At 35.6% G+C, this 71853-nt stretch overlaps 4 protein-coding genes and 1 non-coding gene across 11 annotated transcripts; 4 read left to right on the forward strand and 1 right to left on the reverse strand.

Annotated features, from left to right (window-relative positions):
* The first annotated feature begins 7371 nt into the window (after positions 1-7371).
* On the forward strand, positions 7372-11285 carry LOC104898378 (tyrosine--tRNA ligase, chloroplastic/mitochondrial). Of its 5 annotated transcripts, none has more exons than XM_010685449.4 (3): positions 7372-7544; positions 8931-10600; positions 11068-11285. In XM_010685449.4, the coding sequence occupies exon 2, from the start codon at positions 9074-9076 to the stop codon at positions 10568-10570; it is 1497 nt and encodes a 498-aa protein (XP_010683751.1). In that variant the 5' UTR covers positions 7372-7544; positions 8931-9073; the 3' UTR covers positions 10571-10600; positions 11068-11285. The 5 variants fall into 5 exon arrangements, with proteins under 5 accessions (XP_010683751.1, XP_019106292.1, XP_010683749.1 ...); XM_019250747.3 differs by having other exon boundaries at positions 11104-11285; XM_010685447.4 differs by having other exon boundaries at positions 11107-11285.
* A 3986-nt stretch (positions 11286-15271) lies between these two features.
* On the forward strand, positions 15272-24089 carry LOC104898379 (ethylene receptor). Its single transcript, XM_010685450.4, has 7 exons — positions 15272-15405; positions 16288-17223; positions 18457-18825; positions 19821-20087; positions 20176-20303; positions 20548-20745; positions 23429-24089. Exons 2-7 carry the CDS (start codon positions 16318-16320, stop codon positions 23784-23786), a joined length of 2226 nt encoding a protein of 741 aa, XP_010683752.1. The 5' UTR covers positions 15272-15405; positions 16288-16317; the 3' UTR covers positions 23787-24089.
* A 1018-nt stretch (positions 24090-25107) lies between these two features.
* Positions 25108-42433, forward strand: LOC104898380 (CAAX prenyl protease 2). 3 transcript variants are annotated; one of them, XM_010685451.4, is made up of 8 exons: positions 25108-25547; positions 29578-29637; positions 29809-30015; positions 32082-32193; positions 32769-32840; positions 33057-33119; positions 34421-34498; positions 39594-39930. In XM_010685451.4, exons 1-8 carry the CDS (start codon positions 25308-25310, stop codon positions 39650-39652), a joined length of 891 nt encoding a protein of 296 aa, XP_010683753.2. In that variant the 5' UTR covers positions 25108-25307; the 3' UTR covers positions 39653-39930. The 3 variants fall into 3 exon arrangements, with proteins under 3 accessions (XP_010683753.2, XP_057252349.1, XP_010683754.1); XM_057396366.1 differs by lacking the exon at positions 39594-39930 and adding an exon at positions 42292-42433 and having other exon boundaries at positions 25109-25547; XM_010685452.4 differs by lacking the exon at positions 39594-39930 and adding an exon at positions 35586-35842 and having other exon boundaries at positions 25111-25547.
* Positions 42434-65156: 22723 nt separating this feature from the next.
* On the reverse strand, positions 65157-65285 carry LOC125492163 (small nucleolar RNA SNORA14). Its single transcript, XR_007268607.1, has one exon. It is a non-coding gene; the product is annotated as a small nucleolar RNA SNORA14 (small nucleolar RNA).
* Positions 65286-68250: 2965 nt separating this feature from the next.
* Positions 68251-69970, forward strand: LOC130592129 (uncharacterized). The gene is made up of 2 exons (XM_057396308.1): positions 68251-68807; positions 69085-69970. Exons 1-2 carry the CDS (start codon positions 68251-68253, stop codon positions 69968-69970), a joined length of 1443 nt encoding a protein of 480 aa, XP_057252291.1.
* Positions 69971-71853: the final 1883 nt, after the last annotated feature.

Genomic DNA, 71853 nt, shown 5'->3' on the forward strand with positions numbered 1-71853 from the left:
AAATCGATTTCAACAAGATATTTCTTTGAAATCATTACAATCCGGCCTTCTTTCAGTTTGTTAAAGTGTTCATTTGGAGTGCTTTTTCCTTCTCTCTCCTTTCTCGAGACTCCCAAAAAGCTTCAATTTGGTTTGAGGGATTTAATTTTCTTCAATTTAAGTTTAAAAGAAAGCGATTAATTAGGGTTTTCTGGGTTTTTGCATTTAATGCGTATGAGTGTGCTTCTGGGTTGTCAGTGGTTGTGTGCTGCAGTGGTGTTAATTCTTGTTTCGTTGGATTGAAAGTTGTGTCTGTTCTTGGAAGGCCAAAGGTTTTCCTTCTGATCTGGGCTAGCTCTTCGTCGCATGCTTCTACCATTGCATTTAATGCGATGGTCAGGCTCTTTGGGATAGCTGGCTCCCTTTGTGGTGTTCTCCTATCCTTCCAGGTTTGGATTTTTGTCTATAAAAGGCATTGGTTGGTAAGATCTATTCAATTATCTCACTCTTACAGTTCTTTATTCTCCTCGTATCTTTCTGTGTTAAGAATTTTCTTCTATGTTTGGCTGTTAGCAATTAATATGGCTTCACCTCCTTCTTTCAAAGAGGTGCTATTAAATAACCCTAACCCTATTGTCTTATCTTCTGATTCTGAGGTGCTTGGTCTGAGTTCTGAGGTTCCTCCTCCTTCTACTCTTCCCTCCTCCTCATTCCCTACTCAAGATCCTACTGGTCCTGTGTCTAGTTTAGACCCCCCTCCCCCTCCTGTTTTCCCAGAGTCTCTTATTTTAGATGACCTACCCCAGGTCAAACAAGATATTGCTGAGCTCTCTCGCTCCTGTTTATTTGGCAAAATGCTCTCTGCTCCCCTTGATATCCGCACTATTAAGGCTCGTACAAAATCTGACTGGAAATTTGTGAAAGGTGATGTTGATCATCTTGAAATGGGTAATGGCTGGATTCTCCTCAGATTTGCTAATCCTCAGGATTTGGCATTGGTCTGGTCTCTTCGTCCCTGGCACATCCAAGGTGACCTATTGGTCCTTCAACCTTGGAAGCCCTCTTTTGACCCATATATTGAAGAAATTCAATGGGTTGACTTATGGGTAAGGATCCCTCGTCTCCCTACTGAGTTGTTAAATTTTGATTCTGTGGCCAATTTACTTGCTGCTAATGATATTGGGGCCCTTATAAAACTTGATCAAAGCTCTTTATTACGGAACAAAATTCGTTTTGCTCGTGCATGTGTGCGTGTTAATATCCAAGCTCCACTTTTGGAATTTGCTGAAGTATGTCGTGTTGGTGATTTGGTTCATGGCTATGTCATTTATTATGAAGATTTTTCTGTGGGTTGTTCATTTTGTGGTGAGGTAGCTCATGTCATTGATGTTTGTCCTCTGTTATATACCCCTAAAAAAGAGATCACTGTGCAACTTTTGAAGAATCCTAAACAAAAAGAACTTGTTATGTCTTTGGCTAAGGCTAATGGGCAAGAGCTGCATGACTCCACTGCTGAGCAAGCAAGAGTGGTCCATGCTAAGTCTAAACATGTTTTTAAACCCTCTTCTACTCCCTCTTCTGTTGGTACTAAGTCTGGTTCTAAGTTTGGTTCTGCTGGTCTGCTTCCTACCCCTGCTGGGAGAGGAATTGTGTTTAAAGAAACTCACTGTTTGCCTAAAGATGCTGCTGCTATTCCCCCTCCCCCTGTGTATGGAAAAGGTAAAGGTAAGCTTATTGTGGCCCACCCAGTCATGTCTGATGACTCCTCTGATGATGAGGCGACTATTCTGGCTCCTCTTGTCCCTCTTCGTCATTATGACCAGATTGTTAAAGAGATTGTAGTAGCGGGTGAGGGGCTTTCTCCTCTGTGCTCTCCTGCTGTCCAGCCAGTGCTTCCTCCTCTTGATGTGGAGACACCTTTATCTAGGTTGATTCCCTAGGTGGAGGGGCAGGTGTCTGATAGCTCTCCTCTCTCTGATGATCATGGTGATAACACCTTCCTGCTAGATAATGCTGCTGCTGATAATTTGGGGGAGTTGGATGGCTTTGCTGAAAGTTCATTCCACTCTCTCCACTCTGACAGTTCTATTGTGCGTCATATAGAGCAGATGGGGATGGACCCCTCTCGCCCTGTTATTCTCTCTTCTCAGTCTGGTTCCATGAGGCGAAGGGATGAAGACATGGAGTGTGATGATGCTTCCTCCGCCCTGAAGAGGAAAAGAAACTAATCTGTAGCCCCTCCCCCCTGATTATGTTGGTTTGTATTAATTAATTATGTCAATTGCTTTTTGGAATATTCGTGGTGCTAGTCGAAAAAATGCACTACCAGAGGTGAAGGACTTTTGTAGACATTCCCGTATTAGTGTGATGATGCTGTGTGAAGTCAAGACCCAATCCCCTCCCTCTAGTAGCACTGCCCAGCAGTTGGGTTTTCACCATTTTGATTTTATTCCAACGCAAGGTTTTGCGGGGGGAATCTGGCTCTTTTGGAAAGATTGTAATCTCAATCCATTTCAGTTATCAGTAATTTTAAAGTCTAGTCGTTTTATGGTTTGTAATTATCATTCTCTCTCGCATGATTTTATCTTTGCTATCATATTTATTTATGCTCCTGCTAGACAAGACCAAAAATCTGAATTTTGGCAAGAACTTATTTTGTACATTAACTCACTAACCACTCCTTTTGTCGTGTTGGGTGATTTTAATGAAATTGGATGTGCCCAAGATAAATTAGGAGGGGCTAGCTTTTCTTCTTCAAGAACTTTGATTTTATCCTCTTTTTTTTCGCAAGCCCAATGTGCTGAAATTCCTTTTCTAGGAGCCCGTTATACTTGGCGAAAAAAGGAAGGGGGGGGAGAATAATATTTATGAACGGTTAGACAGAGCAACTGCGAGCATCTCTTGGTTGGCCCAGTTCCCCCAAGCTAGAGTACGCCACCATAATTTCACTTCTTCAGATCATTGCTATGTCTCGCTTGAGTTTGAGTGCATAAACCGCGCAAAGGCTTTCCCTTTTAGATTTGATAAATTGTGGTGCTCCCGAAAGGACTATGATAATATTGTAAAGAAATCATGGTGTTCTCGTTTTGAAGGCTCTCACATGTTTAGATTAGTTAATAAGTGCAAACTATTAAAGACAAATTCTAAAAAGTGGAATCTAACTCAATTTGGTAATTCATCTCGTCAAATTCGTACCTTAGACCGTAAATTAGCGAATATTCAATCCGCTCTTCTCAATGACCAGCTTAATATTCAACTTATTAAAAAACAAGATTTGCTATTACTTAAACGTAGTAAGTTATTGGCCTTTAACCATGAATTTTGGAAACAAAAAAGTAAGACTACTTATCTTATCCAAGGGGATGCTAACACTAGCTATTACCATGCTCATGCATCTATAAGGCGTAATCGTAACCAAATCTCGGAATTTGTCTCCCAAGACAACACTTCTTTGACGTCTCCCGTTGCGATTTCTAGCGCTATCACCCACGAATTTGCCCAGCGTTTTCTCTCTAATCCGGCTTGCTCCTTCAATAGCCAGTCGGATTTTAGTCTTATTTCGCCCCTCATTTCGGAGGTGGATAATCTCTTCCTTTGTGCTCCTCCATCCGGGGAGGAGATAAAGGGTGCTACTTTTGATTTAGCTCCGGATGGCTTCCCTCCGGGTTTTTTCCAAAAGTACTGGACGCTTGTTGGCAATTCAGTCATCCGAGCCGTTCAAGCTTTTTTTCATTCGGGTAAACTTCTTAAGGAGATTAATCATACTTTCTTGGCATTAATTCCTAAAGTTGACAATCCTACCTCGGCTAATCATTTCAGACCCATTAGTTTGTGCTCCACTATTTACAAAATTATCTCCAAAGTTCTTACTCACAGGCTTAAGGTTGTTATGGGGAAGTTAATTCATCCTCTTCAAGGTGCGTTTGTGCCTGAACGATTGATTCAAGATAATATTTTATTAGCTCATGAGGTGTTTCACTCTTTCCGGCGGAAGGGGGGCAAATCAGGGTGGTTAGCTATTAAGCTAGATATGGGGAAAGCCTATGATAGACTCGAATGGCCTTTTATTTTTACTATGCTTCGTAAATTAGGCTTTTCGGAAAAGTGGGTGGCGTGGATTTCGGAGTGTATCTCTACAGCTTCTTTCTCAGTTCTTGTTAATGGAATCCCGGGTGACTCTTTCCAGTCGTCAAGAGGGATCAGACAAGGGGATCCTCTTTCTCCGTACTTGTTTATTCTCTGCGCGGAACTTCTAGCTCGTCAGTTAGCGCAAGCCTCCTCCGATGCAAGTAAATTAGTGGGTGTCCATGTTGGGAAATCTGGAATGCGGATCCCTTTCCTAACTTTTGCTGATGACACCATGATTTTTGCTAAGGCTTCTAATGAAAGCTGCTCTCTTATTCGTTCTATATTAGACAAATATTGTGCTATGTCTGGCCAGCTAGTGAATTATCACAAGTCGTCTTTTCAAGTTTCTAATAATGTTGATCCCGCATCCAAAATTTTTTTTTTTCAAATTTTGGGTATGCAGGAAGTTAATGATCTGGGAGAATACCTGGGATGCCCTATAATTTCTTCCAGGGTGACCAAAGAGACTTTCGGAAGCGTATCGGTAAAAGTGACAAATCAACTTCCTAAATGGAAAGCTAACTCTCTCTCTCAAGCTGGTCGGTCGGTCTTAATTCAAGCCAATCTTGCCACCAAGGCCAATTATTTAATGCAGAGTTTCCTTCTTCCGAAAGCTATCCTTACCTCTTTGGATAAGTTTTATCGGAATTTTTTCTGGAATAAGGATAGTTTGAGTACGTCGCCCAATCACATTGGGTGGGATAGGATTTGTAAGCCAAAGTGCTTTGGTGGCATTGGCCTTCGAAAGGCGGAAGTTAATAATATGGCGCTGCAGCTTAAACTTCTCTGGAAGCTGCTTAAGGACAATAATAGTTTTTGGGTTAAGCTGGTCCATAAAAAATATGTTAAAAATAGCTCTCTGTTGTCTCACAAACCGTCGGTTTTGGCTTCGTGGCAATGGAAGCGTCTCATGAGTCTGCGCCCTTTGTTTAGGAAAGGTCCGCGTTGGCAGGTTGGCAATGGCTTTAAGATTAATTTCTGGTTCGATAATTGGGTTTTTCAACACCCAATTGCAGATCTGGTTAGCCCTATTAGTGGTTCTTCCCACATGAAGGTGTGTGATTTCATCTCCCAAGGGGGAATATGGAATATCGCTAAACTAGCTGCTTTCCTTCCTTCTCATTTGGTCTCCCAAGTTTCTGAGTTATTTCTCCCTTCTGAAGAGCAGGAAGATGAATTAATCTGGGGCCTCTCGCCAGATGGTGAATACTCGGTTAAATCAGGTGCTTTGTTAGTTCAAGGTTTGGTTAGGAGTGATGTTCCTCAAGTCTCATTTTCCTGGATCTGGAAGCTCAATGTCCCTCCCAAGGTCCGTAATTTCCTTTGGAAGGCGTGCAATGATGGTATTCCTACTAAGTCTCGTCTGGAGAAATGCCATGTTTTTACTCCCCAGGAGTGTGTGTTCTGCAATTTTCATTCTGAGTCGATTGCTCATCTTTGCTTTCTCTGTCCATTCACTATTGACGCATTTTCTATCCTTCATCATCTTCATGGGTGGCCGAGTTTCCCTTCTCACCTTTTTTCGAATAGTGATTCCTCTTTCTTAGATGCTCTTTTGCGTTGTCACAATTCCTTGCCTTCCCTGGTTGTTGAGCAATTTGTCATCGGGTGGTGGTTTATTTGGTTTTTTCGTAATAATTTAATTTTTCGTGATGAAGCTATCTCTCATAGGCAGGCGGCTCTGGCTATTTCTAAGTTTGTGGCTAATTGGTTTGGTTCTATGGACAGTGCTTCCTTCCCTCTGGTTAATTCTTCTTCCTCCTCTCGGGGACGTCGTAAAGTGAGGTCGGGGCCCAAGTCCTTCTGGTCTCCGCCGTCTGACAATTTTTTTAAGCTTAATTTTGATGGTTCCCGTCTTAGCTCTGGTCATTCTGCTTGCGGGTTTGTGATTCGGAATGCACAGGGGGATGCTTTGTTAGCTGGTGCTCAAGCGTTGGGGGATTCGGTCTCCATTCTTCAGGCTGAAGCTTGGGGGCTCTGGATCGGTATTCGTGGTGCTATAGCGCAAGGTATTTCCCATCTGCAAGTTGAAGGAGACAACTCTTCGGTTATTAATGCTGTTTCGAAAGCTTGGCCTACGCCGTGGGAGATTCGCAATATCTTGTGTGATGTTGAGAAGAAGCTTCCTCAGTTTGCTTCCTTTTCGTGTTCCCATGTTTTCAGAGAAGCTAACCGAGCTACGGACTTTATGGCTCATAGGGGTCACTCTTGCTCTTCCCTCTTATATTCCTTTCCTCCCTATGATGTTGACTTTTCCCTCATCATCCGAAAGGATGTGTTAGGTTGGCCCCCTGATTGAAGGGGGTCTGCTTAAGTTTTCTTTCCTTATTAAAAAAAAAAAAAAAATACTTGTATTATTGTCTATTATTTTATTATTCATATTACTATTAACAAGACTATTAGATATATTAGTGGTGAAAGTTTAGATAGGCAAGTATATAAATAGTATTTTTTTTTTTTGTTAAATTGTTTATCGTAAGAGATAATTAATAATAAATATTTTTTTAAGGGTAAATTTTAATAATTATTATTTCATAATAAATTTTGAGGGGTAGTACGTTAGGGGTAATATTTATGTTATAACTCATCAATAATTTTGTCTAATAAGGTCAAATAAGTTCCAATTAGGTCAAATAAGGTCTAATAAGTTTCAATCAGGTCCAATAAGGTGTAATAAGTTCCAATCATGTCCAATAAGGTCTGATAAGTTCCAATCAGGTCAATAAGTTTTAATCAGGTCCAATAAGTTCCAATAAGGTTCAATCAGGTCCAATAAGTTGAATCAGGTCCAATCAGGTCTAATAAATTCAGTTCAAGTCTAATAAGTTCGGTTCAGGTCCAATAAGTTCAGTCCAGATAAGTTGAGGTCCAATAAAGTGAAAAGAACGCACCCCTAATTAGATATACTATTTTTCTATTATCTCAATAAAAAAATATTTTTCTTTCGTTCTGTTTTAAATGAAACATTTGTTTTTCCACGCACGCAACACGCTTCTTTAATCATTTATATCTTTAGTTGTGCATACGTAAAAAATATAAAAAATGTTATAATTTGATAATATGAATTGAGACGAATCTAATAAGATTCCACCTGACTATATTTTTTTTATATATATAATAGTGATAAATTAGAGTCAAAATCTAATAGTGGGGGTTTAATCCCATTCCCATTTACATAGAAATTTAGATATCCCCTCAAACAAACATGGGATATCTACCCATGGGGATATAACATGCCATTCCCACCCCCCTAATCCCCCTAAACAAACACCTCGTTAGTGAATTGAGCAAAACCCCGTTGGTCCCTTGCCAGTTAGTTTGTGTTATTGAGACCCAACCACTGTATTGGAAAGACCAATCAGCCAAAGACTCACCACTGTCTCAGCCTCAATCTCTCTTTCCGCCATTTCTACGGCAAGCGCAGTGCTTTTTAACGGGTAAACTTTTGTTTTTGCGAAATATGCTCAATAAATTCATCCAATTATCTGTTTTTTTTGTCCAATAGTATGTGATGTATATTTGTGTAATTCTATTCTGGGTTTTGTTCTTCATTTGAATTTCAAGCCCTGATTTTTTTTTTTGGGTGATTGACCAATGTGTTTCAATTTATATGGCTTTATGTTTTCCTTATCTGTGCATAACTATCACATTGATATTTTGCTTGTATGATCTTATTTGATTCTTCAGCTTCTTACTATCTTGCTACAATGCTTAATTTTGTTCCTTTTTAAAGTTTTCAATTTTGTGGAAATATTTCATTTTTAAGACCACTTTTTCTGTACCCTAATGTCCAATTTCCATGCTATACTCAATCTGGTACTTCCTGCCATGGCAACATAGCTATCTTTTCGGAGTTTCGTCTTTTTTTTTTTTTTTTTTTTGTAGATATTGAAGATGGTTCTTTGGAGTCAGATTGAACCCTTTTAAAGATCAGCTTTTGAAGACATTTGAATAACAATACTATTACCTGATTGTAATTGAGGTGTTTAGGATTTTCATTCTGAATACTAATTATTGAATTTTTAGGTGTTCAAGGTCTTGAAACTCCTCATTGTATCACCCAATCAGCTTTCCTTTTTTTTTCGGTTTGAGATTCAATCAGGAAAACCTAGATTAATTAGAACTTTGCTTGATTGTCGGTTGTCGGTGTACTTTATAGTTGGAAAGCAATGGTGTGAGATGGTATTAGAATAGCAAATTAGCAATCAGATGTTGGAGGTAATAGATTTTATGAATTTTCAGGGAGCAGTTTTAGTCGTTGTCTAGTGTGATTCACTTTGTCAATTTGAGTTCCTTTCAGAAAAAAACTGAAATTTTGGATGCACGAATTTGATGACACTAATTAGAACTTCCAGCATACTACTACTATTATTTTTTTCAGAATGTGTGTGGTTCAGCCTGTACTTTGAGTTCATGCCTTTTCCTTGCTCCTTAAACTTTATGTGTTTGCTGTGATTGATTCAAGTTAAATGTTTTATATGAAAGTTTTAGGACCTAAAATATCCATAAATTGTTTTGAGTAGAATGGAGTTTGGTTAGCTGAAGCAAGAATATGAGTGTATGGTCATATGATAGTTTTTCTTGATAATGTCCACAAATTTAAAGGAGTGTACATATCCTTGAATCAAAAGCATGAACTCTTGGTTTCTTTCAGCAATCTCCTTGTAATCACCCTCACCTTTCATCTATTTCATTCTTTTCTGTACTTATTCTAGTAAAATATTTGTCACTCGTATATCTGGTTTATAGTAATTTGATACTTATCTCCAAATCTACAACAAATTCTTGCACTTATATTGTAGTTTTTTTTTGGCTTGTTACAGGGGGAAAATGGAGCAGATTATTTAGCTAGAGAACATAATCATCTGTGGAATTCTACAACAAATCGTTTCTGGATCTCGAGTTTTCACCATATCCCCTCATTGTTTGCATTTTGCGCTCCCTACTCTTCTCTGACAAACCATCCATGACTGCAATTGTAACAGTACCAATTGCTACAAGATCCTTACTCTCCTACCGTCATTGTTTCTCTCTCCTTCCATTGTCCCCCACTAATGCCATCTCAAATACTGCCAACTATTTCTCATTCTCTCTTCTCAAACACCGTCCATTTCAAACCCTAGCCTCTCAAGCCCCTGAATTCAGCACCACCACCACCACCAGTTACCAGCAACGCAGCCGAAATGTGGTCGAAATCCTTGAGGAAAGAGGCCTCATTGAATCAATTACCAGCGATAATCTCCGCTCAGCTTCTTCCTTGGACAATAATCATCCACCACTGAAGGTCTACTGTGGCTTTGATCCTACAGCAGAGAGCCTCCATCTGGGAAATTTAATTGGCATAATTGTCCTCTCTTGGTTCCAGAGATGCGGCCACAAACCAGTTGCTGTACTCGGTGGCGCCACTGGCCGTGTTGGAGACCCATCAGGGAAGTCTTCAGAAAGGCCGGAGCTGGACGATGTAACCTTAGAAAAGAACATTAGAGGTATAAAATCTATCTTGAATAAGATTCTCAGTAGATCTGGTGAGGATAATTTTTTGATTTTGAATAATTATGATTGGTGGAAGGATGTTAGTTTCCTTGATTTTCTGAAAAATGTGGGGAGGTATGCTAGGGTTGGTACTATGATGTCAAAAGAGAGTGTTAAAAAGAGACTAGAATCGGAGCAAGGGATGAGCTTTACTGAATTTAGTTACCAGTTATTGCAGGGGTATGATTTTCTTCACCTTTACAAGAATGAGGGGATTTCTGTCCAAATTGGTGGTAGTGATCAATGGGGGAATATAACTGCAGGGACCGAGTTAATTAGGAAGATTATGGCTTTAGAAGGAGCATATGGGCTTACATTTCCTCTTCTTTTAAAGAGTGATGGCACAAAATTTGGGAAATCGGAGGATGGGGCGATTTGGTTATCCCCTGCCTTGCTATCGCCTTACAAGTTTTACCAGTATTTCTTCACAGTTCCAGATTCTGATGTGGTGAGGTTTTTGAGGATATTGACTTTCCTTGATATAGAGGAGATAGAAGAGATTGAGAGAGAGATGAAGAAACCTGGATATAAGCCGAACTCAGCTCAGATAAGGCTTGCGGAAGAGCTAACACGTTTCGTTCATGGAGAAGAAGGGTTGAAAGAGGCTATTAAGGCAACCGAGGCATTAAGGCCAGGTGCTGAGACGAAACTGGATTGGAAAACAATCGAGGGGATTGCTGAAGATGTGCCTTCATGTTCTTTAGCTTATGATGATGTCTTAAACCTTTCCATTGTTGATCTCTCAGTTTTATCTGGCTTGCTTGAGAGTAGGTCTGCTGTCCGTCGTATGCTGAAGCAAGGGGGGCTTTATCTGAATAACACACGAATTGATAATGAGAGCAAGAGGATTGAGGTTGATGATATTGTGGATGGGAAGGTTCTATTGTTGTCTGCTGGGAAGAAAAACAAGATGGTTGTGAGGGTCTCTTGATTGCTTGGGTTTCTTATTTCTGTGCTACAGGTATATGATCATTTCATCATATTGTTTCTAGGAGGATCTCAATCATGAATTATATAGGAACTTTTGTTACATGAGCATTTGTTCCTGTGGTTATTCTTTGTGCACAATAGGTTTAACGTTTGTGCTAATTTTATTCAATAATGCAAACTATTTTGCGTAGATGTTCATCCTGTGATACAAATGCATTACAACTCAATATGTCAATTTGGGTAAGTGGTATATTAGTTTATGATTTTGCAAGAAAAGAAAAAAAAAAAAAAACAGATTTATGAGTATAGAAAAAAAAAGTTCATTTTTCAAATTACTTGAAGTACAACTAATTTAAGTAAATTATACAAGCTTTACAATATGATTTTAAGAATCTTAGTACAAATCTTAAAACCAAAAACTGGAAACTGGAAGTGATATCGCATTGGAGCAATTATTTTCCTTGCTTTGTAATGTATGTAATGAGGGAAACTCTTCAGCTACTTCAAGCATCTGCATCTTTGCTATACTACCAGCAGGCAAACGCAAGACTGAAATCGACAGCATATGTTGATCAAGTTCTCCTGATAGTACAGGAACTGCGCTCGAGAGACGAGTAGCAGGCAATAGACAATTGGCAAGGAGAACGTTACGAGTTGACAGAATGTAGCTCTCCCAGCAGTAATTTGGTGGTGGAATATGGTCGACGAGCTCTAAATCAATGTCGAAAAGCTCTTCATCCTCTTGAACTCCCAGTTCTGATGCTCCTTGTTTGCATTGTGGAATGTGTTTAGTTGTAGAATCCATTTGGCTTTGATGAACATACACCAAATACTTGGGGTATATAATAGAATGTGTAATGTGTAAAGAGGAGGAGTGGGTAAGTTGACCTGTTTCAACCAATCTCTTATGAATCAAATGTTAGTTGAGTTACTGAAGTTTGTTTTAGGACTTCCTAATGTCCTAATTCAGAACATTATTCCCCTGCTTAATTGTATTAATCAGTAGTTACGCCAAACCCAATCTAACATTTTTTTTAGTTGAGATATATGTTCTTTCACGGTTTTACTTTACAAAGTTTGACCATTAAGTGGTATTTGAACCAACTATCTTGGGGATAGATGCAAATCTGCATGGAGCAAGACTTGCTACAAAGACAATACAAATTCATAAAAAGACGATCTCATGTTAAGCTTAACAACAGACTAATTAGTTAAAGTTTAGCAAAAATTCTCGATGCTTCAATTAGTTACACACTTTAGCTAATTAATTAAGCAGAAACTCATAACGATTGACTAATTATAACTTCTAACCCGAAAATCGTAACTATTATCTAGAGCATAACTATCGACCCAAAACCATAAAACCCAAAACCATAAGATAAACAATAATTACTAACTCAAAACCATAACTATCATCCAAAACAATAAATATTAATAACTAGAAAACTATAACATATAACTGTTAAACTGTAACTATATTCAAAACCCATAACTATCAACTTAAAAATCATAATGATAAAGAAAAGATGTAAAATATTCTTCGCATAGTTTAGTATATATTTTGTGAAATATTCCTTATCACATAACTATTCATCTGAATATCATAATCATTAACCCAAAAACTATTAACCAATATATAACTATTAACCTAATAATTTAAACTATTTACCCAAAACCACAACTATTCACTCGAAAATCTTAGCTAATAACCATATGCCATAAAAATTAACCAAAATAGTTACTATTAACATAAAAATCATAATCCAAATGTCATGTTTACTCATCCATAACCATAACTAATGACCTGAAAGTTATAATTATTAATCTAATACTATAACTATTAATACAAAACCATAATTGTTTCTCAAGATTCTAAATGTAATCATAATTTACTTTAATTGATTCTTCGATGTCAATAGGATTTAATTTGGCTTTCCAATTCAACCACCAAAGTTTATGGTTTCCGATAAAAGTACTTACTGTAATACTAGGTTAATAGTTATTGTTTTTGGTTACTAGTTATGAATTTTAGGTTAATACTTATTGTTTTAGGATTAATAGTTATGGTTTGTGTTAATATTTATGGTATTTTTGGTTGATATTATGATTTTTGGTTCATAATTATGATTTTCTTGTTAATAGTTATGATTTTGAGCTATACTCTCAGTCAACAGTTATAATTTTGGCTTAACTAATTAATAGAGTCATTTTTTTCAAGTTTGCAGTGTTTGACTAATGGTTTGACGTTAAGCCTTAATGTTAAACCGTCACCTTATGAACTTGTTGAATTTAAGCAAACTCAGTCTTCATAAAGACACCACGTCAGATGAGAATTTTTTTTCTACCATGTATCCTCCTCAAGTACTTATAGTACTTAGAGATACTTATCCACTAGTCCAAGTTTGAATGCTAGCCTCGTGAACCTAGATAATGATCTAAGAAACTCCATAGAGCACCCTTCTCGACAAGAGGGGGACTCGTCCATCAAGTATCCTCATGGAGCACATAAGGCTCACGAGTAGAGTTGGTAAAAGATGATACGACACGAATTGAATACCAAAAAAATAGGTTAGAATTGAGTATCTCCGACCCATTTAATTAAACAAGTCAGCATGGCATGACATGTCTTATTAAATGGGTTGGTCTAGTGTTGAAGTTTCAAGTACAAAAATGACACGATTAAAATCGTTTAGCACGTACTTTTCCAAAGAAAATTAGGACTTGAAAGTACAACACTAGTTTAAAATTACCAAAAACTAACTTAACATGACACAAATTGGACTCGAAAGAAGTGGGTTAGTGTTGAGAATCTCGATACTTTTTATATAAATGGGTCAACATGACATGACACATGTTATTAAATGGGTTGGATTAGTGTCAAGGTTTTTTAACTCATTTATACTTGGTATGAATATGAAATTTTGCTAGCTCTACTCAGCCCTTGTCTAGCTCAAGGGGGGGAGGGGGGATAGTGATGCCCACTTTTGCGAGATGGGCGGGTCAGGCTGCAGGCTCTTTTAGATTTTCACGAATCTGGAAGCGGTTCTTGCTGTGGACCTAACGTGCTTGTGGGCTGGCATGAGATTTTTTTTTCAAAAATATTACATTGTTGGAAAAAATCATTATTGTTACATAAAAACTTTAAAATTAATAAAAATATGGAGAATTATTAATATTAAGTTTCACTATATTTGATTTTGATTAAATTATAATATAAGCAATTTGATTAAAATATACACAATTTGGTTGAATAATTATATGGCCCTGCTCGGGTTTGCGGGCTGAAGCGGTTCGATTTACGGGCTGGGTTGTTCTTGACGATTTAGTAGGTTGGGCTAAACCGATTTCGTGATCCAAGTTAAGCTATTTTAGTAGTGGATTTTAGTGGGCTGGGCTTAGAAAATCAAACCCACAACCCACCACCAATTTCACGGTTTGAGTTGGTTGAATCGGGCTTTTCGCAGGCTCGGTTCACATGACCCATGAGGTGGGCTGTATTAACCCCTCACTATTGACCATCTCGGGTGTGGGGGTGGGAAGCACAAAAATCTTGCTATACCTTAAAAAAAAAAAATCTAACTAAAAGTCCATTATAATATTTTAACTCGAACAAGAATATGATATTGTCTCCGTTCTTTATCAATTGATATGTTTTGCTTATTTAAAAGTTTCATAGTAATTGCTACATATTCTTTTTTTATATAACATGTTATCTCTATTTCTCTCTTTATCACATGAATTTCTCTATTTATTTCTATCTTTGTCTTATACCTTAATACGTGTGCCTCCACATATAGTGATTGATAAAGAACCCATGAAGTACTTTCAAAAAAAAAAAAATTACGGCCTTCTTTGATAAAGAGAGGTTTGGAAAAAAGTTAGAGGTTTGAACTCATATATGAGGATTTGATTAATCAATCCTCTAATTTGAGTGTTTGATAAAGAGATGTTTCAATTAGCTAATTGGGTCCAAAAAAACTCTTTTTGAAAAAGTTATGCAATAAACTTTTTGACGTTACAGGTTTGAGAATGAATGGACCAGATACACTTATGTACTAAAGTTGTTGAAAATTAAATTATTAAACAATAAAAGATACAATACTTTATTATGCACATGTCCATAGGCCATAATGGTCATTTTACACAATTATATAGCAATTAAATATAAGCTACTTACCAAACACCTTTATACACACAGATAATACAATCAACTAGTGAAATAAGTTAATACAATCAGCTATCAGCTAATACAATCAGCTAACAACTATTCACCAATTGTCAAGGAGTATATTTCATCCATCATATACTATCCTCTAACCATTTAACTAACTTTTCTCATCCCAATTCATCATTTCCAAAAACAATGCATCATAACTATATCTTTAAAATGCATGATCACTTTACTTCGATCTTGACACTATTCCACTATTTGACTTTCTTAGACTAATACTAGTAATAGTAATTAACAATCTTGGGAAAATTTGGTCCACCAATTGACTATTTCAGGAAAAAGAAAAGGTACATATGCTTCCACAGTAAATCCAGATAATTAGAAACGTAGTACTTAACAGTTAACAGTATCCTTCTCAAATCACTGACCGTGACCTAAATCTTCTCCCCCCAACCCTAGATATCTGGCCCCACATTCTCCTTTTTCCACAATCCTACGGTCAGGAACAAACCTTAACATCACAGACTTGTAGCTTTATCTCAGTTCCACCGCTTGTAATAAAAAGCTGTGTAATATTATTACCAACATGTCTCCTTGAATATTGAAAATAATGGTTTCTCTCTTGATCGTGTTTCCCTCTTCATAACTTTGAAGAATTTTTTGAAGTAAGTTGACTGTTTTCAATTCGATTGAAATTTGTTCTTTTTTGTCATCTTCTTAATTTTTGATTTTGGTTGTTTGTTTTTTAGTAGGGTTTTTATGATGTTCAATTTTGATACTGTTTATTAGTTCTAATTTCTGTGGTTTATAATATGAAATTTTAGATGAAACCCAGTTGTTATCTTTGTTTTTTAGGTTGATTTTATGTTTTTTTGATGAAGAAATGAATTTATGGTTCAGATATCAATTTGGGTTTTCTTAGCTTTCAGTTTTTTTGTTGTTGTTGCTGAAGATTACTGCTTGTGTTGTTTAACAAGTAATGATATCTGGGAAAGAAAAAAGTTTGCACTTTGAATTTAGCAAGTGAATTAATGAGTGCTGTTGAATGTGCTTGAAATTTGAATAGTGATATTGGTTGATTAAGCTTCAGCATTTCTTGAGACTAATGAGTATGTGGGCTAATTCTAATTTACAATATAGTGGATTGGTTATGATATTTGAGATCAATTAATTCTTTAAGTTGGGGTTTTTTTAGCTCAAATAATTTGTGGTGTGGAGATGTTCTCAGCTGGATTTTTTGATGTAATATTCTGCATCATGGGGATCATTGTTAATGTTGTGCAAATACCCATTTGCTATGAGTTCAAGGATAATCTACACACTTTGTACTTTTGCACTATCCATGAACTCCACTTTGACAAAGATAGTCAAGTGGGTACATAGTTTTCAAAATATCAAATTTGTATAATGTCTAGAAGATGTTACTGGTCTTATTTATGTTTGGGAAAGCGTGAATGTTGATTTCGTTGCGTTTGGGGAGGTAGATTTCTTATGAACTCTTCTCGATGAAAATTGATCACTTTGATGCATTTATGTGTTTTTGGCAGGTATTTGAAAAGCAGAAGTTGACTGGTTAAATGGAATCGTGCAATTGTATTGAGCCACAGTGGCCTCCAGATGATCTGTTGATGAAGTATCAGTACATATCTGATTTTTTCATTGCCCTTGCCTATTTTTCAATCCCATTGGAGCTGATTTACTTTGTTAAGAAATCAGCTGTTTTTCCATATAGATGGGTGCTTGTACAGTTTGGTGCTTTTATAGTGCTTTGTGGAGCAACACATCTAATTAATCTATGGACATTTAGAATACATACTAAAACAGTTGAAGTAGTTATGACCACTGCTAAAGTTCTAACTGCTGTTGTCTCTTGTGCAACTGCCCTCATGCTCGTGCATATTATTCCGGATTTATTGAGTGTAAAAACTAGAGAATTGTTCTTGAAAAATAAGGCTGCAGAGCTTGACAGAGAGATGGGCCTCATTCGTACCCAAGAAGAAACAGGGCGACATGTTCGGATGCTGACTCATGAGATCAGAAGTACTCTTGACAGGCATACAATCCTAAAGACCACTCTTGTTGAGCTTGGTAGGACTTTAGCTCTTGAAGAGTGTGCTTTATGGATGCCAACACGTACTGGGTTGGAGCTTCAACTTGCTTATACGCTTCGTCAACAAAATCCTGTTGGATTCACTGTGCCCATTCAGCTTCCTGTAATCAACCAAGTATTTAGCACCAATCGTGCTGTAAAAATCTCACCAAACTGTCCTGTGGCTAGAATCCGGCCTATCACAGGGAAGTACTCGCCCGGAGAGGTGGTTGCTGTGCGTGTGCCCCTTCTTCATCTTTCAAATTTCCAAATAAATGATTGGCCGGAGCTATCAACAAAACGTTATGCATTGATGGTTTTGATGCTTCCTTCAGACAGCGCTAGACAATGGCATGTTCATGAATTGGAGCTTGTTGAAGTTGTTGCAGATCAGGTTTGTTTGCATCTAGCCATCATTTACGTTGTAAATGGCTGCTTCTGCGCTGTCTAGTTGACCTATTATGTGATGCTTTCATGCTTATGTATTAAGCTCGTCATGGAAAAATCTTGCGAAATAGACTCTAGTTAGTGACAGTGGCAAAAGGCATAGTTTGTATAATGAAGTGTTACCTCTAACTTGGATTAGTATCCTAACATGTCTAAGTGACTCTGATAGTGGAGCGAACATTAATGGAACTATTTAATTATGTTACTTTAAGCTGCAGAATCATTTAGTAGATACTTCATACCACTATATCAGTGTATTGATGACATCCTTGTGCGGTGAAAGGTTCATGTTCATCGACTGTTTAGGCGAGATCGATTTTGGACTAAATGGAGTACGAGATAATGGGAGTACCAAGTATGTAACATCCAAGAGACTAAAAAATGTGTCTTCCTTGGTGAAATCTAAAATGACTATAACACCGAAAACCTGTTGTGTAGAAAAAGGTAGAATCATAAGTACTATCCAAAACAGTGAAGGGGGCTTTACAATATTCCATTCCTTAGAAGCCAGTGAATAATAGAGCTATAAGGTGGTAGGTACTAGAGCGTGAACTGATCCTTTTTTTGCTTTCCTGCAAGCACAGCGTGATTACTTGTGTGCTCTTTCTTCGTAATTTATGACATTGTACATCACTTCGTGTGCTGATAAGGCTTATATTGTAAACAGTATGAATTCCAATGAATAATGTTGAGAGTTGATTTAGTCAATTTTTGCTTCAAGCCAAATTTGAGTTTCTGTCAAATATTGATGTATGATTTTAGCAATACCAGTTGTTGTTAGCATACTCAAGTTTTAGCTTAAGAAGGAAGGTTATTTGGTCGGGTTTAGGTTAGAGTTCCATTGAGCCTCACGTATTCCATGAAATTCAGGTTCCTTTTTTTAGGCCGAGCTATTGTTGGGGTCACAAAATCTGTATAATAACTCTGTGTGAACTTCCGATCTAATGACATCTTCCTTTACGTAACAAGCTGCAATTTGATAGCCATAGCATAAGACTGATAAGTGATTGTTAAGCATAATCTATTCTTTTCCCCCTGATTGTGGTTGTGTTTGAATTGATATAGGCCCATTATATATTTTTTTATCACTGAGAAAGCAATATGAACTATATAATAATTTTTCCATTGGACCTTCATTTATTTACGTATATAGAATCCATGTTCTTTCTGAATAATCCAGGTAGCAGTTGCTCTCTCCCATGCGGCAATATTGGAAGAATCTATGAGAGCTCAACAACAGCTTTTGGAGCAGAATATTGCACTTGATTTGGCTCGCAGAGAAGCGGAGACTGCCATCCGTGCTCGTAATGACTTTTTGGCTGTGATGAATCATGAAATGAGGACTCCTATGCATGCAATAATAGCCCTTTCCTCCTTATTGCAAGAGACTGAGTTAATTCCTGAGCAGCGTTTAATGGTTGAGGCAATTCTAAAAAGTAGTAATCTCCTTGCGACTCTGATAAATGATGTTTTGGACCTTTCACGGCTTGAAGATGGAAGTCTGAAGCTTGATAATGAAATATTCAATCTACATACTATGTTTAGAGAGGTAAGTGTGACTGGTTATGACTTCATATGTGGTTGTAGTGCTTAGATTCCATCATTCATCAAATTTCTTCGTGGTGTGTCTGGATACTAGAATAATAAAATTCTAGAATTTGAGTGTGATCATGTGTTTGCGTAGCAAAGAAATTCCGGTGATGGAGTTGGTCCAATCCGTCCAAATGGTAGGTAAATGTAAAACAGACCCATAGATAAAGCATCTTAAATGACACACTGTACCATGTCATTTAAAATTCTTACCTTTTATTCATCTTAACCTTACTGCTGCTGCCTACTACTGCTTGCTACTGCTGTTTAGATGCCACTGTTCCTTTTTTTTTTTTTTTCTCAATAATATGAGGAGATTCAACTCACAGTTTCACTTTTTTCAACATAATATAAATCTCTCTTTCTCTCTCCTCCCAGAACCCCTGTTCTCTCTCTCTCCACCCACTCTTCCTTATAGTGGTCAATCTATCATCACTGCTAGGGTATTCGATAACATATAGCTAGATATGGCATGCTGAAAAAATCAATGCTAATTGCAATTTCACGATTGTTTTTCGGCATATTGAAGTAATGCTTAAATAATGTGCGGTCATATGTATTCAATATCATTTCCATTCTAGAAAAATAGGGCTTTTGTGATTCATAGTTAAATTCCACTCACTTCGCAAACATATGATTGAGTATGCAGCTTGTAGATTCTGACTTGTGTTTCCCAAACACCATATTTGGATTTGAGTTTCTTAATTTCGAATTCTGTATTTGAATTCAATCAACTCAAATGAACTCCTTGTATCCAAACACTACCTCAGTGTTTCTATGTCAAGTCACTTCTGTTTTCCTGTTTCACATCCGGGTTTTGGATATTCCTTAGTTATTCTATAGATTTGTTTTTTATGATGCTATAAAGTTGCCAGCATTCAGTGATTTGATATAAAGGTTCTTTACATGATATTGGCTTTGTCGTCTTTGTAAGATGTATGACTATTGATGCAGATTCTTAATTTGATCAAGCCCATAGCATCAGTCAAAAAGTTGTCAATAACATCAACTTTGGCTCCGGATGTGCCAGAGTTTGCAGTGGGTGATGAAAAACGTTTATTGCAAGTTCTATTGAATATTATTGGTAATGCTGTGAAATTTACAAAAGAAGGAAGTATCTTAGTTAATGCTGTAGTTGCAAAAGCAGAGTCTTTAAGAGATTCCCGGACTCCAGATTTCATCCCAGTAGCAACAGATGGTCACTTCTATCTGCGAGTGCAGGTTAATTCATTGTTCTTATTCCAAACTAAATCAGTGCTTTTTGAGGGAACACTCTTATATGACTATACTGAATTGCATCAAATTTTAGGTGAAGGATTCAGGACCTGGAATCAACCCACAAGATATTCCAAAGCTATTTACAAAATTTGCCCAAACTCAAGCACCTGCAAATCGAAATTCTGGTGGTAGTGGGCTTGGCCTTGCCATTTGCAAAAGGTAACACGGTGATCCGGATTTTTGTTAAGAGTGGCTCTGTCATTAAGAAATATAGTATAAATGTGAGAAATCCACATACAATGATACCAAACTTTCTGCAATTTCACGACATGGCTTTTTCTTCAATGAACGCTCTGATATGTCCTGTGCTATATGATCTTAGGCCTAACTTGTTCATTTTACTTTAATCTATTTCTTGATTTAATTGTTTTGTTTGTTTTTTTTATTGTATTTTCCAAACCAGGTTTGTAAATCTTATGGAAGGGAACATCTGGATTGAAAGCGAAGGTCTTGGTAAGGGTTGTACAGCTATTTTTGTTGTCAAACTTGGTAGTCCTGAGCGATCAAATGGAGCCGTGGTCCCAATTGCACCCAAACCGTTGCTGAATCATATTCAGTCGAGCTTCTGTGGCCTTAAAGTTCTCATTATGGATGAAAATGGGTATGTTTCCGTAGTTATGTTTCCATAGTCCTTTCTAGTTTCTCTGTTTTGGGAAGGGGGTTATGGGACAGATTCAAGTTAGTTCAAGGCTAAACCCTCTGTGGTAGTAATATGACTGTTCTATGTCTAGTTGATTATGGGAAATGAGTTGCTAGACCAACATAAATGTACATCCGAGGTAGTTCCATAGCTGCGACATTGATATTGCATCAAATATATATAGAAGATTAGCTGAGACATCAACATTGGCAGTCAAATGTTTTTTTTGTAAGGATCCTAGTACTTGAGGGATCTGTAAATCAGTTCCTTTATGAGATAGTAGTTTTATGTTTCATGCAATATGATTGTGTAGATGCCGATAGTTGAAGAGAATATCTTCATTTATCTTCAGGTAATAAAAGGATAGTTCCATTTTAAGGGTTTCTTGTGTATGGTGTTTAGACTTGTTGAAGCAGAAGATTGCTCTTTGCTCGTAATAGAAAGAAGCTGGTTGTCATTTGCTAGTTCACTTGGATCCAGGGTCATTTATTCTGGCTTTTTTATAATAATTTATTCCTAATCGTTGATACTTTTGTTGTTTATAATTGCAAGGTTTTGACTTTCAGACATAACAATACATTACTTTGACCATTAATATCTCTAATGTTCAGTTAGTGAAAATTATAAAAAATTTAATCCAACAATATCTTACATAGTACTTCCTGTGTTCGATTACTTGCAACAAGGGAGGCATGATAATTTAGGTGAGGAGAGAGAGAGATAAAGGTGACCCATGTGATGATGAGAGAGTTAGAGAGAAATAATATCCAAAAAAGGTAGTGTTGCAAGTAAATTGAAGCAACCGTAAATGAAAAGTGTTGCAAGTGAACTGAAACAACCAAAAATGGTAAAATAAATAAGAATGGAGGAAGTAAAATTTAATTTATACTTTCTCAGTTCTATAAAGGATGTAACATTTGCATAGTAACCAATATTCATCTATCAACCTTATCCTATTGTCTCTCACAAATGTATAAGAAAAAATATAGTCAAGTGGAACCTTATTTTATTCGTTTTAATGTGTAATTTCATAATTTTAGACTTTTTACAACTTCACAAGTACAAAATTAAAGATATACAGAATCAAAGTATTGCATTGGATTGCAGGTACTATGCAAATGTTGCATTCTTTAAAGAATGGAGGAAGTATATATTAGCAATAAATTTGGTGAAAGCTAGTTATGAAAGAATAGTGTAAAAGTCAATTGTTGTAATTGTAACAGAATATAGGAAGTAAAAGATAGTATCTATATGGACCATAAGAATGCCACAGTCCTACTTCAGGGGATGAGAGTGTTTGTTAATCTAGAAGTGATGAGACCATTCCTTAGTTTGGAATTGAGAGAGGAGGTAGGAGTTGGGACTGTCGACACCTTGGAGAAAAGTGACAATATCGATCCTCTAATGTGATAACCTGTCCATTAAATGATTAAATAAAGTAAGCCCTCTCTAATTTGAAACCCTGCCCTATCTCAATGTTCAAGGGTCACATAATCTCTTTCCTTTGTATGAAGCACTTGACCGCTCCCAATTACTCCTACTTAAGGCTTTGCATTCTGGCGGGGCCTTGATTTATAATCTATATAGGGAGCTATAAGTGTAGATAAATTGAGCAATAACTAAGCACTAATAACAAGGATCAATTGTTAGCCCTAAGGGTGCATCTATTAGAATTGTAAGAGTTACTAAATTTAATATGATAGAAGTTTTTGCTATGTATGTGCTAAAAGCGTTGTTAGGGATATGCTTACTGATAACAGTGGAAAATGAACTTAGAAAAATATATTATAAAGCAATGAACAATTGAACACAAGATTACATGAAAAACCCTCTATGTGAGTGAAATTAGAGAAAGTGCAGCAAAAAGCCAGAAAGACCTCATAGGGGCAGAGACAAGGTGCGTGTAGGAGAATATAGTTTCTTGATTACTCTTTCTGGTCCCTACAATATAGTTGTAATTTTGTAAATTAAGAGTAGAAAACGAGTGCTGAAATTTGCAAAACCCAAAACCCAGTAGGCTAGGATCAGCTGCATCAATAAAGATTTAATCTTTGGTGGTCGTCCACTTAGATCCTCTCATGCTACATTAGATTTATAATATTTTAGGAAGACCATAAGAGAAGGATGCTAATATGACAATTGTAGACTTCATAGACGTATGTTCTTCATATTATACCTTATGCATGTACCTTTTCTGGCTATTGCAGCAGATTGTGTTATTTCATGGTGAGGGATAAGAGAGCGCACTTCTCTTTAGCTGGGACATGTGGGGTTATACGAGGAAGTAAAGATATAAAAGAAGTGTGCTTCAATCAGTAAATAGAGTTATCACTGATTCCTCAAAACATATTTTGCATGCTAGCTTCCTATCATGTCATTTGCCTTTTTTTTGGTTAACTGGAACAATATAATTAAACTTGGTCAATGTTTAGCTAGCCTGGCTAGCAAAGGGATCATTGATCCCATCATTACCTTGTGCTCCTTTTTCCAACAGCAACTGCCATTGCACTTTTTGATTTTTTCTTGTGCTCTCATGTTTGCATTCAAGTGTCATTGTGTATTCTCATCGAAAGCTTGATGCATGATTGATCTAGTAGAATGCTAGTATTGCTAGCTAATGACACTCTACCGGATTTATATGCAGGGTCAGCAGAACAGTGACAAAAGGACTTCTGATGCACCTTGGATGTGATGTCACAACTGTATCATCGAGTGAGGAATGTCTTTTAGCTGTTTCTCGAGAATTCAAGGTGGTATTCCTTGATTTGTATTCGCCTGGAGCTGATGGCTTTGAAGTGGCCGTTCAAATACGAAAAAGGTTCTCGAAGCGTCATGAAAGACCGTTAATTGTGGCACTCACTGGGAGCACGGACAGGCTGACTAGGGAAAATTGTGTTAGGGTGGGTATGGATGGTTGCATTTTAAAACCTGTTTCTGTTGATAAAATGAGAAGTGTTCTATCCGAGCTCCTAGAACGAAGAACTGTATTTGAGACGCTCTAGTAAACTGTTGAATGCTTGGATCGATGCCATAAAGGAAGAAAGTATTTGAAGATTGTTGGCATAACAAGATAGTGATACCGTCATTCATCCTTCTTTTTTCCGGTTTTCTTTTGTAATCAATTAGGTGCCTGGAGGTGTTGGTTTTGACAAGCAGTTCCCAGGTGCTTATTTATGTATATATCACAGTTCACAGCATTGAGAATAACGCAAATTAGCGCGTTATCAAGCAATGCTAAATTGACATAGCACTTGCAAATAATTCTAGTGAAAGATAGTTGATAGTTCCAAGAGCTAAATTTGACAGTCGCGCGTTCCTCTTTTGAAACGAAAAGGAATAAGAAGTAACAGGAAAATGGTCCAGCCAATCGTTGTGTGCAAAAAGCATTGTGGGCTTTGTGGTACATAGTTGTGACCTGTGTACAAAAACGTCAACCTGGGGCTAGGACATACCTAAGCAAAATGCTGAAGATTGGGTATTTGGTTGGTAGCTCTATGATAACTACCTCACTATTCATCCTTAAGACAAGGGTTCGTGTCTTATTTAGGACCCCCTTCTCCTATATGGCTATATCACTCCCGGCCTCCCCCCAAGTAGGCTCTCCTCGGACCTCTTTTGAAAAAAAATTCTAAGTAGAGCACTTGTGAGTTGTGAGTTATTTGTCTTGGCTCGACCAAAGTTGGGCTCATAAGTGATTTACTCCGCCATACCAAGGTTATAGCTTTGAGTTATGTTTAAGCCTGATAGTACAAAGCTCGATAAGTAGGTATGACTTGCTTGGATCCCTTTTTCCAATCAAAAGATCTTCTCTTTGTATAATTCTTGTAAAGATAAACAAAAGAGAATTTTTTGTAAGTTGGTAAGATGAAACATCCTACTTAACTGACATCTCGCACAAGTATTAACCAGTCAGGTTTACAGGTCAAACTTCTTGAAGGAAGGGGGATGGTAAGGAAAACCTCACCCTAAAGAGGCAAAGAGTCCCTAGTAAATCATGAGGTCAAATTCTTACCACTAAGATTAAAAAAAATAGTCTTAACAAAATTATCATCTTTTCTTTTCTCATTAATGGGTTTCTGTTTTAGCATTTTTTATCATGTTTTTTTTTAAATACCATGATAGTCTTGTACTCGTGTTGTTTTTCAAACATAATCACGATGATATTTTATTGTTAAATATTGTTAATGTAACACTATGGTTTATCTTAATGATATTTAGCTAGATATCCATTAATGATAATTTTATGATTTTAGATTAAATATGCTAACTAATATTACTTGGTTAGATCATCTAATACAAGACTAGCTAGTTGGCGTAGTTTTTAGTTAGGGTAGTAGGCTAGTAGCATTTGCCTATTTGGTAAAAGAAAACATAAACAAAGACTCTGGAGGATAACTCGCAAGTAAAGCTTGACTTGAAAAATCGAGTGAAGGCACAAACTCACAATCTTCAATTCCTTCAATCAATCAAACCAATCGATTTCTTCGAATTCTCCATTCCAATCAATTCCTTAATTTCTTCGCATGACAACAACAATGGACGCAGAAGAAGAAATGTTATCAACTCCAAGTATTTCGAAATCAACTGCAGCAATTTCTTGCGTCGCCATGACTTTAGCGTACGTCGCAATTCTTCATTCTCCGACGTTGATCTTCCGCTTTCCTGCGCCTACTTCGTTCAATCAATTCATGATCAGACGGTTCATATGCGCCATCGCCGCTTCGCTTCTCTGTCTCTTCGTTTCGTCTCTTCTTCTCCTTCCTGTAAGCCTATCTTCTTTTTCTCTCTCCTATTTTTTCTGATTGTTTCTGTGTTATGACTTTTATTTTGATTCAATTGTTTTCATCTGTTTGTAGTTGATGTTGTTTGTGTTTATTGAGCTTAATACTGCTTATTCTCTAGTACTTTTAAGTTATTATGATGATGATAGAGGTTCTTTTCGAGACATTTACAAAAATGCCACTCGAAGATGCACTATATATATACTTGATAATTGATATTAGTCTTATATGCACGCGATGCCTTTTAAAGCAAATAGAAAACAGGATTGTATTATTACATTTAATAACCTTAAATAATAAGGTAAGGAAAATTGCTCATGAAGTAGCTCTGAAGAAAAAAAATGACATTGTTCCTAAGTGGCAAATATCGAATAAATCACATGTGTATGTAGCGAAATTCATTGATTACGTAATGTTTGTATCATTTTTTATGTTAAATTATTTTAATTATTATGTAAGTGAGAAACTGCTTATAGAGTAGAGATATCGGATATAAGTTAGCAGTTTCTCTTGGTTTAATGTTGTTTGGGAGACTTTGGAGGTTGAAGGAAGTTACCGGCAAGTTATTGTCACTTCCAAAGTATGGTGCTTATTAGATAAAGGGGGTGTTTGGCAATTAGAGTTTGGAGTAAAAAGAGAGTTTTGGACCGCTTTTAGAGTTTTAGAGAGAGTTTTAGAGAGGATTAGGTACAAATATATTTAATGACTTTTTTTGCCTCTAATAGTACTACTACATATTGTATTAAAATGTCTTTAAATGTCATTTTACTCAAACAAATGACAATGAGCTTTTAGCAATCAGTTAATTGTTACCAAACACATTTATATAAAAAAAAAGTTGCCAAATCAAGAGTCAAATCTGCAGAACAAAAAGTTAAAACTCTAACAACAAACTCTAAACTCTAACAGCTAAACTCTAAACTCTATTTGCCAAATAGGGCCAAAGTATTTCGTAAGAGATGCTGTAATAATTATTGAGGATTTGTAATCTTGGGTAGATAGCAAGGACTTTATTTGAGAATTTTGGAGAATCAGGGAGGAAATCATATTATGAGTAATGGACTTTTCATCCACAGCTGAACAACGGATGTTTGGAGCTCTAATGCTTAAAACGAATGGTACTCAGATATTAGTCATTGCAGCCTAAGCTTGTCAGTATTTCTAAATATGAATGAGTGTAGCGTCATATTGCATAAGAAGTCTAGCATTCAGTCCTATTACTTTTAAATTTTAAGTAGGCATATACTCTGTTTGTGCTGCAATGCATTATGTGTTTTTGGATCCTGATGGCATCTTAGCCAGACGAGGAACCAGAGAATTGAAGAGGGTGTGAGCCATTTCAACTGTGAATTTTGGATTCTGGAAACACCAGAGACTAATCAATAATGGCATTGCTGCAACACAGTTGACAATTTTGTATAAAGCATGAAGATACGCTAATTGAAGGGCATTAGTTGTGATAAGGATTTGAATCCTATGTAGGTGAAGCTTTTCAAAAACCTCATAATCATGAGTTAAAATTTGAATCTTGTTAGAGCTCTTGGACAAACAAGTCACAATTTTAATTGGTTTGAGGATTTTATGGGCATTGAATGGTATGATAAAGTTAAGGAAGGTACCTTAGGGTTTTATTGATGATTAAAAGACATTTTATATAATATGGGATAGTTATTTCAGCTCTCAAGTCATAAGAGTCTCGTAGGTCGCCTCGCAATGAACAAGGTGAAACATGAATCTCAATTATTTAGCATACTAGATCCAAACAAAAAGCTCAAATTTTATCAATTTACTCATGGGGACCTTGTATAATCTATAGCTAGATTGATACTACAGCTCTACTAAGTAATATCTACTACCTCCGTTCCTTTTTAATAGTTACACTTTCACTTTTGACACTATTCACAAATTTCCCTTTGATTATCTTTTGTGATCTATGGTTAAGAGAAAATATAGTCATGTACTCATGTGGAGTCTTGTTTGATTCGTCCCGATAGGTACTTTTAGAATATCGACTATTTATATTTTTTACAAATACAAAATTAGAGATATAAAGGCTCAAAGTAGTGCATCGGCATGCGTGAAAAGTGTAAGTGTAACTATTAAAAAGGAACGGAGGTAGTATACAAGAAACAAACTCTATCAACAACTTACTCGGAAGCAAATTAGAAATTGACTAATGCTTTCCTAAAACTAGCCTACTTACATAAGCAAACCAAAAGATAAGGAAACAACTTTCCTTGGGCATCAAGCATTTGCACAACCACCCATTAACCTAAGTTGCACAGAGACAGGTACCGGTATGGGTTCGACTTCAGGTACGGGGACAAAAACGGTAAGATTTCGAAATTTTAGGAATGTGTACATGTACCCGTACAAACTTGTCGTATCGGGTACGGGTACGGTTACGAGTTCGTGACCTAGAAGAAGTACCCGTGCTACAAAGCCATTAACCTAAGATAATTTTAAAAACCAACTTCGTTTAGGAAATAAATTAACAACTTTTACTTGTCGTTTATGTAAACAAACTAACACATATTTGCAATCCAAGTAAAATCTAGGAACAACTTGGAAACCTAAACTGAGAAGAAGAAGCTCCCTTGTTTGGATAAGGGGTTGTGGAAAGGAAGGGGGGAAGAGGGAGGGATTGATCCTTCTTGAATATTCCAAGGGAAAGTTAGGTCTTTCTATCGTAGGAAAATTTATGGATGGAATTAGAATTTTCTATCACTTTCCAATCTTAATTCATCTACTAAAGTACTTCCTCCCCTCCAAAATTATTGTAACACTTGTCTTTGGTATAGAGATTTAGGAGGGAGTTGGAAGCGGGGTATTGTATTAATATTTATGTTAAACTAAGGAGAGAGAAAAGCTGTTTAGTGTAAGTTGTCTCATGTGTAGGTATATCTTTTTTTCCATGTATAGAAGTATTGCATTAATTAAAGAACTACCAAAAAAGGCAAGTGTTGTAATCATTTTGGAGCAAAGAAAGTATTATTTAACATACTTGTGTTTCCTCATTTTATCTTAGTTTTTATAAATTATTTTGAAGTTTTATGAACTTTCTGATATTTTTTGAATTTTTCTGTAATTTTCCAAGTTCTCTGAATTTTTTTCTTAACTTTTCAGAAATTTCCATCTTTGAAATTTCTAAACTTGTCTGCACTAGTCTAAATGTTTTGAACTGTACATAATCTTATATTGAGCTTTACTGACCTTTTTCTTGTTTATCTGAAAATAAGTAAAAGTTGAATAGAACAGACCTTAGGTTATTAAGGCGAGCTGTAGATCACTTACGTCAGGTTATTATGTCAGGTTATTACCTAAGTCATTCCATGCAACAGCTTCTAGTGCCTTTACAATGATTGTTTTTGGTCCAGTTAAAACTGATATGGCAGAACCTATTCCTAGCTTTCCGCAATCTGTTAAATATAAGTGCCACGACCTACCCGTGGAGTTTACTTCAATAATCTCTTCAATACAGGAACAAGCGCCAAAGAACAAGGATTAAGCCCTTCCAACTCAACTCTTCTTAGAACCTTTCCTTATATCTTTAATAACTCACAAACATACAAAAAACACAAGAAGAGATAAGTTGTAAAATATTAAAAGATATATATTAGTATCTACGATTACACAAGGAACAACTCAAAACTAAAGAACTATAGATATGTAGATGATGTAATATTTGGTGCGCTAAGCTGATAAGGAAGCAGGAAACTTCTTATTTTTTGGATTCATGTTGTTTGGACTATGGTTTTAAATCTTGGATCCGGTTTGTGATCCCGAATTTTGTTGGACTATGGTTTTAAATCTTGGATCCGGTTGTGATCCTGAATTTTGCGGGTCATGCGGATGAAATACGACTGTTTGCTTCCTTTTCCTTCCATGCCACACATTTATTACTTCTGCAATTGTTAATCCAGTTGTCGGGTTTCACTTTTATGTCTCTAGCCCTTTTCTTTCTTGTTATGGACAGCCTGATATTGATCTTAGCCTACTTTTTTTTCTTCAGCAACAGAGCTGGAAAACAGCATATCTATTTACCCTTTATGGTATTCAAGCTGACCATGTTGTAAGTATCTCTGGCTGGCTTATATCCACCATTATCCCTAGTGGGAATGTATTTTGTAGGAGACTGGATTCTGGCATATGCAGTTATCATATTGTTATTTGATGCTCTGCAGATAAGGAAATGGTGACTGATAAATTTGCCTGCTCAATTGCAATTTTATGTATGAAACAGTGGCACGCTGTGGTCTTTCCATTTACATTGACTTCTCTTGTGTATGCGGGGTCCTTGGTCTATAAGTGTGTGTTATTATCAAGCTCATGGAACGGAGATGAGAGTGAAGGCATTCCGCTCAACTGTTTACACATTGTGCTTCACAAGATTTATAGCGTGGTGATATCAGTTGCTTCCAACATTGCAGCTTGGCGTAATCTTGTTGTGGTCAGTTCCATTTTCCTCTTGTCTGAATGTTGAGTGTTCAATTTAGATATTGTTGTCATGCCTCATATTCGTTTAACATTAGTTGCTGTCAGAGTTTGATTGCTTATATTTTGACATTCTGTCATGCCTCATTTTGAAAATTTGAAGCACATGGATAATCTGAATGTAGTTTTTGGCCATCATGAAGCTCACCATATTTCCATGTCTGGAGACTTCAAAGAAATCGATTTTCATCCCTGTATCAGGACGCTTTTCTATCTATGACACAGCATATGAATGCGAAACTGTACTCTTAAATTTTATAACACAACAGTATCATAATGCTTTCCTATCGGTGACACAACAGTTTGAGTATTTATCTTCCTATGAGAAAATGAAACCATCCTAAGTATTAATTGAGCTGAGTATGCCATGAATATAGTTAAGCTGTATCAATTTCAGTCCAGACTTCAGCTTAATGGTTAACAGTATTATTTTTGTTATCAGATCGAAGGAAAATTTAAGTCGACGACTAGAATTGTAACCCACCACTATTAATATATTTATTGTGGTCCACGTCTTTTGTAAGGTTTTGCAAGTACAATAGCATGTTACGTAATATCATTCTAGTTATATCTGGGTCTACCTCTTTCTCTCTTGCAATATATGCCAAAATGGTTCGGTACATCCTCTACACTTCTCTTGCTAAACTTCCTTAGCCACTTGAGTCTTGTTTCTGGTATCGTTTCATCAATGAGAGTTCCTTTTAAAATGAGTCTTGCTATTATAATTAATCAGTATGAGTGTTTGCAATACTCTGCCTTCCACATAGCATGTGTCCCATGTTTGATCTTAGATATCCTATCCTTCCCCAAACTTTCCCTCCAAACACTGACGTTGTTGAACTAAGGTTTCATTGTAATTTACGCCTTACCACCAAAGTTATGTGAATAGCAAATAGCATATATAATGGCACTTCTCTTTAAATTGTTTAAGTTTGCTCATAACTTTGGAAAATACGATGGGTACAAGTTGGGAACTAGTCGTACCCCACACCATATCGCTGTTTGGTTTTTGTGCTCTGGCCTCGACTCCTTCATTCTTGTCTATGGCCATTTCGATGTCATTAAATGCAATTTTTTTGTGTAGCCTTTAATTTGGTCCAAGATTCCATGACATGGTTCCCGGACTGCCGGACAGGATTTACTCCAGCCTTTTTTCTCTGATTTCTGTAAATACACTTCTATATACAAAAAATATCTGCCAAGACGCTTACTATACGTCCATGGAATTAAAACTCTCCCGGTCCATTACGGAACGGTCGTTTTGTAATGGATTTTGGATTTGCCGTTCCGCAAAATCCCGTTATGTAACGCCATAATAAAAATCTCATACTTCTCGCTGCGTTATTCGTTCCGTAACGCGAACTCGTCGTGTTAGAATGCTTTTATCCCCGTTATATTGTTCTTTTCAAATATTGGCCAAAAATAGTTTATTATTTAATTATATAGCTAATGAAACATGATATTTTGATATTTTTAATTATATTATGTTGTAATAATGCTTCATAATCTAAAACAAAGCAAATAAGGTTAGAACGTATTGATGTGAATTTTTTTAAAAATTCACACCGCGTCGGCCGTGAAACGTTCTATTTCCCCGTTACAAGCTGTTTTTTTTTTCCCTGTATACGTCTAGTCGTCTATACCTGTTGCAAAACATCCATTTAGAAATGGAATGAGTAGTTTACATGAACCTGGTCTAGCATGAAACCTTAAATCCAGATTGGTGCTTCGCAGTTTGTCTGTTCATGAGCATCGCTATTATGTAAACAATTGATTCTCATATTTGAGATTGCTATAGTTGTATGAAATCTAGTGCAATGCAGTGATGCATGCGTATATAGTTTTGGTGAAGGATTATATTTTCCTTGAAAATTTTGCACCGAGTATATTATTAGTTTCTTTAGTTGCTCGGTTTCTCTTGCATTCCACAGCTTTCAGTGAAAGTACTTCATATGTCCTTTGATCTTGAAAATGTCACTGATTATGAGTCTTACATACACAGTCTGTGATGTTCCTTAATAGGCGCCAATTACTGAAGAATTGGTGTTCCGGGCTTGTATGATACCTTTGCTTCTGTGTGGAGGATTCAAGGCACAAACTGTTGTTCTTCTTTGCCCTGTCTTCTTTAGCTTGGGTAAGTATTGCCGGTTCACGTAGTTATAATAATGAATTGTCAATTCTATGTTATATTAGTATTTTAAGATACTTATGGTCTGGTACGGCTAGTTCCCAGCATGTCTTAGCAAAAATCACTCTACAAGCGACAAACATAGGTCAGAGTCTATTAATATGTTGCATCAACTTGTTGAAGTTTTTTTTTTTTTTTTTTGCGTGTTTTTTTTTTATAGATTGTAGTTATGACGAGCTCTATATCTATTCGTTCTGTCAAATTTTCTCATGAAAATAATCTTACAGTAGAACGCTTAAATAATGTTTCCCAGAAGTCCTAGCCTAATCTTGCAGCCTCACTGTGTTTATCATCGTCTATTTCTTACCTCCTCTCCACTTTACATGATTAGTTCATACTCTGACATGGCAGGATTTTTCTTCAGTGCCCAAGTGTGGTGAAGCTACTTGTTTCTTCAAGCGCCACTACTGTTGTTTCCTTGGTCTTTTTGGTGGCTGTTATAAGTATTAATATTTGTATAATTAGATATCTTCTTGAGTTTTCTGGATCTAACCCAGCTCTGTTTTCTATCATTATTTCAGCGCACTTGAACCATCTCTTGGAGTTTTATTACCAGAGGAATTACAGCCTTCAGAGAACCTTCATGGCTGTCGGTATATACTTCTTTTTGATTCTACTAGAATATATAATATCTAAACTATGGAAGTATCTCTCCACAAACATTTGTATCATTCAAACATTTGTCATACTGACGGCGGATACTTCCATTTGTCCTCAGCATTATTTTGTGACAGATACTTCCATTTTTGTTAAGGTATCTTGTAACCACATGAATTTGAAACTTAAGTCTGATCATGATCGGATTTTAGGTACCCAGCTGGCATATACAATGATTTTTGGCTCTTATGCTTCATTTCTCTTCATTAGAACAGGTATGTCATGTCTACTTGTTTTCAGATGGGATTTTGTGTCTTTCTTTCAACCGTGTTTGTTTAGTTGCCTTCGTTCACGCAAAGTTGCTTTCAGCGCAAAGTTGCTAGTACTGCATCTTTTTGTTCTGGAGTTGCTTTTCATGAATTTTGAATTCACAACAAAAGTTGTACTGTCAACAACTGCCTCTGATGAGTTCACTGGTAACATAAGAGGTATTACACAGCCTTACCCATGAGATTGTCAAATAATATATGAGGACATGTGTTCAATATATAGTTTTTGTACTGGCTACTTTGTGAAGGTGGTCATGGTAAGTTATCTTGTAAAATTTTGAAATCTGGACTTAAATATGTGCTCTAGAACAGCAATAGCTTCATTTGCTAGGTGACAATGGAATCTGCTTATGGTGTGTGAACTTCAATATCTGGCTTGGAGCTTGCAGTCTTTACTTGGCAAGGATCTTGATTCTATTCTTTTTTGAACTACATTTTGTTATCCTGCTTTTTAGTAGCCATTAACGCAACGTAGCAACACTGATTATGATTGCTGTTTGGATAAGGCGTTGTTTGGTAGTGTTCGGTTTTGCATGTAGGGAAATCCTACTTCTTTAAATTGACTGTCAGATTAGGTTTATGGTCATATCTTTACATGCTAATAGAGCATTATTCGATAGTAGTATTTAGGTTCTGATCTGACACTTTCAAATCTCTGTGCATACAGTGCTATTTATGTTTTCTTCTACTGTTATTTTCGTCTTTGCTGGTTGGCTCTCTTTTTTTTTTGTTGGGGGGGGGGGGGGGGGGGGGTTACTTTACAAGGAAGCCAGGAATTTGACGTCACTTTGATTCTTCTTTTTGCAATATCAATTTTTCTTTATAGTCCTGTATTGTGCAGTTTTCTACACTCCCAAATTCATGATTTGAGCCCTCTGTTCGACTTTCCTCTGGCTCATCTTGGGCAATTTCCCCCTTCCCCTCCCTTAAGGGTGGTCCTTCCTAGAAATTGGGGATGTATTGCCAAAAATGTACTATCCTTCACAATGTCAGTGGATTTTGGCACTTGCATTCTTGTGTAAGGCATGTTTTCTTTGATGCTTTCTGACACGTGGTAACAAAATTTTCCATATTGATATTGATATTGTGTCATTTGGTCATTATGTACCTTCATGCAATTTCCTTTCTGTGTATAGTATGCTGAAGTGCCTTTGGTTAAGATGGAGTAATCATGGTATTATTAAAGGTTATGTTTCCCTTAAGGTTCTCTAATTTGTGTTTTGTGTGCGCTTTGTTCTTTTTGGCAGGGCATCTTATTGCTCCATTAGTTGCACATATAGTCTGCAATTTCATGGGATTGCCTGTAGTATATGCTCAGAGAAAAGGTACGCATTTTGAATTTCTACACTTTTGAGTGTTCTTTCCGACCTTTAAGGCTCCTAAGCTCCTTTTGGTAGGGTGTAAGATATTTATAATTATTTCCAAAATACTTGAATTGGTATGGAATTTGAGAATTTCAAATTCAATGAATGAAATGATATTGAAATCAAAACAAAGTTCCCAGGCGCTACCTAGATTTAGCCAGTTTAACTTGTTAAGTATTATACCCTCCTTTTTCTTGGATCCGTCTCACATCAATAACTCGACCCTACCGCATCTGGGTAGTTTTAAAGAAGTTTCCTTTGATGTGGGTACTCGAATGCCAAGTATTGCTCGTAATAATCTATCTTTGGCGGCATACAAAGATTCTTTTGTCATATGAGGCTTGAATTTACCCGATGTGTAAGTGATAGGTGTTGAATATGACTTCTTTGCCTGTCTTGTGCCGAAGTTTTTCTTTTTTCTTTTTAAGATAAGGAGAATTTTCTTGCAAGGAGGGGAGGGAAAATTGGGGATCCTCCTTGCAAGGGGTAGAAGGAGACCCTTTACAACCTTTAGGTCAACCTTGATTCTCCCTCTCTTGTGCTGAAGTGAAGAGAGTGGATTAAGCGTCCTAAAACACCTTGTATTCGGATTTTAGAGTTATATTTGTCCTCGGCGTATTCTTATACTCGAATGCCAAGTATTGCTCGTAATAATCTATCTTTGGCGGCATACAAAGATTCTTTTGTCATATGAGGCTTGAATTTACCAGATGTGTAAGTGATAGGTGTTGAATATGACTTCTTTGCCTCTCTTGTGCCGAAGTTTTTCTTTTTTCTTTTTGAGGTAAGGAGAATTTTCTTGCATGGAGGGGGGGGGGGGGGGGAATTGGGGATCCTCCTTGCAAGGGGTAGAAGGAGACCTTTTACAACCTTTAGATCAACCTTGATTCTCCCTTTCTTGTGCTGAAGTGAAGAGAGTGGAATAAGCGTCCTAAAACACCTTGTATTCGGATTATAGAGTTACATTTGTCCTCATCATATTCTTATAGTTTGTCAAAAGTTGTGTCACGATTCGAATTTAACTGCACGTATTTCTTGAATCCTTCAGGGATAGTGGTAAGCTTGGCCTTCATCGCTGGAACTATAGCTTTTGTTCGTCTCCTTTTCCCCTTGACTAGCCAAGATCTTTACAATATTAGGATAGATAATTGCCGCTGTTGGCATGGATATTGTAGTTGGAGCTAAAATGTTGTGAATTTTGCTTCATTTTGTGCCTGTATTGAAGCTTACTATATCTATCTGGAAGAGGTCATTGTTTTTCTTAATATTATTCTGATTATTATTTAGATGCTCCAATCTTACTTATAGAGCTATAGTAATGGTAATTGGATGTGCCAAATTATCTCAGCCTCAGGTGGGCTCCATCGTACCTCTAGATAAACTTTTACGCATTCCTTATTGGAGGCTCATGGCAAACCACAGAAGGGGCCTTTATTTTATGTGTGGATTCTATGGAGTTCTAAAAAAAACTTTACAATATAGAGTTTACCTAATATTAACTAGGAGAAATTGATTTAAACAGTCCTAATTATAGGCATCCTGACAAAAATAGTTTCAATTATCTTTTTTTATTGTTCAGTCCCAATTTTAACTCCACCTTTACACTAGTGGTCCAAGTGAACTGGCGATTCGCTAAACCGGTAAAAAAGGAATTAACCCTTATTTTTATTTTTCTTTCACCAGTTTTTATTACCCCTCTTTTAGTCTTTCTCTTTCCTCCCCTTCCCCTTCCCCTTCCCCTGCCACCACCCCACCATACAACCACTTATGCCACCACCCTCAATCCTCCGCCCCGCACATCCTTCTCCCAGCCCCCACCCTGCAATCCTAAAACGCCCCTACTATGTCGCCCCACCCTCTAACCCCCATCCCAATCCCTTGCATCCTCCCTATTTCTCTTTCGCCTTCATCTTTAAGGGTTTTCGAGAGGTGGCTTCAAAGGTAGCAGAGGTGTTTCGGGGGCGGGGGAGATGTTTTGGGGGCGATTTTGAGGGTGGGGGAGGTATTTCAAAGTGATTTCGGGGATGGTGACAGCAGGACAAGGGAGTGAGTTTTAGGACGGAGGAGGGGTGGCTGGAGCAGGGGAGGGGTTTGGGGATATAATGTCTGGCTGGGGCAGGGGAGCTGAAGGAATGAGAGATTTCGGGGGAGGGGTGGCAAGGGAGGGGTTTCGGGTGCAGGGAGTTTTACAGGCAGGAGGAGAGTTGGCTTGGGCAGGGGATGGGTGGCGGGGGGAGGATTGGCTGGGGAAAGGGTGGGTAGTGAGGGTAGGAGGAGGGTTGGCGGGTGAGGGTTTGGGGCAGGTGGGGGATGGGGTAGTGGGTAGTGGGGTGGAAGGTGAGAGGGGTGGGGGCAGTTGAGAAGAGGAGGGACTAGGGAGCAGTGAAAGAATGATGGAGGGAGGAAGAAGATAGCAAAAAAAAAAAGGCAAATTAAATTACGTGCTACAACAGGTTTTTTTACTTGTTGGGACTACTATTGTAAAACACTCTTCAAAGTTGAGACTGAACAATAAAAAAGTAAAAAAACGATAGTTGGGACTGTTTTTGTTAGGATGTCCATAATTGAGACTGATTAAATCAAAATTTCCTATTTATTGAATAAAAACTTAATGATTTATATATTATCTTTTCAAATATTTTCAACCTAATTGGGTTTAGAAGTGCACGTTTGGTTTTCGATTTAGTATTTGCCTAGTTGAAATTTATATTCAAATTTACGTTTGACCTTTGAATTTTGAGTCTAATTCAATGAAGTGTGCAACACTAACCTATCTATAAGTTTCTTTATGTGACAAATTGTGCAGATTTTTTCGTAATATAAGGTAAAAAAAAAAAAGCACTTATTTGTTAGAGAATATTAGGATTGAAAGCAATAAACTTTCAAAATCGCCGATAGTAATTATGGGTTTTTTTTCATTTAAGTTTTGTGACACTAAAAAATCGGGGAGTGTTGTTTAGGAATTGCATATGTTATGCAATGCAATTATTTATAAATTATTGCAAAGACACTTTTCTTTTACTTTATGGGTTATTTTTTAAGTTGAAGGGGTCACTTTTAAATAAGGGTCATCATTTACCTTTTATACTTTTACACAAGGGTCACCTTTTACCTTAAACTAGTATTTTTGGCTGGTCGAAGTTCCGGACAGTTACAATTATTAAATATCAAAAAGCTTATTTATTCTTATTGTTAGTAGTAGATTGGTGGTCTCATCAATTTTGGATATTTAACTCCAAAATTGAACTATTATTATAGTAGTAGTGACTCTTTGGCGATCTCATAAATTTTGGAATTAAATACCCAAAATTGATGAGACCGGCAAATAGTCTCACATTTCATTTCAAAAATCATGCGTCAAATTCCTAGTAACTACAAATCAATACTACTCTAAGTAGAGGTGGGCATGGGCTCGTCCGGGCCTGTTCACGAGCTCGGCCCGCGGGCTTGAGTAAATGACGGGTCGGGCCAGGGCCAGGCCCATGAGTGGCGGGCCGGGCTTGAAATTTTAAAAATTTGTATGCGGGTCAGGCTCGTGCTTTCCGTCGGCCGGCCCATGTTTTATGTTGTATTTTTGACAGTTCTAGGGTAAAAAACAAAGAAAATGAGCGTTCGGCCCACGGGATCGTGCCGGTACGGGTCGGAAATAAAATTTCTTGACCGTGACAGGCCCGCGGCCAACGTAGCAGACAACGGGCCGGGCCGCGTGCCGGCTCGGCCCATGCCCACCTCTAACTCTAAAGGGTCGTTTGGTTCAATATATGAAATAGAAAGGGAATGGATACAAATAAAGGAAGGGAATGGTATCAAAAATGGTTATCTTTATTAAGTGTTTGGTTCAAGCCAAGTAATGGAAATGAAAGGTAATAATTACCTTCAAGTAATGGATTTTGTTACTTGAGGGGGAGGGAAAGGTAACAAATTGGGGAAATCCATTACCATCAAGTAATGGTAAGGGATTGATGTGGGGTTGAACCAAACAAGAAGAAAGAAAATCATTAATTGATTTTGTTTCTTGAAACCCAAAAATAATGAACGAACGACCCCTAATAATAGTTCAAGCTATTTCGTTAATAATCCCCTTATTATAGTAGACTACAAGTCTACAATTCAATTTTTAAGTACCAAACACCACTTTCTTAAACTTATTTTGACCAATTTTGTCTTCTTTCCTCTTCAATTACAACTCAATCTTGTTTATTGATCTATGTTTGCATATATATGGAAATTTTACCAAACCCAAATTACGATCATAAATAAAACTCTATGAAGGTGGTATGTATAACTTGCAATTGAATTTCATTACCAATTCCTAAATAGCTACTTATATATAGATATTTCTTTTGATCCATATGAGCCATGAAGGCAATACAAAGTACAAAAGAAAGGGAAGGGAAATTCAGACTTGTAACTTAACGTTCACAGCACTTTAATCTTAACCACTAGGCCAAAATATCCTTAATTAAATAATTACTTGTATAGCAATATCTTATACACCTTGAAATAAAAATAAAATATTGGTGTACCATATCTAGTCTCTAGACCTTTGGTTGGAGATAAAAGGGTATGCAAATAATCATTTTACAGTGGTGATAATAGGAGGACATGCAAATCATTATGAATACCTAAACCTTTATCTGCCTAGACCTCACTTGTAGCTGGCAGATACAAGATGGATTTGTTGACCCAGGTTTTTGGTTTCAGAATTTCTCATTATTAGTCTCTGTAAAATCCTATGAGGACAAAGAGTTGTTTCAGATTTCATTCAATTTATGCTATTTAATTATAAACCTGAAAAGACATAATGAGTTTATTTTTTTTATTTATTTTAATAAATTCTGTAATTTAAATTTTTTAATTATTTTAGTCAACCTGCCAAATTGGCATATTGACATGAGGCCTATGTCATGTATTTTGATGTCAATCTCATGAACTTTGATTTTGTGGGTACCCACCTAACATTTTTTCCAAAGTTTTTTTTTTATTTTTTTTGTTTTGTTTTGAGATGACATTTTCAAAGTTAATCAATCTTTATTGACTTCAATTTTTTTTGCAGTTTTGCAATTGCAACTTCTTCTGAACCTCAATTTTCTACTATTTGTCTCTCTGTCCTGACGTTACTTCTGATTAGATCCTCCCACTCACCAGCCGGACAGGATCTAAATGAAAAGCCCCTTTTCACTTCTTCAACTCCATTTTCTTTATTTGCCCTTTTATTTTTACAGAAACTTCTATTCACTCAATTTTATTTTTAGTGCTACTTCAATATTTTGTACTTAATTTAATTTGGAGCTTTCTTTGTAAATTGACTGAATTCAGAGGTTGGGATTACAGTTAATTTCTTTTCATAGGAAAACATAAAGTTTTATGAAGGGTGTCTAAATTACCCCCAAGAGAAAAGAGTTCATTGAACATCAATTTTCAATCAGTCAATAAATCAATCATGGCAATAATAGGAAAGAGTGATGACCTAATGCATGTCAAATTATAACTGTCCTTCACTAAATATGAGGGGAATAAATATTTAAAAAAATAAATGTCATTTTAGTTTTTCCAAAATACTCCATTAGTTTAGGGAGAAAATTATTCGGATAAAAAATTCGATCCAAATCGAATTAATATATAATTTGGAATGGACTCGAATTATATTCGAATTGGATTCTGATTAAGTAATTCAAAAATCGGATTGGACTTTAGGATGATTGGATCCAAAAATTCAAAGTAATCAAATACTACATGCGGTCTTTATTAGTTTACCATATTCCTTTTTGGAACGTCCCTTATTAGTTTACTCTTTTTTTTGTTTCCATCTTTGGAATGAGACTACTAACTTTCCATCACACATACATTCAACTTTAACATAAAATAATAGTTTCTCTTTACTTCTATGTCCCACAATATTGTTTCGCCTAAAATTTTGTGCAAAAGAAACGGATAAACTTATAAAGACCAAAGGGAGTAGTAAGTAGGCTTTATATTGTATACTCCCTCTGTTTCAAATTATAAGGCATTTGAGCTAAAAAATTTTGTTTCAAAATATAAGGCATTCTACAATAACAATGTAAGATTACATGCAACTTTATACTATCAAGATAAGCTTATAGGTTATTTTGTATTATCAATATAATATTTAATGTCAATTCTTGTTACCCATGCAAATCCAATTAAAATTAACTAAATTCTTAATTGTGTGAAAAAACCTTAAACGACTTATATTTTGAAACGGAGTGAGTATTTATGATTGTGCATAATTGATTTTCTTCTTTTAAAAAAACATGAAATGGTCAGGCAGCCCTTCCCTTTTCCTAAAAGTTAAAACCCTAATTTGCTGCTATACAGTTGAACACGATGCCATATTGTTGTTGAATCTTTTGTTATAATGAACTATGAGTTTGTAATGAATTATTAATTGTTATTAGTTTATTAATGAATTTTTATGGGATCATATGAATTATTGAATTATTTCTTTTATCGATCACTTTATTGATGCTCGTACCAAATTTACTTCATCGATAAAACAAAGTTTAAAAATTTGGGATAATTCAGATCGGATCCAATCTAGTGTCTGGAAATTCGGATTGGGTTAGTTTGGAATCAAACTCTAATCGTTTTGGAGTGGGATTGAAAAACTAATATACAAATTTTTTCAGATTGGATTAGATTAAGCCTAAATACAAATCGTACACTGAACTTTCGCCCTTACCCTTAGCCCCCCCCCCCCAATGTATGTTTCATTGGGCTTTTTATGTTCTCTATGACTAAATTGTATCGTTTTTCATTTTTGGCAATACTTTATCACTTGAATCGTTTTTATTTTTGGCAATATATTCTTTCTCTCTTAATGTATGAAGTTCCTTTTTTGTCTCTTTCTATTTTTCTCCTTACCTTGGTCCTTGTACAAAAGCAAACAATAAAACGGAGAAAGAAGAGTCTGAGTTAGAATGTTAATTTCTCGGTAGTATTCACATAACTAGTGGATTTACTAAAGAGAAAGCCGTTGTTTTTTAGAATGTTAATTTCTCGGTAGTATTCACATATGATGGGTTCCAAATTGTTGTAGATAGAAGATTATGTTTATAATGAATTCCTATAATCTACTATATAGTAGTCTCCAAGGTGGTAGTTGTACAAGATCTTGAACTTATATTATTGAGCTAGGCTATAACAAGAGTCTGAGTGATTGTTGTGTGTTTGACAACAAGCTTGAAGATAATTTGATGATCTCTTTGTTTTGTATGTAAATGACATGGTCATAGCCACAACGGCTAAGTATGGTATTAAGAAGTTAAAGAATCTTCTTAGTGATAGATAAGTTTGTAACGAATTATTTAGGGTCCGTTCGGTATTACTGTGGTTTTCTGTTTTTTAGTTTTTTGATTTTCAAAGTCATATGATATATGTCCTATAATATATAAACAATTAGTCAAATTTATTGGGAACATGATGAATTTGAAAACTGACAACTAAAAAGTGAAAACCAATTTTTCTGGTTTCTGTTTTTGGTTTTTAGTTTTCAAAAAAAACTTAAAACTGAAATCAAAAAACGATAACGAACGAACCCTTAAGTTTTGCATACGATTACAAACTAGTTTTTAGGCTCGGGTTACGCCCCGCGTAATTATATTTTTCTTTTATTAAAATTTTACTAATAATAACATTAAGTATCACTTGGGTTAGTGGTTAAGACATCAATATATATATATGCTTGTGATCTCGAGATCGAATCTTACCTAATGCATTTTCTATTTTTTTAGTGTATGTGGATTACATAGCATAAATTACTTCAAGCGAAGGCGTCACGTGGCATCGTTTGAGCATACTTTTTCTAATTAAGCTTGTCATCAGTTAATCTTATAAGTACTTCTGTTTCTTCAAATATTCACTTGTGTTTGATGTTTGTACCTCAATTTAAAGTTGAGAAGGTATACATGTCCCAAGTCCCTTATGTTAATGCAGGAGGAGGCTTGATTATTGAAATGAATTGCACTAAACCTAATTTTGCACATGTTATAAGCAGGATCAGATTCAGGATTTTAATAATGATGGGGCACCAATATAACTGACCCAACATTATGCGAAAATTCAAAAAATCCAAAAATATACTTCATAAAATTACCCACAAAAAATTATTTTCCTTTAAATCATAATCTAACAATTTTTCCATAATTGATTGTTTGAGTCTTCATATTTTATAACAAATTTAATATTTGATTCATATTTTATAATAAATTTAATATTTGATTCATATTTTACAAATCACAATTGGACAAATTAATAATCAACTAAAAAAACAACGATTTTCATTCAACTTCAATCAAAAAAGCAATTAAGCAAATAAGGAATTTGAAACAAAGACAAACTGAAAATTTCTAAGAGAGAATTGGAAAAAGAAAACTGCAGATGTGGCGTTTGACAAATTGACGTTGACAACACGCTGAAGTTGTGGGATGTGGCGCCTCCTTTAGTCCTTCCGTCAGTTAGTAAGTAAGGTTGCAGCAGGGTGCAACATGTTTGTGAAAACTCCTTTTTAGGTTTTAATACTATTTTATAATGTTTTGGAGTGGTTAAGTGGGACTTTGGGATTTGGCACATTTGGGAATTCGAGTATTGTTGTAGTCTTTATAGAAGAGTAGTACATTGAAAGGCGGAGTCACACTTTTTCTTTTTCTTTTTTTTACTTTTTTTTTTAAATAATGGTGGGACACGTGCCACCCAGAACTCCTTGTAGGTCCGCCACTGGTTATAAGTGTTGGTAGTAGGCTTTTGGCCTAGTAGAAAGGAAACATTAGCAAATTCGTGGAGGATTTTTCTCTACCTTCTAAGTACGTCTGATGCTGGTCTGATCTAGATGAATCATATATAGTGCTTTGAAGCTGGTTGTTCATATTCCTATTATACTCAATGTTAAAGGTTACTAAGCACTATGTATCAATCCTATAGATAAGACACTCGAAGTAACTATGCATCATTCTTATTGGTTCTATTGTTAGTTAGTGGGCAACTTCACACTCTACATTTTACTTTGTCTATTATTGAAGTAGAGTAGATGGTTTTGTTAGTTGTGGTCTAAAATGTGACTAGACTATTGTGTATTGTGATAGTTAGAGAAGTGATGAGAATAGGTATAGTTTATACTCATGTCATGTTGATATGTTACCAGGCTGGTTGAGTATAGCAAATATGTGACTATATATTTGGTAATACATTGGAGAGTTTTACATAGCGACTTCATGTTATGGAAAATTCTCGCTCCATGGCCGAAAAAAAAATGCATTTTACTTAGTAACCTTTGGAACATATGTAGTCTATTTAGAATTTCATACGCTCTTTTAAAAAAATCGATGAGAATTGATATGTTTTCCGCCCTTGCCTATGGACTAGCCAACGCATTTTTGGTGTAAATCCGTTGTTGTCTTCATACAAGTAGTTTATCCCTAGTAAGTAGTAACGTACTATTGTCCAAATAATTATGCATTAATAATGTATAAAGTTCAAATAATATTTGTACAGTCACCACTATTTATCTAACAACCTTACCTCATATTCTCTCACAAATTTGTTAGATAAAATTATATATAAGTGTGATCTTATCCGATCCATTTTGATGGATACTTTTATAATATCAATTTTTTTTTATAGCTTTTACTTATAAATAAACAAAGATATTAAAATAATATGTAGACAGAAAATGTTACAAGTGGAGTATTGAAAATAAGAGGAGTACAACCATCACAATATGTATATGGCAAACTCAAAAAGGCTCATAAAAGACTTCTTAAAGATTATTTTAGGCCTAGATGTGCATTAAACCTACGTAGTATAGGTATTCTTCTAGGGCACGTACTCGTATTCATACCCATGCCCGATACAATACGTATCATATATGGGTACGCGTACTCATTCCTAAATTTCAAAATCGAATCTGTACTCGTATCCGTCTATGTGCAACCTAGCATTAAAATGCCCCAATCCTCTTTGTCCAGCTCAAAAAATTCTTAGAGAAACAGGGTTTTTTTGTTTTTCCTCTGTTGTTCATATGTTTCATTTCTTTTCCCCCGCTATTGGTATGTAATCTTCACAATTCACATTAAGCTTTGTTTGATTTATTTAGTACTCGTCCAAAAACTAAGAAACAAGAGAATTTAAAGAGAGAACCTTTTAGTGGCAGTGGTCCTTAAAAAAAAGTTATTTTCAATCATTAACCCCAAATTCGATGTAGAATAAATGAAGTTGTCATGGTTTTTATAGATAAATGTAATCAATTTTTTTAGGTAGGGTTATTATTATATTTTAAATTAACACCCTTTAACAATATACCTTTAGAATAGTTGGAGGCATAATCAAACATCTTAGGAGACATATTCATGGCTTTAAAAGCAATAAAGCTGCATTGTTTCATGCAAACAACAGAGAAAAATTATCTCCTTTCCGAAAATGATCATTTTAACTCAACTCTTTTCTAATAAAAATTATGTAAATAAGGAAAAACTGTCTCAAAAATTTCCAATCCATCATAAATAACTTTAAAATTATTCCAAACAATCATCAAATTATGTTTATCATTGCCTAAAAAAAATGAAAGTTTCTAACATTTCAAAAGTGAAATCTCCAATAGATTTTTCTCAATGATAATTGGCAAGTAAAATGATCATTGATTGGAACTACCAAAGATTCTATTTTTTAGGTACCCTTTGGGACCATTATCTTGAAATTGTATAAAGATAGAATTTCTTTATATACAAACTCACGTAATCTTGCAATAATTCTCTTTATTTTTCCTTTTAAAGAGATTGCTTAACTTCGAATGTTGAAAAAAACTATATACATACGAGAAATTACAAAGTATATTCATACGCTATTTGCTTATTTAGTGGCATATTTCATCCGTTTATAAATAGTTGCACCATTTTATATTTTCACGTTTGTCAATGCATTATATCAAGCATTAATATCTCTAATTATCAATAAGTAAAAATTATAAAAAGTTGATATCAAAATAATATACATTGAGATGAATTTAACAAAATTTCATATGATTATGTTTTTCCTAAAATATAAGGCTATGTTTAGTTCACCTGATATTTTCTGATTTGAACTTATCTGATCTGATCTGAACTTATTTTTTCTGATCTGATCTGATCTGATCTGATTACAAATCTTATCTTTTAGATTTTTCTCAATATATAAGAAAAAATATAGTCATGTGGGGTCTTGTTTGATTCGTCTCAATGAGTACATTATTAATATTCAATTATTATAATTTTTACTAATATGTAATGAAAGATATAATGATTTTTAAATATAAGCATGATCTGAACTGATCTGATCTGATCTGAACTTATTTTTTCTGATCTGATCTGATTAGATCTGAAATAAGCAAAAATAAGGTGAACTGAACATAGCCTAAATCACCAAAGACAATCAAAGTGCAAGATGTGAATAGTAAACACTATACAAATGGTGCAACTATTTCTAAACGAAAGAAGTATGTATGAATCAACTTTTTATTATGCCTCGCATACTCACATAATTGCAATAATTCTTTTTATTTCTCCTTCTAAAGAAATTGCTAAAAGTTGGAATGTTAAAAACCTATATACATGAGAAATTATAAATCATATTTATACACTATTTGGTTATCTGGTGGCATATTTGGTTATACACCCATTTTGTACCTCTAAAATTGCAAAAAAGAATAAATGCCACCTCTACATGCTATAGTTGCATATATGATACATTAATAGACTTCTATTGTTCCTGATATTTGAATTTTTGAATTTTATAATATCTAAATTTTTGTTATATTAGTTTAAATAACTACATTCACAAATGAAAATAAGCTAAGTAATAAAAGATGGTTTAATCACAAGCCAAAAGACAATTAATCAACAGGAGTACTCACTAAATAAGAGTAATTATATTCCAATATTAACTAAGTTAATACACCATTTCTTTAAAGAACCCACCCACCAAAAAAACAGACTGAGATACAAAATATTCCTAGAACTAGAATTTTCTCAGCTGCAAAATAAAAATATGCTACCACCATTCTGCCTTTTTTTTCTTTTTTTTTTTTCTATCCTATGAATTTTTGTCACTATTACTACAAACAACAAAGGGAAAACAAAAAAATGATCCAGAAAAAGAAACTACAACTGCTAAAACAGCTACCTCCACTACAACCTTCTACTACTAGTATTTTATGATTTATCACCCAAAAAAAAAAAAAAAAGAGGTGAGGTGGGGCCCAAAAGGATGCTTCCATTTTTAGAAATTAAGAAGAGAAACTATAGGTCTAATTGTTTGAAGCATTTGGGGAAGAAGTTGAGCAACAGAGATTGAGTTGCTCAGAAACAGAGTTGTTGTTGTTGTTGTTGTTGTTGTTGTTCTGTTTTCCTTTGTTGTTCTTTGAAAGTCTTTGCTTTAACTCTGAGAGAAGTTGTTGATTTTCTTGATTCAGCAACTGTGCTTTCTTCCTTAGTCTTTCATTCTCTTGCATTATGTAACAGTTTTGCAAGTACAACTCTGAGTTCAATCTTTCCATTCTTGTGATATTTTCTTGTAAGTAATCCTGCAACACATTCATCAACAAATATTCTTTCAGTAAAACATATACTAAAATTTTAATGGTTTTTTCATGTCAAATTTGTGTAAACTTGAACTAAAAGAGAAAGTCACAAACTCTTTGCTTGCAATCAACAAAAACGGTAAACAATGAGATTAATGTGATATCTCAACTTGCACTCAATCTCAAGTTTTCTAATATATCAGGAGTTTTTCTTGCTATATATATACTACCTCTGTGTTTTTAGTTGCGATTAGACATTTTCCCTCTCTACTTGTATGTCAAATTGTTGCAACTAAAAAAACAGAGCTAATATATATATATGTGTCTTAAGCATGAAACAATTAAATGAATAAAGGGAATGAAACATAAGGCACAAGTTTATTTTTTTTCACAAATCCTAAATGACAAGAAAAGAATATGTTTCTAGCAAGACAAAAAAACTATAAGCTACATAATACATTACATACACCATGCATTATTTCAATATAAAATAATGGATTTTATAAAAATGCGCCAAAAAATTACTATATATATAATAAAAATGAAAACTTTTTTGTACCCAACAAAAATTTAAGAATTCCCAAAAGACAAAAAGTGAAAGAAGAGATTTTTCTTAAGAAAAAAAAAAAAAAAAGTGGGATATAATATAACAAGAGACAAAAAGAAAAGTGTAAGGATTTTGGAGAAAGTAAGCATGCAACAAACAAAAGAAAACATTTCCCTCCTTCACTAACTAAGGTATCATATAAGTAAAATCTTTACATTACATCAATAATAATATTATTAATATAAGGTGACATGAACTATATAATTATATATTATAAGTTTACGTAAAGAATTGTATAGTAATACTTCTATATAGTAAAAAGAAATAGATAGATTAATAAGAGATAAAATGAAAGAAGAAAAAAGTGGGCCTTCTTTATCTTTTCAAAAAAGATTACCTTTTTGAAGAATTAGAAGAAGAAGAAGCAGAGGAGCTCTGGCCGAGGAGTTAAACAAACTGATTTTGTTAGAGAGAGAGAGAAAGAAAATGAATGTGCAAAAGAAAAACAATGGATGTTAATTTATATAGGTAAAAAAAAGAGAAGAAAAAAGTTTTTTTTTTTAAAAAAAATAATAGAAGAAATAAAAGGGAAAGAAAATGAGAAGAAAAGAGAGAGAAAAATGTTGAAGAGAAAAGAGCCAAAGAGGTTAGAAAGGGGGGACATGCCATCTCCCTCTCTGCCACAACAATCATGCATGTGTAAGCATGGAAGGCGGCCGGTTTAGGGGTCAGGATTTATGATCATCATCATTTGTTTGCTTAATTAGATTTTTTTTTTCTTTTTTTTATGATTTTTTTTCCTATTTTTATGATTTTTTTTTGCTTCTAGGAAGGAGGAAAAGATTTATGAAAAGTGATATTTATTAAAAGAGATTTATAGAAAATCAATCTTAATACTCTTGCTAATTGGTAGAATTAGTAAGATTGAGTGTAGTTGAAGGAAGTGATCTCTTTACAATTTTAGCTAATTAAAGTAATTGGTGTGTTATTTCTCACATTAGAACACATTACAAGTACTAGAAACATTAAGAATGAAAGAAGTCGTAAATTTTTGTTTGTTTATTAATGTGTAGTGAGTTACTATATCAATTTTTTTTATTTATTGATTTGATTATCTGATATGATTTATATCGGTTTATGAAAGAGATATAGTTATTCAGTTTCATAGTTGTTGATCGTACCTTCAATAATAGAAAAAATCTCTTTATAATTGTTGATGTTTTCTTCAATATAGCTAGCAGCTTTTAGATCGGTATAAACTATTTTCGTTTGCCATATGTTTCGGTGAATTCAATTATATCCTTGACGGTTTACTTAGGAATAATGCGGTGGTCGGAGAGGCTGGCGGTTGGTAAGAAAAAGCGATTGAGTTGGCCCATGATGCTAATGATCGTGGAGGTTGGAGACAGTGTTGTTGTGTTTAATGGCGAAAACTGGAGAGATCAAATTAAAAAGGGTGAGGAGTATATATAACAATGTATTCCAAGCGATATACGGAGAACACTAGGCAACAAATATAAGTCCACTAAGAAGATAAAACATACCAAGTAAGACTAGATATATGTTTGATCGAACAATTTCAAAGTCATGAAATTTTACTTTATCACGTACATTTAATTTTAAACGTGAGGTTTCCTCTAGCATCTTCTACTTTTAATGAGTCTAACTTACAACGACTTTATATTTTCGTCTCGATTCCTACATTTCATGGGAGATCTATCCACTCGTATGTGAATGTGATTGGAATAGATGTATGGTGTAATTATAACCAAACCATACCCTAAAGAAAAAGAAATGGCGTCATGTGAATGATGATGGATTTACAAGGGGTAGTATGGTAAGAGGTTAAAAATGAGTTTTGGGGAGGTTCTTTCATGTTTGAGTAGGGAAAGGGGGGTCCCAAATGATGAAGGAGCTAAGCCGTCCCAAGATTCGCAATGATGGTTTGGATTGTTTTTGAATATTAGGATTTTAAGAACATTACACCACCACACTCTTCTCTTTTAGGCCTTACATACCTTACATTGCCTTACCCTTCATTTTCATCTATCATCATGATCTCCACATCCCACATTATCATCGCTACCATCATCATCATCATCAACAACTATTTAACTCATTTTCTCTTGTTGTTTTATGTAGTCTCCCTATACACATGATCTTAGCCTCTAAAAGAAACCAAAAATCCAATTGCCTTCTACCCTTACACTTAATGATGGTTTCCTTTTCAAAAAAATTTAAATTTTTTGTTGTGCCACAATTGAGGAATTAATGCATCAAGACATGATTTTTCTTATAAAAATATATGGTTACATCTTTTAGTGTGGTCATGGTGATGTTAGCTACACAAAATTTTACATTTTTTTAAAAAAAAGAACATAAGTGGAGTTTGATAAATTAATACTATTCCTGCTCCAAGATACAGTTTTTATTTTATTTTAATAGTCAAACTTTAAAACGGTTGATAAAAAATTCTCATTTGTATATACAAAAAAAACCTTATTCATGTAAGATCTTCTTAGATCCGTCTCAATAGGTTGTTTTACAATATCAACTTTTATAATTTTTATTAATATATAACTAAAGATATTTATGGTTAACTTAACGATACGTGTTGGAAATCGTGCAAAAAGAAACATGAACTATGTTTTGGGATGGAGGGAGTAGTATCTTTTGATCTAATAGGCGCATGATACTTATTAAATTAACCATGAATCTCAATAATCAAAGTTTCCATTTATCGCAGTATAAAACTATAAGAAAAACATGTTCATATTTTATGGTTAAAGGCAATATATAAATTGTGCAAAAGTTACAGTGTTACAACTAATGTAATCTAACTATATATATAAAAGATTAACAGAGCATATAAAGCTCCATATAAACAAACACTCATCTTCGACCAATGTGATCAAAGATAAATAATTTATTTAAGATTTAAATTGTAGCGCCACAAAGGTAAATTTAGCGAATTAAATTTAAGATAATAAATTAATCTAGATTAATAAATGCCACATAAGCTAATTCATCGAATGAGATATACGATAATAATTGAAAAAAAAAAGATAATAATTGAAAAAATTAGAAAAAGAAGAGATTTTAAGATAACTATTTGATAGAATTTTGATTTCAATAAACAATTAAAGATAATCATAATACATAAATTAAGTATAACTTTTGTTATACATGTCGAATATTTATAGTTTTTATATCATTGAAATCAGCTTAAATATTCTTTAAAACCAGATTCATATTTCATATACTTATCAAACATTTCCATTTTTTCAAATTAGTTTGAATAATTTCTTTTTTCATCTATCCTACATCACTTTGGACACTTTCACTTTTAATAAGATCCTACTAATTTTTTACATCGTCACATTTCAAGAGACGGGATAAGTACATTGGAAAAATAGATATCCTTTCTCCCATTTTATATCCTATTTAATGTCCCAACTCCTTCTATTTCTGACACTTCACCAACATCTGGATATATATTGGAAGAAGAAGGGATTGAGAATGAAGATGAGACATAAAATGAGATACAAAATGAGACAAAAGATCCTCATTAATATTAGGATGGCCTATATGAAAAATGGATCAAGAAAATCGAGACAAATAATATATTATTTATTATAATTATATAGGTCCACTCCCTCATCCCAAAAAGTAAAAGAGCCACAAATCATCATCCCAAATTTATTATATTTTCATCATCATACAAAATTTAATTTATTATCACACCTAATGACAAGTGGTACGGTTTAATTGAGTTTTAATATACTGAAAACAACTTGTGTATCGAACGAGTCTCAAAACTAGAAGGCTGGAGAATAAAATTAATTCATATAATAAATTTAATTATTAGAAAAAAGATATGGAGAATTAAGGATAAGTTTTGGATAGTGTTTTGTTTTTAGTAAACAACTAATATAATCCTAATTAATATGGAAATTATACAAAATAAGATATATAACAATCGCGGCGTTACATTAATAAACCTATCATTTGTGAAAATTACCCTTTTAAGCAAATCTAAATCAACTACTATAAATAGTGTTTTTAGTGACAATAACGTAAGAAACTAATAAATTCAAAATATAAAAAACAAACCCATGCTTCGCACGAGTCTCAAAAGCACTATAGTAATAAAGTTAGAGGTCAAAATTTGAGCCTATACATACCCTTCTAAGATTTATAAGAACTAAATTAGTTGACATTCAACACAAAAAATCATGTAAATAGAAACTCTTAGGAAGTTTAATAATGGGGGAGTTAGTTATTTGGTCGACAAAAACTATAGGAACTTGCACTTCTTAAGAAGATTTACTTCAAACAAAATGAAATTTACCTACGTCTGTTAAGTAAGTAGAACTTCCCATATACAATTTTACTTTTTATGATTAACCAAATACAACTTTGCACCGGCCAGAAAATGCTACTACTATATAAATGAGAAAAAGAAGTTTATAGGATGGGTAACTTTCTACATAAAACTAAACCTCCACTTATTCTGATAACACAAAAGAGGAGTTAGTACTTGGTACTATGCCCATATATGGTTACTCATTGGCATGTAGGCAAAAGGTGAAAAAGAAGAATGATGGCCAATGATAAGCATTTCAAGGAAGAAAACTCCCACTCATCTATTATCTATTTCCTTTCGTAAAAGTCCAAACAACATATCCCATAATCTCATTGTAAATGATGGCCATACATAATTTATAACATTTCCTTGCACGAGTTAATACCCCTTTAAAATGATTTACATCTCAAAAGTGTTGAAAAGTTTTCATGAAGGTACATAAGTTCAAGGGGGTTTATATCATCGCTCCTTAGGCTATTCATTTTCATGCTCACCCTATTTAATTTCTCTGTGTATTAACGTGTTAAGAAGGAATTTTAATGATTATATATGTCCAGTAACTAAAAACATTTTCATGCCATAATTAAGGACAAACTGAAATCATTAATAATTTGAAAGCTAGCTAAAGAAAAACTCAAGTCCTCATGGGTTATATGAGTGCCCTTAACGTGGAACATCATACTTGACAGGTGTGTCTTGAATTTTGATGGGTCTTCTTCAACTTACATTCACATTGTCTCATTGGGCTTCTTCGTCATGGTGCTTGTTTTTCCTAAATGAGGACTTAATCTATTTTGCTTCATGCTCAAATAATTCATTTATTAATAATCTTAAAAATAATTTTTACAATATTTCAAAAAAAAACATGTTATTTAAGATATTAGTTCCAATAAATTTTATAAAAACTATAGCTATTACTATTAGAAAAACAAAATTTTCTTAATTTTTGTATTAAAAGAGAGAAGTTGTTGTTATTTCAATAAAAATTTACTGACCATACTAATTAATGTGAAAATAACCATTTCTTAGCCGCTTTTCCATCTCTTCTTTTCTCTGCCCTATCTCGTCTTTCCCTCTTCAACTAGAAACTTTAGGGGGCTTTGCCCGACGCCCCCTGCATCCGGCAAGCTCCCCCGTCTTTGTCAGGTGTTATGCTCGGGCTCTTTATGGGTGGCCCACTAGTAGAAAAAGGTCGATTTGCGTCTCCTTATTTGCGTCGCACAAACACGGAAGTGACGCAAAACACCTATTTGCGTCGCATGACAAACAGTGTATGACGTAAAACAACAAAAACAATACCAGAACACGAGCAATATGCGTCGCATGGTACATTGGTGCGACGCATATTAGGGTTTTGCGTCGCATGGTACTTTGGTGCGACGCAAAATTCTGCGTGTAGTGGGAGCTAAGCGAGACTAATGTGCGTCGCACAAGGGGATGGGTGCGACACACATGCAGAATCTGCGTCGGACATGCGTTTGGGTGCGACGCAAAATGGTCTCTTCAATACTTCCTTTTTGTAAACTCAGTATTTCCCAACGGCCTTTTTTTATTTTTCGAGCCCTAACTCAATACAACTACTGCTCTACTCTCTCTCTCTCCTGCGACACCCTCGTTCACACTCTCGCCCTCACTCTCGCCGGCGATCGTCGCTTCTCCCAACGACACTATCTTGTCGGCGACCGTCGCTTCTCCCAACGCCCATGCAAAAAAACCCTTCTCTCACTCTCGGCTAACTCTCTCTCTTCTCTCACTCTCGGTGCTTCTCCGCCATCCTTCGCGGCTTCCCCCACTTCAACGGCAGTCTCCGGCGAACTCACCATCTTCGCCCCACTTCTCCGGCGAACTCACCCTCGGTGCGTGCGTGCCCTGCCACTTCTCCGGCGAACTCACCAAACTTCCTCTTTCTTCTCGGTGCGTGCTCAAGGAATGGTCCTACACGTTCGTGCCGCCGCCGCTGTGGACTGAGTTACCGCCGTCGGTCCCGCCGCCGACAATGTATGAAATTCTTGATTTTTTTAATTTTTTTGTATTAATGTATATTAATCATGTATTTTCAAGTTATTTTAGGTTTTTTATGGGTTGCTTTGAATAAACTTAGTTCTAATTTTTGTTAAACATGTGAAATAATTTTGAGATTAAATTTAGGTTTCGTAGCTTATGAATTTGAATTTCTATAGTTTAATTTGTGTAGTATGTAGTTTCTTGAATACTCAATTTAGAATTATGTGTTTCGATTATGAGTTGGAATTCTTGAATTTGAAACTTATGTCATTCCTTTACATTGTATTCCAGTTGCCACCTTAGTCCTCGTGGGTTTGCCGGTTCTCTAAGCTCGCGTCGTTTTGCACTTGTGCTTGTCTTCGCTGCTCCTTGAGAGCAGAGGTATGTATTATAGCTTTTGTTATTTTTTTATGTATGTTAATGTAACCATTAGTTTGGATTTAGGAATGTATATATGTGAATTGTTTGGTTATTATGTGATTGGGAAAATATATGTTGAATCTTAACCAAACATATATGGACATACCTTAATGGGGTGGGGAGGGAAATCTAAGGAATGGATTGGTTTGTGTTGTTTTATTGCAATGTGCATCATTTGCCTAGATACCCGTTCGAGGCTTACTCATTAGGAGTAAGTCTTGAATAGTCCCCGATTTGGGACTGTCTTTGAGTTTCTTATCTCACTTAGGATGTGAATGAATGTTTGATTTTTGATTCTAAGAAAGATCCGACTCATTTCCCTAAGCGTTCTCTGGGTACATATGTTGATAGTTTAACTACTATCTTCATCGTGTACTTGGAGAACTATAGGGAAGTGCTGCCGGATTTTTCTTAGAATTGAAAACCAAATGTTCATCCACTACTGAGATGAGAAACTCAAGGATGGGTTAGGTTGGAGTGATAAGGACCCAAATGGTCATGACTGCATAACATAAACTACTTTGAATGATGTGATCGATTGTATTCTTGTTTGGTGTTCTAGTGTATGAATATGGATCGAAACTAGATGTATGGTAATTGAATTTCGACGACATTTCTACAAGGGGTTAATGAATTTATCAGAGTTGTGTTAGAACATCAATCGGAGAATGGGTCAAAGTTAGTCTTGTGTCCTTGTTGTGATTGCAATAACTCAAGGGGGTATCGTGATATGGATCAAATTAAAGATCATTTGATTCGTCGTGGGTTTAAGAGTAACTATACTAGGTGGACATGGCATGGAGAGTTTTATGATGTGGGTATGAGCTCCACTAGCTTGTGTGATGATTTGCATGTTGATGAGGTTGAGGTTGAGATTGAAGGAGATGGTGATAATGAGAATGATAGGGTAGATGATGAAAATTACATGGTAGATGATAAAATGATAGAGTATAGAGATGTTCACAATTTGGAGGATGAAAGAACCGATCGTCCGATATGTATGATAGTATTTTAAGTGCAGCGGAAAAACCTATGTATCCGGGGTGTGGAATTTCACTAAACTTTCTGGAATCCTCACATTGTTCAATATGAAATCAGAAGCATAGTTGGACAGATAAAAGTCTAAGTGAGTTGTTCACTTTTTTACAAGAATTGCTACCTGAAGGGAATGAAATGCCCAACTCTACCTACGAGGCAAAGAAATTGTTGTGTCCATTAGGTATGGAATATGAGAAGATACATGCATGTGAAAATGATTGAGTGTTGTATCGAAACGAGTACCAGGATTTGCGTGAGTGTCCTAGGTGTGGAAAGTCTCGATACAAGGTAAAAGAGAATAATGATGAGGGGATGAGAAAGAAAGAAACTCCAGCAAAGGTTCTTTGGTATCTACCAATCATTCCGAGATTTAGGCGTTTATTTTCGGAGGAAAATAATGCTAGATTACTAAGATGGCATGCGGACGAGAGGAAGAAAGATGGGATGCTTAGACATCCGGCCGATTCCCCGCAATGGAGAAATATCAACCGAAAGTTTCCCGGTTTTGTTAAAGAACCTCGAAATCTTAGGCTTGGACTTTGTACATATGGGATGAACCCATTTGGCACACTAGGTACCCAACATAGCACTTGGCCGGTTCTACTAACAATTTATAATCTCCCTCCCTGGTTATGTATGAAGCGTAAATTTATTATGCTATCGCTTCTTATTTCGGGTCATAAGCAACCCGGAAACGACATAGATGTGTATCTTGACCCGCTTCTTCAAGATCTGAAATTGTTGTTGGATGAAGGTGTTTCCATGTTCGATGCGTATGAGAAAACTGACTTCACATTGCATGCCATGATATTTTGCACGATTAATGATTTCCCGACTTATGGGAATTTGTCAGGGTATACGGTTAAAGGAGCAAAGGCATGCCCTATTTGTGATGAGAATATGATTGACAAGCGGTTACATCATTTGGGAAGAATGTGTACCTGCATTATCGTACATGGCTTCCTTTAGATCATCCATTTCGTAAGAAGAAAAAGTTGTTCAACGGAAAAGTGGAGATGAGAGAAGCCCCTGTACCTTTACGTGGAAAAGAGGTTTCTAATATGGTAAAGGATATTGAAATAATTTTTGGCAAGCCCTTCAAAAGTGTCTCAAAGAACTTATATAAGAAAGGATCTAAGTTTTGGGACCTTCCGTATTGGGAATGTTTGGAAGTTAGACATTGTCTTGATTTAATGCACATTGAGAAAAATGTTTGTGATGCCATTATCGGAACATTGTTGAATATGCCCGGGAAGACAAAGGATGGAGTTAAAGCTAGGAAAGATATGCTCGATTTTTTTATTTTTTTTTGCTTTCTAGCTTTCAATAATCGCCCATCTGTTATGATAGTTGTAGTCTTTACATGGGGTTAGTTTGGTCCTCCTTGGTCGGATTTTGTTCCTTCTTGCTTATCGTGGGGGATTTGTTTGTAGGTGTGTGATTGTGTATATGTGTTTAGATCTGAGTTTTAGATTCTAAAGTTGAACATTGTTTGATTGATTGGATTTTGTGTGGGGCTGCAACAGCTGTTAGTACTTCAGTTACAATAAGTTAAATTAACCCCATTATATGTCAAAATTACATTAGATTGTTAAGGCTGCTGCAGACATTGATGTGAAAGTCGAGGGTTATCAACAATCTTAGATCTACTCAATATTTGTGGGTTGGCCATGGTAGAATTATGTTTATTTCAATGTGATATGTATTTGTTAGTTCTTGACTTCTATTGTAGATGTCGTATAACTTAACAATGAATGACTATTCACTTCTAAAAAAGTCACTTCCTAAAGTTTTTTTTCTGGCTATCTAAGCAAGAATAGATTAATGAACTCCAAACAATTACAACCTAAGCCATCTCAAGGATATGAACCAAAACTAGGAACATAACTAGAGAGGCAACACCATCTATACAAAGCTGCCATCAGACATACAACTTAAACACCAACAAATACAACTACTTACATACAGACTTACAAACCAATCACCAAATTCTTCCGAACTATTTTTTGGGGAAGCACATCTAAAATTCTAAGCTTAACTGAGTGCTTCAAGCTCGTCAAAACATGATGCACCAGGGAAACTTGTTGTTTCCAGTAGACTTGATTCATACATCTCCAAATGTTGTAGACAACCGCTGCCACTAGGAGTGGTAATGAGCTCGGCCTGTTCACAAACAGTTCGGGATCGGCTAGGTCAAAGCTTAACTCAGATTCGGGCTTGGCTCGAGACCTTAACGAGCCAAGACGAAGCTCGGCTCGAAGAGCTCGTGAACAGGCTCGATTATTATTTTATATAAAAAAATAATATAACTTAAAGCCTTTAAAAAGTTATTATACTTATCCTTTTATTCAATTTTTTACATTGAACAATTCGTGTTTTTTTAATTTCTTTTTGTATATTTTTAGATTTAGTTTGTCGAACTTTATGTATATTTGTAAGTAATTCATTTGGTTAGCATATAAAATGAAATAAAATATTTTTATTCGTGATACTTTTTGAATTTAGTCTATAATTCTACAAGATCTGTCGAACATGAATTTTCTATTTGGCTTAATGTTGTTTGGTTTATTCTTAATTTGACTCAAATCGAGCTCAAGCTCGAGCCTAGCTTCACTTATTGAGCTCGTCAAGCTTACGAGCCAAGCCGAACTCAGTACAATTCGTGCGGTAAGCACCCTAGCTGCCACGTCAGCACACCACACAACTTTCTTGATTTTTAATTTTCTAATGTTTCTTATCTAATGCAACAATAAGGCTATGTTCAGTTCACCTTGTTTTTGCTTATTTCAGATCTAATCAGATCAGAAAAAATAAGTTCAGATCAGATCAGATAAGATCTGATCAAATCGTGCTTATATTTAAAAATCATTATTACTATTAAATATCTTTCATTACATATTAGTAAAAATTATAATAATTAAATATTAATAAAGTACTCATTGAGACGAATCAAACAAGACCCCACATGATTACATTTTTTTATAGATATTGAGAAAAGTCTAAAAGATAAGATCTTGTAAATCAGATCAGTTCCGATCAGATCAGATCAGAAAAAATAAGTTCAGATCAGATAAGTTCAGATCAGAAAATTTCAGGCGAACTCAACATAGCCTAAGTGCATATCCTGAATACGTGTCTGCATCACAAGCCAACTCTTTAAACCATTCAAACACTAAAGACTAAAGTGACATTGCAGGATTAGGTCATTGTGATCTTTAACTTCTGCATCACAGATCAGACATAAATTTGAAACCCTTACACCAATCTTGGCTAGCTTCTCGGTGGTTTGCAGTCTAGCTTACATTGCTAGCCAATAAAGAAACCTACGTTTGGGAATATTTAATTTATTCCAAGCAATCTTATCCCAAGCATTTTGTTGAACAATACTATTGTTGGTGCAAAAATAAGTTTGTTGACTTTGCAAACAAGTCAATGCACATCCAATAATTTGATACTGAATGTCACGAGAGGCTTAGTCTATAGGGTTACCGATTTTAATTAGATAAACTCTTTTGTGATGCTTTGGCGAATTTTGAGAACAAACTCTTCTTAGGCTGTAAGTAATTCCTTTCCTCAGTTATTTTGTAACTTCTAGTGGAAATGAATATTACTAAATCTTCCTTGTGTCTTTTATTGCCTTTTAGCTAAGGCTGACATGAAGAAGCTAAGAGTGCTTGACGGGATGGCGACAGACTCTAGATATGGAAAGCTCTATTGGGCCATCATAGACAAAAGGGTTCCACCTCATGCCTCTTCAGAAGATGAAGATGATGCTGCTTATGATCAAGGAGCTTCCTATGGAGATGTCCATACTGTGGAGGACATTCAGACCATGGGATCAATGGAGCAGATTGACCCCTTTAAGAGGGCTGGAAGGAAAAGAGATTACAACTGTCTCTCTACCTCCAATGACACTCAAACCAAAGGATTAGTGGAGCAACCCATGCCTTTTCAGAAGGTTACTAAAAAGAGAGATCACAACTACCTTTCTGCTTCCAAACCTTTGAGACATTCCAATAGGAAATGTCCTAAGTTAGAAGCATCTTTTGAGGTACAGCAGTATGTGATGATCTCCTCTAATGACGATGATGCTAAGATCATATCTCAAATCTTTCCTAAAAGGAAACTTTCTAAAGTCAAAGCAGGTATGGATACCATCTTTTACCCCCTTTTGTAGAAGTTTCATTCTCTAGAATATATACAAACCTATTTAATCCCAGGTTCTTCTGGTTTGAAAGAGCCCAAGACCTCTAGTGATTCTTCTTTTAAGAAGTCATCACCTCTTGGCTCTGCCAGCCAACCTTTGATATATGTTTATAAAGTGATTGACCCAGGATTAAATTCAAAAGATGGTTTTGTAGATGAACACATCATCAATCATCTCACTTTCCTTTCAAGTGATGCTTGCCCCCCCCCCCAGTTGGAGCATATGGATACTCCTTCTTTGGAAGGATGTGATGCCTTCTTTGGAAGAGACTGAGCACCTTAATGTGGGATCCCCTAGTGAAGACTTGTTTCATCAGTTTAGTGAGGAGCCCTTGGAGTCAAGTCCTTAGAGTTTGAAGTTCCAAGTTCTCTTGTTGCTCCAACAATTATCATGGCAATCCCTTTGATTGTTGGGAGTGAGGTTCCAAAAGATGTTATTCCTTTAGAGATCACACCTTTGAGGAGGAACACTGAGCTTTTGACTACCTCTGTATTCAAAGGTTAATCAACTTCACAATCCTCTTCTGAGACTGCTTTGCCTTTCTTTCCTCATAAAAATATTTTAAACTTCCACTATATGAATTCAAATCCTCATAAAACCAGACTTCACTCTCTTGCTAACTTGGCTTCTCTTCTTTATGATACAGAGGAAAGCATTCAAGAAGCAAGTGTGATGAAAGAGTCTAATGGAGGGAAAGAGGTTAATTTGCAAACATCCATCATTGTAAGGAATCAACCTGCCTCAACAAACAACCCTTATGATCAGACTTCTGCACAGACACTCAAATAAATTTTGGAGTCCCTAATCTCTCAAGGCTTTGAGTATTGGATCCTTACATTGATTATGTCAAAGAAATCCTTCTTCTCCAGCAATGTAATGCTGAATCAAGAGGCCAATCTCTCAAAATCTAAGGTCAAAAATTTCAGGAAGAGGAAGCTTCGTTGGAAACTCAAGTGAAAGTCTTCAAAAACATCAGTAAATAGATCCAAGATTCTTTGAGTTTTTTGGATCAGAAGCTGAAATTTCTTTCCGAGGAAAGGCAGTCTCTATAGAATTACCTGACTGAGATCAATAGAGAGGAGATCAACATTATCAATGAGAAGTCTTCACTTCAAAGATCCATTGATATTGAAAAGAGGAAGCTACACCAAGGACGAACCAAGCTTGGCAATTTGAAGCAAGAGATGTCCAAAGACATAGTTGCACAACAAAACTTGATCCTCCAAAAGGAGAAACTCTGTAATGCTTGGTCAGCCATTGAAAATCTTAGTTAGCTGTTAGACAATGTTGGAATGTCTAAGACGTAACATTATTATTAATGTTGTAACTTTAATAATCCTTGGTTGTTTAAAACAATTCTGCATGTTTTTGTTAAAACATAGGATCATGTTGTTCCCATATAGATGGATGATATTTCTTTAGAAATTTGTCATTCAAGGCTCTATTTTTTATGTTGCCATCTATATCTTTAAATAGATATGCATTTGCAGATATTTTCTTATGAATGATAAAGGACCTTGCCACATAGGTGACCATTTCCCTAATTGTGGATCTTTGTAAGCTGCTTCTGACAGAAACATTTTTCAAACCTTATCATTCTCATAGAATTTTTTAGGCACTACCTTTTTGTTGTAGGTCCTAGCAACCTTTTCTTTTTGGCTAAAGCTTCTTCCTTAGCTTCTCGAGCATCCATAATTTCAATAATATTCATCCCTTTGTGAATAGTCATCTCCTGATATTCCCATTTGTTGGGATACCCTTGATGACCTTATGTTCACTTTAGAGGGGATTACTGGAGTTTGTCCATAAATTAAGTTAAAAGGAGTAACTCATGTTTCTTCCCTTTTAGAGGTTATGTAGTCCCATAGGGCATATAGCAACAGCTCATCCCTTTTTCTTTGATTGTTATCTATTAGCTTTGAGATCTCTTTTATTATGATCTTATTGGTAGCCTCACATTAACCATTTGCTTGAGCATGGTAAGGTGTTGAATGCAACTTAATAATCCCAAACTGATTAAGATAATCCAGTAAGGCATGAGCATGGTATTACAACCTGATATTGATCTTATTGAAAGCCTGAGCCTCCACCTATTTTGTGAAGTAATCAATCACCACTAGGATATATGAATGCTTTTTGGAGGATGCAGGGTTGATTTCTCCTATGGCCTCTGCTGCCCATCCTCTGAAAGGCCAAGGTTTAAGAATGTATTTTAGTTCTGAGGCTAGTGCCCTATTGATGGGGTCCAAACTTCTAACATCTTTAACAACCTTTAGCATAATCTATATAATCCTTTCTCATAGTGGGCAAATAGAAACCATGCTCATGCAACAACCATCTCATTTTTAGGCTGTTTTGATGAGCACCACATAGCTTTGGTGAATCTCTGCCATGAGAGTTAGAGCTTCTACAACATCCACACATTTCAAAAGTAAACCTTCTGGATCCTTTCTGTGTAGTTCACCAAATTGCATGCAAAACTTAGTTGTCGCCATTTTGACTCTATTTGGCACTTTTGTCCCAGTTGGGTTTTGGAGATAATGAATAATGTCATCTCTCCAGTCCTTTTCCTCCCTTAATATTAAAATTCTATAGACTTCCAATATGTTTTTTGATCTCTTTATCAGTTTTGTTGAGAGGCTCTAGGACAATCTTCTCTTGAAGAATGATATCTTCATTTTGTGAAGGCATTTCTTCTCTGGCAGAAGCTATTTGGGACAGCTGATCTGCTATTTTGTGTTTTTTTCTCTGGGAATGTGTATGAAAGTAATTTCCTTAAATTGTTTAGACAATTCTTGTGCTTTCTTTCCACACTCTTGTGATACCGATGATATACATTTAAATTCTTTAGTCATTTTCTCCTTCAAAAAAAAAATTCTTTAGTCATTTGATAAATGACCAGTTGAGAATCCCCATATATTTTTGCTCTCTTAGCTCCCAAATCTAGCAACATCTTAAATCCAATCACAAAGCTTCATATTCAACCCTATTGGTGCATGGACCCTTTAGGGTTACTGTTAATTTAGTTGGGATCCCATCAGGAGATAGAATATATATTCCATATCCTGTTGTTTCACTAGTATTGGGTCCATCAAAGAATAAGACACATGGAAGGATGTACTCATCAATAATTCTTGGATTACGGCAAGGATGTGTTGCTAAGAAATCCGCTAGAGCTTGACCTTTTACTGCCTTTTGTGGCATATATATTAGGTCGAATTGCAGTAGATGTAGGCTCCATTTGCTTAACCTTCCTTTTATAAAAGGTTGGGATATCATATATTTTACGACATTTGTTGGAGATATTACTTCTATTGTGCAGGCCATGAAATTATATATATATATATATATATATATATATATATATATATATATATATATATATATATATATATATATATATATATATATGTAATAGCCCTAAGAAGCCCTAACTCAAAACCATGATTATGTGCTAAAGCATGAGATCGTATTAAAGTAACTACAGAGCAGTCTAACTGTGTATTTCCTATGATATTATGTTTAATTAGTTAACTTATATGTTTTACGTAAGTTAATTGACTACTTCATATAGAGTTATAGGATTTTAAGGTTCTAGGTGGAAGATAGTTACTTGAAACTATCAGTTATGCTAAGTTTCATTTGGTTGTAGTGCTTAAAGTAGATTAAAATACTCTCCAACACCATACGAGGGCAAAAGTAGGTAAGATCTACCATTCTTATTGGATAAGAAGACTTTGGAAACCAATAGATAAGTTGAAAAGTCCTTGAGAGCCTTAAACATTAAGATTGTGAAAATTGTATGGAGATTGTTTTATCGGGTAACGATGACCTTCCAGTTAAAGAGCCTTTCGGGATTGAATCCGAGCTCAGAACCTAACCAAACTTGATATATGACATGCTTAGGATGTCTTAAGGTTAAAATGGTCATTTAAGCCCAAGAATTACGTGGCTTAATAAGGTAAATTGCTTACATAGTAAAACCTGGCCAGCTGAAATTACAGCTCAGACCTATCCTCAAATAAAGCTGCTTAGCAGCTACTCAAGTGTCGATCTCTCAAAGCCCTTTGTATGCATGATAGCCAATACCAAAGGCTAACACCTTAAGCAAGAATCACCCAGAAACTCCAAGAAACCGACGTTGCCCAGATCACTTTTCCCTCCTCCTTGGGTACCGCCAGAACAGGCTATAAAAGGCTGTTCTGGGTTTTCGTCTCCTTTCTCATATTTTCTCCTCTTTGACACCCACTTTTCTCTACATAGAACTCTTCTAAACATCCATACAGAGTTGTACAAGCTTTGGCTCCAACCTTTAGACCATAAAATCATATAGAAAACCTTGTTCAAAGATCACATAAGTTGCTGTAAGTTCAACAGTTTACATCTCTTGTATTTAAGCTTAGTTTTTCATATCTATAAGCTTGTTGAAACTAATCTTTAGCATTTTATACGTTCAGGGGAAGCTGTAGGAGTAGTTAACCAAGTGAATTAAGGAATTTCGTGAGCTTTAAGCATCCTTAGCTAAGGTACACACTTAGTTTGGTTTAATCTAGAGATTTCCACTCTTATAGTTAAGTGATTGTTTCCTTCTTGTGTAAAGCATGTTTATGAAATGAATTTATGTATGATATGTGTATTATTATGTGTATATTGAGTATATTACATAAGTATAACATGCTAAGGTTCATTAGAGATGTTTCAATTGACTTAAACAACACTTATACACTAAGTCATTACGATTATGTTTACATGGGATGTGCTTAGTACATGAACTTATATAGTAATTGATAATTGGTAATCTCTTGATGAAATATATGTTTGAGTATTATTTAAGTCCTAAGACATAATTGGTTAAGTTCTATCAAAGTTATTATGTTAAAAACTAGTTTTAAGTATGAAAACCCTAAATCTTCTCAACTATCAAAGTAAGGGTAATTGAAAGGAGTTGATAAGAGTTATGAGTATTAAGGATGAGTTGATAAGGATTTTGAGTATTGAGGTTTAAAGTATAAACCATTAAATATCTTATTTTATAAATATGAAAGTGAGGCATGAATAGGCACCCCGAGTTAGGGCGGGTAGAGTCCCTAGCTGTTGCCTTCCAGGAGGGGCTAAATCCTGGCGTTATAGGACATGTCCGGGTAAGTCTTGCAAGCATAACAGTAAAAGGCTGGGTGACGACCCTCACTAGTTTGGAGACAGCTGGTACTGCGTGGTACCCCTCTCCACTCGCGTTCATGCCAAACGATTGATTTTGTGAAACCATAGTAACTAAGTTAAGGGTGATTATCTGTTATTATAACTATGTGTTAGTTTTCAAAATACACTTAAACTTGTATTTTCTATTATACACACTAGGGGAAAAAACATAAAGGGCTGCGCAGGAAGGGCTGCGCTTTTCGTAAAAGCGCAGCCCTACTAGTGAAGGGCTGCGCTTATTTAAAAAAGCGCAGCCCTACTAAGCAGAAGGGCTGCACTTTTTAAAAAAGCGCAGCCCTTCACTTAGTAGGGCTGCGCTTTTTTAAAAGCGCAGCCCTTGCGCTTATTTAAAAAAGCACAGCCCTACTAGTGAAGAGCTGCGCTTTTTTAAAAGCGCAGCCCTTCTGCTTAGTAGGGCTGCGCTTTTTTAAATAAGCGCAGCCCTTCCTGAAAAAATTTGAAATTTCGGAATCGCGGGCTTTGAAATATTGAGCGGGGATTTGTCAAATATATTATCCCTCATTCTCTCTCATCTCTCACGTCCCTCATTATTCCTTTCCTCCTTCTCTCTCATCCTCTTCTTTCTCTCATCTCTCTTCTCTCTCAAAATCTCCCATAAACATTTGCGACAAAAACCTTGAAATTATTTGCACTAAACATGGCGACGGAGTCCGATTGCCTATTGTGATACCTTTTCGGAAGCGGAACGAGCCAACGAGTCAAACTCACCGCTATGCCGTGACGTTTAGGCTTTTTAAGCCATCCGAGTTCGTTTAAGCCTCCAAATAGCCATTTTAAGTTTTTCCGAATTTTTTTTTTCCTTAAATTATGTATTTGGGTTTTGTTTTATGTATTTAAACATTATTAGGTTGTAGTTCTTGTATTTTCAGATCTATAATGTTCTTGTACACTTCTCTTTGTTTATATGTTTTGATTAATGTTCTTGTATACTTCTCTTTGTTTATATGTTTTGATTAATGTTCTTGTATACTTCTCTTTGTTTATTTTGATTAATGTTATTCTTTTATGCTTCTCTTTGTTTATTTTGATTAATGTTCTTGTATACTTTTCTTTCTATATAATTTCTTGTATTTTCATCTTTGTTTTGATTAATGTTCTTGTATACTTATTGTATACTTCTCTTTGTATATTAGTTTTTGTTCCTTTTTTTCATTTTCGTTTCATTCTTTTTATTGTTTTGGGTTTAGTATTTTCGTTTCGTTTCTCTTCTCTTCTGTTTAATTTCAGAAAATGTGAGATTATGAGTAAAAAATGACAAAAAAAAATTTTTTTTTTTTTATTTTTTTTTTTGGTAGGAAGGGCTGCGCTAGTTAGGAAAAAGCGCAGCCCTTTAGCCCAGAAGGGCTGCGCTTTTTCTTAACTAGCGCAGCCCTTCTGGGCTAGAAGGGCTGCGCTTTTTCCTAACTAGCGCAGCCCTTCTAGCTTAAGGGCTGCGCTTTTCTAGCGCAGCCCTACTTAAAAAGTGAAGGGCTGCTACTGAAAGGGCTGCTGTCAAAAAGCGCAGCCCTACATGCCTTTTTTAGCGCAGCCCTTCTTCATTTTTCCACTAGTGACAGTGTGTACTCAGCTTTGCTGATTGTTTTGTCATTTCTGTGGCCTGTCACTCGGTGGGTGGCAGAGTTTGATTTTGATGCAGGTTGGTACGAGGATATGTGATGAAGGTGTTTACTTTTGTAATAGACTTTCAATAATGTAAATTAAGTAATGACATCTATATACATATGTTTACATAGTTAAGCAAGTGATAGACTACTGAACTTTAGTAGTTTTTGGTGTATGTAACCTAAGAGCTCTTATGAGGACAGCTTTGTATGCATTAAGTAATGTATAAAGTATGTTTTTGAGGTAATTCGATATTCTCTTCCTTATAATTTGAGAATGTCATGGTAATAGTCCAAATCTTAGTTTGATAACGCTTCCGTTGTGATTAAACGATGTTGATTAAGATTAGTGGAGGTTTGGGCTGTTACAAGTGGTATCCGAGCTAAATTAAGACATTAGAATGTATAAGTATGACTATTCTATGTTATTATAAGGTGATTACTATGAAGTTTGAGTTGGACTAGTTGTTAATTGATGTTATGTTTTGATGATGTAGATGAATCCAGGAAGTAGAGGGGAGCCAATAGTGATTGAAACTTCTGATTCTGAGGATACATGGACAGACCCTTTTGAAAGCATAGGTGAAGATATTCCAGGGGTTCGTGAACCAGACACTCTATTCTCTGCTAGCTTATGTTATACTGATGCACCTGCTTGTGCAAGACAAGTAATGAAGGCAATTGTGGAATATAATCAAGTAATGGGCCGGGGAGAAGAAAACCCATATGCTCGTCCGGAAGTTCAAGCTTATACATTAGTAAAGACTTTGCCTTTGAATGATCCATGGAGAGATCTTATGGAAGAATACTGGAAGATATTAGACTATATATTCCTGACAGAGAATTAAGGGGGTCAGAAATCGACTATGTTACGATAGACAAGAAGTTGATACAATGGAATGTCACGGTTGAGGAAGTTTATAGGAGGATCCAAGAAGTGGATCGTAAGGGGAGAAAAGAGGGTACTATCATAACATATGAAGAGTATAAGACTAGGAAAATGAAGGAAGTAGAGGCTCAAATAGACTGGGAAATGCTAGAATGGGTGGTGGTAACAAGAATAAGGAAGTGCCTCCTAAAAAGAGGAAGTTTGGGGATGAAGCAGGTCCTAGTAGGATAACTAAAAGCAGGGTTGAAGAAGTTAATCAGCCGAGAAAGACCATAAGGAAATTGAGTATATAAATATTAGTTCTGATAGTGAAGAAATGAAGAGGAGGATCCGGAAATGGAAATAGAAGAGGTTGAGATAGAAGATGACGGAATAGAAGATAGAACATAGAAGGAGATGAAGATATCGAAGATGAAATCAGTTACTCTTATGAGGGTAGCTCAAGTTACGATTCGGATTTCAAACCAGGACAGATAGATTCAGGGAGTAGTAGTGACAGCGGTTACGTACGAGATACTTTTCGACTAGATTAGATTGTTGGAAGGAACTTAAAGTGAAAATGATCTTTTTTTTTTGGGTATATGATGTTAGGATATATATAAGTATACTAACTTTTGGGCCTATGAGCCGTGTATATGTATTAGAATATAGTAGTATTAACTAATGTAAATAGTATATACATATGTAGCTAGTATTATTGATTACTCGGATATGGTTGTATAAGTTGAAACTATATGCTTCTATATAAGAGCAAATTTTGGTGTGCATATGTGATTGTTCTTTACTTTACTTTTATGTTATGTGCTTAATTTAATAAGTGGAAGGTAATAGTATTTCATTTTCTTTAATTAGGATGGTAGGAACTAGAGCTGGTGCTTCATCATCAGGATCTGGTGACTCAACTCACCAAATGGAGGCTAGAATTAACCAGTTAGAAAATATGAATACCCGATTGTTGAATCTGTTGGAGAATAACCAGGCAAATAAGGATACAGATGATGAGGGAAAGTTTTATAAAAGGTTAGCATCACACAATCCTAGGACTTATGATGGGGAACCTGATCCAGTAAAGTTCGAGGATTGGATCGCTTATATGGAAAAACTCCTGGATATGGTGAATTGTCCAACCAATCTAAGAGTGAAGTTAGCATCATTCTATTTAGATGGACAAGCAGATATGTGGTGGAAGACTGTGAAAAATATTGCTCAACGACCTGATTTTACTTGGGATAAGTTCCTTGAGAAATTACGGGAAAGGTTTTATCCTCCAGCACTTCAGACTAAGAAGGAGTGTGAATTCCTTACCTTACGTCAGGGTAAGATGTCGATAGTAGAATATACGGCGAAGTTTGTCGAGCTATCCCGATTCGCACCTGACTTAGTGAAGTCGGAAAAGTTCAAGGTGACACGGTATTTCGAAGGATTGAATTTCACTTATCAGAAGAGAGTTGGACATTGTATCAATTTTCAAGAATTATATGATAGAGCATTGGCGCAAGAAAGGATTAGTGAAAAAGAGAACGAAATAAACAAAAGAAGGAATTTTGGTAGCGAGGAAGAAGAGAAAAGTAAGAAGCCTCGAGTTGTTCAACCGATTGTACGTACGCCAAACTTTCAACAACCTACTCAACCAAAAATCGAGGATGTTTTCGATGTGGAAGGATGCATTTTGGAAGGAATTGTGAAGGAAAGTCTATTGTTTTGAGTGCAAGAAACCTGGGCACATTGCTAAAGACTGCCCCGAAACGACTAAGAAGAATGTGAAGGAAGCTGGATATGTAAGAACACAAACTGGACCTAGCAGATTCGGAATGAGTAATGCAAAAGGGAACCAAGGTGCATCGACTTTTAATCGCAATAATCAAAGAGGATCGTATGCCAATCCAGGGAAGGTAGCTGGAAGAATGTATGCCATGGGCACTGAAGAAGAGGCACAACCCGAGTTTGTCGAAAATGATAATCTGGATGCCAATGGAAGCGGGGAGGCTGAACTTGTTAAAGATGGAGGTAATGTAATCTCCGGAACTTTCCTTGTGAATTATGTACCTGCATATGTTCTTTTTGATTCTGGAGCATCCAACTCCTTTATATCCCATTCGTTGCTTAAAAGATTGAATCCAACCCCAAAACAGTCAAAAATTGACTTAGCAATAGACCTTCCTGATGGTTTACGAGTTAAGTGTGAGAATTTATGTAAAGAATGTTGTATAAGTATAGCGGGTACTGAGTTGATGGCCGATTTGGTACAATTTGAATTAGGGTATTATGATGTAATTTTGGGAATGGACTGGCTTAGTAAATATGAAGCTGTAATTGAATGTGAAGCACAGACGATCCAGTTAAAAACTCCACAAGGTGGTAAAATCGTATATCAAGGAGTTATGAAGAAATCGAGAGTGAAAATTGTTTCCATGATGAAGATTGCTAAGGAGGTAAGAAGAGGGAGAAATGCTTATTTGTGCCATGTAATTGACACAACCACAAGTCCCTTAAAAGTAGAAGAAATTCCGATAGTGAAGGAATTCCCAGATGTATTTCCGGAAGAATTACCTGGATTACCCCCTAGACGTTAGTGAACTTTCACATCGATTTAGTGCCAGGAGCTACGCCTATTTCCAGAAGTCCATACCGTATGGCCCCTGCAGAGATGGTTGAATTAAAGAAACAATTAGAGGAGTTGTTGCAGAAGGGATACATTAGACCAAGTGTATCTCCATGGGGAGCCCCTGTGTTATTCGTTAAGAAGAAAGATGGAACAATGAGACTGTGTATAGATTACAGGGAGATTAATAAAATTACAGTCAAGAATAGATATCCTCTTCCTAGAATAGATGATTTATTTGACCAGTTAAAAGGTGTTGAGGTTTTCTCCAAGATAGATTTGAGATCAGGATACCATCAAATGAGGATTGCTGATGAAGATATTTCTAAAACAGCGTTTAGAACAAGATATGGTCATTATGAGTTTGTGGTAATGCCTTTTGGGTTGACGAATGCTCCAGCTGCATTTATGGATTTAATGCAGAGATATTTTAAGGCTTATTTAGATCAATTCGTAGTGGTCTTTATTGATGATATACTAGTGTATTCGAAGAATAAAAGAGACCACGAGGATCATTTACGGATAGTATTAAATGTACTGAGAGAAAAGAAGTTATATGCTAAGTTAAGTAAGTGTAATTTTTGGTTATCTGAAGTATCATTCTTAGGGCATGTAATTTCAAAAGAGGGAGTGATGGTTGATCCTGAGAAGATAAAGGCGATTGTGGAATGGCCAGTACCAACAAATTTTCAGAAGTACGGAGTTTTATGGGTTTAGCAGGGTATTATAGGAAGTTTGTGGATAACTTTTCAAGGATTTCCCTACCTATTACATCACTGATACGGAAAAATGTGAAATTCCAATGGTCGGAAAAATGTGAGAAGGCTTTTCAAGAATTGAAGCGAAAGCTAACTAGCGCACCCGTGTTAACCCTGCCGACTGATAAGGAGGAATAGAGATATACAGTGATGCATCAAAAGAAGGGTTGGGATGTGTATTGATGCAGAAAGGGAAAGTTATAGCTTATGCCTCTAGACAATTGAGACCTCATGAGGGAAATTATCCTGTGCACGACTTGGAGTTAGCTGCTGTTGTATTTGCTTTGAAGTTGTGGAGACACTATCTATATGGTGTTCCATGTAAAATCTTTACTGATCATAAAAGTTTAAAGTATATCTTCACACAGAAGGAATTGAATATGCGACAGCGAAGGTGGTTGGAATTGATCAAGGACTATGAGATAGACATCCAATATCATCCAGGAAAAGCCAATCGAGTGGCTGATGCTCTAAGTCGAATACCTAGAAGAATGGTGAATGGACTCATTTCTGTACCACAAGAAATTTATGAGGAGATGAGGAGATTAGACCTAGTCATTGTACAAAAAGGAGAAGCTCAAGGTATCCTTAATGCAATGACTATTCAACCAACTTTATTCGATGAAATTATTCAGAAACAACAACATGACCCATTCCTGAAAGACATAAGATGTAAGATAGAAAATGGGGAATCTACTGATTTTCACCTTCATGAGAATGGAGGTATTATGATTCATAATCGATGGTGTATTCCAGATGACCGTGAATTGAAGGATAAAATTTTAAGGGAATCCCATAATAGCCCTTATTCCATTCACCCAGGAAGAGATAAACTTGTGAAGGACCTCAAGAAAACATTTTGGTGGAAGGGACTTAAACGAGATGCTTCGAGATTTGTGGCAAAGTGTTTGACATGTCAAAAGATTAAATTCGATCGAGGGAAGATGCCAGGGATGCTACAACCTTTACCAATACCTGATTGGAAGTGGGACTCTGTATCTATGGATTTTATCATAGGATTGCCTCGCTCAAGAAAGTCAAAAGATTCTATATGGGTGATTGTGGACAGACTGACAAAGACGGGTAGATTTATTGC

The sequence above is a fragment of the Beta vulgaris genome, chromosome 7 (genome assembly GCF_026745355.1).
Source record: "Beta vulgaris subsp. vulgaris cultivar EL10 chromosome 7, EL10.2, whole genome shotgun sequence".
NCBI lineage: Eukaryota > Viridiplantae > Streptophyta > Magnoliopsida > Caryophyllales > Amaranthaceae > Beta > Beta vulgaris.

What these genes read in the sequence shown, in the direction of transcription:
- LOC104898378 (XM_010685449.4), top strand. Translation starts at nt 9,074, where the DNA reads ATGACTGCAATTGTAACAGTACCAATTGCTACAAGATCCTTACTCTCC.
- LOC104898379 (XM_010685450.4), top strand. Translation starts at nt 16,318, where the DNA reads ATGGAATCGTGCAATTGTATTGAGCCACAGTGGCCTCCAGATGATCTG. An exon ending in ACTTCTATCTGCGAGTGCAG is followed by an intron (nt 20,088 to 20,175) that starts GTTAATTCATTG and finishes ATCAAATTTTAG; the next exon opens with GTGAAGGATTCAGGACCTGG. An exon ending in GGCCTTGCCATTTGCAAAAG is followed by an intron (nt 20,304 to 20,547) that starts GTAACACGGTGA and finishes TTTCCAAACCAG; the next exon opens with GTTTGTAAATCTTATGGAAG.
- LOC104898380 (XM_010685452.4), top strand. Translation starts at nt 25,308, where the DNA reads ATGACAACAACAATGGACGCAGAAGAAGAAATGTTATCAACTCCAAGT. An exon ending in CGTCTCTTCTTCTCCTTCCT is followed by an intron (nt 25,548 to 29,577) that starts GTAAGCCTATCT and finishes TTTTTTCTTCAG; the next exon opens with CAACAGAGCTGGAAAACAGC. An exon ending in GTATTCAAGCTGACCATGTT is followed by an intron (nt 29,638 to 29,808) that starts GTAAGTATCTCT and finishes TGTATGAAACAG; the next exon opens with TGGCACGCTGTGGTCTTTCC.
- LOC130592129 (XM_057396308.1), top strand. Translation starts at nt 68,251, where the DNA reads ATGGTAGGAACTAGAGCTGGTGCTTCATCATCAGGATCTGGTGACTCA. An exon ending in GAAAAGTTCAAGGTGACACG is followed by an intron (nt 68,808 to 69,084) that starts GTATTTCGAAGG and finishes GGAATTGTGAAG; the next exon opens with GAAAGTCTATTGTTTTGAGT.